The sequence below is a fragment of the Leucopleurus acutus genome, assembly GCF_964270905.1.
Source record: "Leucopleurus acutus genome assembly, chromosome: 13".
Classification (NCBI taxonomy): Eukaryota; Metazoa; Chordata; class Mammalia; order Artiodactyla; family Delphinidae; genus Leucopleurus; species Leucopleurus acutus.
Window position 1 is genome coordinate 34682493 of NC_139155.1, and position 72089 is coordinate 34754581.

Here is a 72089-nt window from a genome sequence, read left to right on the forward strand (position 1 = left end):
GGCTTGAAAAATGACAGATGAAAATATATTGTCATCAGGCCACAACATTTTCCTTTGACTTCAACTACTAGTTTCTCCATAACTTTGTTTGCTTCACTTTTACATTGGTTCTACCAATTAGTCAGTTAGTTCCACAGTATATACTGGTGCCAAAACAGCACCAGATCAGGCAGATTACTAAAGCCACCTCTAGAGAACTGAGTGCAGAGCAGTATTATAAGTCAAATAAACGGTATGGAAACAAGTGTTAGGGGACTTAAACAGTCACTGTAGACAGATGGGGTCAAAGAAAGTTGTGATGGTCCAGGTGGACCTTGAGTGGAGTCTTGAAGGGTTAGAACATTCTATCAGGCACAAGGAAGAGGATGTGCTTCTAGGAGGGGCAGGAGTGTGAGCAAGGAAAGATGAGGAAGGTAACAATGAGGGCTTGTTGGGACCACAGTTCTTTCAGAGAAGTCCTGGCTGTAAGAGCAGAATGAAGTTCCATGGAAGGAGTGCTGACTCTCAGGTTACAAAGAGAGTATGATTTTATCATATGTAAGTATACAAGGCCCCAGTGACTGTTTTAGAAACCTAGATATTTAATAAAATGGGGTGTTCTAATGTTTACCTAATGGGAAAAGTGTAGGCTGGAAGACAAGTTCAAGGCAAAGGGACAAGGTTGGATACTTTAGCCTTGGTTCAGGCGTGAAGGAGTCACAACCTGATTTATGTCAGGCCCAGCAAAGTTAGAGGAAGAAGCAAGGGCAGGAGCCATCAGAACATGACCAGCCTCCCCTCCTCTGGTGGACTCCGGCTATGATCTCAGACGAGCTGGGCTCAGTTACCAGTGAGGTATTTGCTAAGGAGTTAGGAATTAAAAAGTCAAAGCTTGTGAGGACTTGTGTAGGAGGTAGAAAATGTCCGCTGCCATTTCTACCTCCTTGGGTGCTGCCTCCTGGAATGGTACCCCTGAAGCTGTGCAAAGATGAGGCCCTGGAGACAGAGCAACTGAATGTCGGGAGATCAGGGGTGTGGTTAGCAAGTCTACGGTCATTGAATGGGGGCAGAAGAGTATTGATTTGTGGTTCAGTCAAAGACAACAGTCACAGTAATTCCCCAGGACTTCATTAATCCCCATGATGGTTACTAAAGGCTGCTTTCTCATGGGGACCCCTTACACCTTAGCAGTTCCTCTCCAAGTTGTCTTTGTTATTCAAGCATCTACCCAAGTAAGGATGTTGATTCCACAGAGACAGAGATTGCTGGGTTTTAGGTAATGAAATTCTTTCCTAAGAGATAGTTGCTGTCAGGCTTTCTGGGTATTCAGAGATGACTCAAATTATTCTGAAACCTAACTGCACTTTATTTTATTTTATTTTTTTTTAACATCTTTATTGGAGCATAATTGCTTTACAATGGTATGTCAGTCTCAGCTTCACAACAAAATGAATCAGTTATATATATACATATATTCCCATATCTCTTCCCGCTTGCGTCTCCCTCCCTCCCACCCTCCCTATCCCACCCCTCCAGGCGGTCACAAAGCACCGAGCTGATCTCCCTGTGCTATGCGGCTGCTTCCAACTAGCTATCTACCTTACGTTTGGTAGTGTATATATGTCCATGCCTCTTTATCGCTTTGTCACCGTTTACCCTTCCCCCTCCCCATAGCCTCAAGTCCATTCTCTAGTAAGTCTGTGTCTTTATTCCTGTTTCACCCCTAGGTTTTTCATGACATTTTTTTTTTAAATTCCATATATATGTGTTAGCATACGGTATTTGTCTCTCTCTTTCTGACTTACTTCACTCTGTATGACAGACTCTAGGTCTATCCACCTCATTACAAATAGCTCAATTTCGTCTCTTTTTATGGCTGAGTAATATTCCATTGTATATATGTGCCACATCTTCTTTATCCATTCATCCGATGATGGACACTTAGGTTGTTTCCATCTCTGGGCTATTGTAAATAGAGCTGCAATGAACATTTTGGTACATGACTCTTTTTGAATTATGGTTTTCTCAGGGTATATGCCCAGTAGTGGGATTGCTGGGTCATATGGTAGTTCTATTTGTAGCTTTTTAAGGAACCTCCATACTGTTCTCCACAGTGGCTGTATCAATTTACATTCCCACCAACAGTGTAAGAGGGTTCCCTTTTCTCCACACCCTCTCCAGCATTTATTGTTTCTAGATTTTTTGATGATGGCCATTCTGACTGGTGTGAGATGATATCTCATTGTAGTTTTGATTTGCATTTCTCTCATGATTAGTGATGTTGAGCATTCTTTCATGTGTTTGTTGGCACTCTGTATATCTTCTTTGGAGAAATGTCTATTTAGGTCTTCTGCCCATTTTTGGATTGGGTTGTTTGTTTTTTTGTTATTAAGCTGCATGAGCTGCTTATAAATTTTGGAGATCAATCCTTTGTCAGTTGCTTCATTTGCAAATATTTTCTCCCATTCTGAGGGTTGTCTTTTGGTCTTCTTTATGGTTTCCTTTGCTGCGCAAAAGCTTTTAAGTTTCATTAGGTCCCATTTGTTTACTCTTCTTTTTATTTCCATTTCTCTAGGAGGTGGGTCAAAAAGGACCTTGCTGTGATTTATGTCATAGAGTGTTCTGCCTATGTTTTCCTCTAAGAGTTTGATAGTTTCTGGCCTTACATTTAGGTCTTTAATCCACTTTGAGCTTATTTTTGTGTACGGTGTTAGGGAGTGATCTAATTTCATACTTTTACATGTAGCTGTCCAGTTTTCCCAGCACCACTTATTGAATAGGCTGTCCTTTCTCCACTGTACATTTCTGCCTCCTTTGTCAAAGATAAGGTGACCATATGTGCGTGGGTTTATCTCTGGGCTTTCTATCCTGTTCCATTGATCTATCTTTCTGTTTTTGTGCCAGTACCATACCGTCTTGATAACTGTAGCTTTGTAGTATAGTCTGAAGTCTGGGAGCCTGATTCCTCCAGTTCCTTCTTTCGTTCTCAAGATTGCTTTGGCTATTCGGGGTCTTTTGTGTTTCCATACAAATTGCAAAATTTTTTGTTCTAGTTCTGTGAAAAATGCCAGTGGTAGTTTGATAGGGATTGCATTGAATCTATAGATTGCTTTCGGTAGTAGAGTCATTTTCACAATGTTGATTCTTCCAATCCAAGAACATGGTATATCTCTCCATCTATTTGTATCATCTTTAATTTCTTTCATCAGTGTCTTATAATTTTCTGCATACAGATCTTTTGTCTCCTTAGGTAGGTTTATTCCTAGATATTTTATTCTTTTTGTTGCAATGGTAAATGGGAGTGTTTTCTTGATTTCAATTTCAGATTTTTCATCATTAGTATATAGGAATGCCAGAGATTTCTGTGCATTAATTTTGTATCCTGCCACTTTACCAAATTCATTGATTAGCTCTAGTAGTTTTCTGGTAGCATCTTTAGGGTTCTCTATGTATAGGATCATGTCATCTGCAAACAGTGACAGCTTTACTTCTTCTTTTCCGATTTGGATTCCTTTTATTTCCTTTTCTTCTCTGATTGCTGTGGCTAAAACTTCCAAAACTATGTTGAATAAGAGTGGTGAGAGTGGGCAACCTTGTCTTGTTCCTGATCTTAGTGGAAATGCTTTCAGTTTTTCACCATTGAGGATGATGTTTGCTGTGGGCTTGTCATATATGGCCTTTATTATGTTGAGGAAAGTTCCCTCTATGCCTACTTTCTGCAGGGTTTTTATCATAAATGGGTGTTGAATTTTGTCAAAAGCTTTCTCTGCATCTATTGAGATGATCATATGGTTTTTCTCCTTCAGTTTGTTAATATGGTTTATCACATTGATAGATTTGCGTATATTGAAGAATCCTTGCATTCCTGGAATAAACCCCACTTGATCATGGTGTATGATCTTTTTAATGTGCTGTTGGATTCTGTTTGCTAGTATTTTGTTGAGGATTTTTGCATCTATGTTCATCAGTGATATTGGCCTGTAGTTTTCTTTCTTTGTGACATCCTTGTCTGGTTTTGGTATCAAGGTGATGGTGGCCTCGTAGAAGGAGTTTGGGAGTGTTCCTCCCTCTGCTATATTTTGGAAGACTTTGAGAAGGATAGGTGTTAGCTCTTCTCTAAATGTTTGATAGAATTCGCCTGTGAAGCCATCTGGTCCTGGGCTTTTCTTTGTTGGAAGATTTTTAATCACAGTTTCAATTTCAGTGCTTGTGATTGGTCTGTTCATATTTTCTATTTCTTCCTGATTCAGTCTTGGCAGGTTGTGCCTTTCTAAGAATTTGTCCATTTCTTCCAGATTGTCCATTTTATTGGCATAGAGTTGCTTGTAGTAATCTCTCATGATCTCTTTTATCTCTGCAGTGTCAGTTGTTACCTCTCCTTTTTCATTTCTAATTCTATTGATTTGGGTCTTCTCCCTTTTTTTCTTGATGAGTCTGGCTAGTGGTTTATCTATTTTGTTTATCTTCTCAAAGAACCAGCTTTTAGTTTTATTGATCTTTGCTATTGTTTCCTTCATTTCTTTTTCATTTATTTCTGATCTGATTTTTATGATTTCTTTCCTTCTGCTAGCTTTGGGGTTTTTTTGTTCTTCTTTCTCTAATTGCTTGAGATGCAAGGTTAGGTTGTTTATTCGAGATGCTTCCTGCTTCTTAAGGTGGGCTTGTATTGCTATAAACTTCCCCCTTAGAACTGCTTTTGCTGCATCCCACAGGTTTTGGGTCGTTGTGTCTCCATTGTCATTTGTTTCTAGGTATTTTTTGATTTCCTCTTTGATTTCTTCAGTGATATCTTCATTATTAAGTAGTGTATTGTTTAGTCTCCATGTGTTTGTATTTTTTACAGATCTTTTCCTGTAATTGATATCTAGTCTCATGGCATTGTGGTCAGAAAAGATACTTGATACAATTTCAATTTTCTTAAATTTACCAAGGCTTGATTTGTGACCCAAGATATGATCTATCCTGGAGAATGTTCCATGAGCACTTGAGAAAAATGTGTATTCTGTTGTTTTTGGATGGAATGTCCTATAAATATCAATTAACTCCATCTCGTTTAATGTATCATTTAAAGCTTGTGTTTCCTTATTTATTTTCATTTTGGATGATCTGTCCATTGGTGAAAGTGGGGTGTTAAAGTCCCCTACTATGAATGTGTTACTGTCGATTTCCCCTTTTATGGTTGTCAGTATTTGCCTTATGTATTGAGGTGCACCTATGTTGGGTGCATAAATATTTACAATTGTTATATCTTCCTCTTGGATTGATCCCTTGATCATTATGTAGTGTCCTTCTTTGTCTCTTCTAATAGTCTTTGTTTTAAAGTCTATTTTGTCTGATATGAGAATTGCTACTCCAGCTTTCTTTTGGTTTCCACTTGCATGAAATACCTTTTTCCATCCCCTTACTTTCAGTCTGTATGTGTCTCTAGGTCTGAAGTGGGTCTCTTGTAGACAGCAAATATATGGGTCTTGTTTTTGTATCCATTCAGCCAATCTGTGTCTTTTGGTGGGAGCATTTAGTCCATTTACATTTAAGGTAATTATCGATATGTGTGTTCCTATTCCCATTTTCTTCATTGTTTTGGGTTTGTTATTGTAGGTCCTTTCCTTCTTTTGTGTTTCTTGCCTAGAGAAGTTCCTTTAGCAGTTGTTGTAGAGCTGGTTTGGTGGTGCTGAACTCTCTCAGCTTTTGCTTGTCTGTAAAGGTTTTAATTTCTCCATCAAATCTGAATGAGATCCTTGCTGGGTAGAGTAATCTTGGTTGCAGGTTTTTCTCCTTCAACACTTTCAATATGTCCTGCCACTCCCTTCTGGCTTGCAGAGTTTCTGCTGAAAGATCAGCTGTTAACCTTATGGGGATTCCCTTGTGTGTTATTTGTTGTTTTTCCCTTGCTGCTTTTAATATGTTTTCTTTGTATTTAATTTTTGAGAGTTTGATTAATATGTGTCTTGGCCTATTTCTCCTTGGATTTATCCTGTATGGGACTCTCTGTGCTTCCTGGACTTGATTAACTATTTCCTTTCCCATATTAGGGAAGTTTTCAACTATAATCTCTTCAAATATTTTCTCAGTCCCTTTCTTTTTCTCTTCTTCTTCTGGAACCCCTATAATTCGAATGTTGGTGCGTTTAATATTGTCCCAGAGGTCTCTGAGACTGTCCTCAGTTCTTTTCATTCTTTTTTCTTTATTCTGCTCTGCAGTAGTTATTTCCACTATTTTATCTTCCAGGTCACTTATCCGTTCTTCTGCCTCAGTTATTCTGCTATTGATCCCATCTAGAGTACTTTTAATTTCATTTATTGTGTTGTTCATCGTTGCTTGTTTCATCTTTAGTTCTTCTAGGTCCTTGTTAACTGATTCTTGCAATTTGTCCATTCTATTGTCCATTCTATCTCCAAGATTTCGGATCAACCTTACTATCATTATTCTGAATTCTTTTTCAGGTAGACTGCCTATTTCCTCTTCATTTGTTAAGTCTGGTGGGTTTTTATCTTGCTCCTTCATCTGCTGTGTGTTTTTCTGTCTTTTCATTTTGCTTATCTTACTGTGTTTGGGGTCTCCTTTTTTTTTTTTTGCAGGCTGAAGGTTCGTAGTTCCTGTTGTTTTTTGAGTCTGTCCCCAGTGGCTAAGGTTGGTTCAGTGGGTTGTGTAGGCTTCCTGGTGGAGGGTACTAGTGCCTGTGTTCTGGTGTATGAGGCTGGATCTTGTCTTTCTGGTGGGCAGGTCCACGTCTGGTGGTGTGTTTTGGGGTGTCTGTAGACTTATTATGATTTTGGGCAGCCTCTCTGCTAATGGGTGGGGTTGTGTTCCTGTCTTGCTAGTTGTTTGGCATAGGATGTCCAGCACTGTAGCTTGCTGGTCGTTGAGTGAAGCTGGGTGCTGGCGTTGAGATGGAGATCTCTCGGAGATTTTTGCTGTTTGATATTATGTGCAGCTGGGAGGCCTCTTGTGGACCAGTGTCCTGAAGTTGGCTCTCCCACCTCAGAGGCACAGCACTGAGTCCTGGCTGCAGCACCAAGAGCCTTTCATCCACAGGGCTCCTTAATTTGGGATGATTCGTTGTCTATTCAGGTATTCCACAGATGCAGGGTATATCAAGTTGATTGTGGAGCTTTAATCCGCTGCTTCTGAGGCTGCTGGAAGAGATTTCCCTTTCTCTTCTTTGTTCTCACAGCTCCCAGAGGCTCAGCTTTGGATTTGGCCCCGCCTGTGCGTGTAGGTCGCCGGAGGGCGTCTGTTCTTTGCTCAGACAGGACGGGGTTAAAGGAGCCGCTGATTTGGAGGCTCTGGCTCACCCAGGCCGGGGGGTAGGGAGGGTCACAGAGTGCAGGGCAGGCCTGCAGCGGCAGAGGCCGGCGTGACGCTGCAGCCTGAGGCGCGCCGTGCGCTCTCCCGGGGGAGCCGTCCCCGGATCCCGGGACCCCGGCAGCGGCGGGCTGCACAGGCTCCCCGGAAGGGCGTGTGGCTAGTGACCTGCGCTCGCACACAGGCCTCCTGGCGGCGGCAGCAGCGGCCTTAGCGTCCCATGTCCGTCTCTGGGCTCCGCACTCTTAGCCGCGGCTCGCGCCCGTCTCCGGAGCTCTCCCAAGCAGCGTTCCCAATCCCCCCTCCTCGTGCACCAGGAAACAAAGAGGGACGTAAAAGTCTCTTGCCTCTTCGGCAGGTCCAGACCCCTCCCCAGACTCTCTCCCGGCCAGCCGCGGCGCACCAACGCCCTGCAGGCTGTGTTCACGCCGCCAACCTCAGTCCTCTCCCGGCGCTCCGACAAAAGCCGGAGCCTCAGCTCCCAGTCCCGCCCGCCCCGGCGGGCGAGCAGACAAGCCTCTCGGCTGGTGAGTGCCGGTCGGCCCGATCCTCTGCGCTGGAATCTCTCCGCTTTGCCTTCCGCACCCCTGTTGCTGTGCTCTCCTCCGCGGCTCCCAAGCTCCCCCACTCCGCCTCCCGAAGTCTCCACCCGCGAAGGGGCTCCTAGTGTGTGGACACTTTTCCTCCTTCACAGCTCTCTCCCGCTGGTGCAGGACCCGTCCCTATTCTTTTGTCTCTGTTTAGTTTTTTCTTTTGCCCTAACCAGGTACGTGGGGGGTTCCTTGCCTTTTGGGAGGTCTGAGGTCTTCTGCCAGCGTTCAGTAGGTGCTCCGTAGGAGTTGTTCCACGCGTAGATGTATTTCTGGTGTATCTGTGGAGAGGAAGGTGATCTCCGCGTCTTACTCTTCCGCCATCTTCCCGGAACTCCTCTAACTGCACTTTAAAACCACGTCAGGGGCTTTTAAAAGATGATGGGATGGGATTTCCCTGAGCTAATTAAATCTGAGTCTTTAGGGTGGGCAGCATTGCTATTATTATTTTTTAATTGGCTAGGTGATTCAAAGGGGCTAACAAAATGTCTTGATGGATGTTTGCTTCAGCATAAATTATTCACATCAGACTCACTTCAGACTTTCATGAACCAGTACAGTGCATACATCGAGCAGAGAAAAGAGTTTCCAGCCGTGGGCAGTGGGTGATGGTCAGATGAGCTCAGTATAAAGGAGGACAAGATGTTTGGACACTGGACTAACAGCCAAGAGGGAGTTTGTATCTGCCTTTTAATTTTTGCCCCCAAGGAGTTGATGTAAAGCTAAGGATGAGGCTTACCCAAGACTTGGTTTAACTGACTATTAGAAAACACTGCTAATCATTTTGAGTTGATTTATAAAATCCTGGATGATTGCATAGCCCTGTCAAAAAATGTACCAATCAGACAAACTACCAGCCTCAGGAATGTAACCCAGAACTTGGTCAGAACACTGTCAAAAAGGCAGATTCTTCATGGTCTCTGGCCTTGGGCTCTGCATTTCTGAGAAGCACTGCATTCTGATAACTAGTAGCATAGAGGAATGCAGATGCCCTTGGACACCCCAATTGATGGTTTCTAAGTAAGGTCTGGAAGCAGGTTTTTTAAAATGAGATTTTTATCGAGTATTTTCTTTGGGAATTCTGAAACCACAAAAGCAGCTTTAAAACTCTTCTCTGAAAATGTATAATGATACCACTGGGTCCTGAGGTTACATCCTGAGTAGAGGCTGGTGCCTTTAGCTACAGAGTTTTCCCTAAACCTGCCATATCTTTAAATAAATGATGACTGAAATCCTTGCAGTCCCAAAGATATTAGTAAACTTAGCCCTGAAGAGCTGTCTCTAACAGCACTGTCACCTACAGACATTCACTGAGAACCTCCTGCTCATAGGGCACAGAGAAAGGCTCCTGAAACATCAGGTGTACAAAACACAATCATGCACTAAGAGATATTAGAGTCACATTAAAAAAGAAAACCAAATACAAAAAATGTAAAAATGTACTTTTTCTAAATTTATATTTTAACATTTCAGATTTGGAAACTGAGATCAAGGATTTAGTTTATTTTTTTTTCCATTTTACATAAGCCACATTAGACATATCACTTGATCTAATATCCCCCACAAATATAACCTTTCTATGGCTACAGCAATAAAACACATGATTTGTTTAAATAACCATAGTTTTAAAATTCATATTTTTCATTCAAAATAAAGAGATCACAGTATAATGAATCTGGCTCGTAGATTCAGCAGTTTCTGGGTGCACCTGCCTTTGTTACAATCAAAACATTGACCCCAAAAGAGACCTGTAATTCAGTCTTTGCATCATTTTGAAATGTATTGTCTTTATCATATTTACATCATTTTTTTAAAATTAATTTAATTAATTTAATTAATTTAATTAAATTTAATTAAATTAATTAAATTAATTTTCCTGCCAAGGAGTCAATTTTTTTCATTCTTCTTCTACTTTTTTTAATCCACAGTTTATATTCCAGGAATAAAACCCATTGCCTTATAGTTTTCTGTTCTCATTTTCTTTGCTTGTACTTTTTAGCATGCTTCAATCAACTTCCCCTCCCCACACAGTTAGTAAACATCTCCCACTTTCATGAAGCCACTTAATGATCAAATATTTTATATTTACTGCCCACTGGAATCTAAATCATTATCATTATCGTTAACCAACTGCTCTGAAGCATGAACAAGTACAGTGCATACATCGAGCAGGGAAAATAGTTTCCAGCTGTGGGCAGTGGATGGTGGCCAGATGAGCTCAGTGTAAAGGAGGACAAGATGGTTGGACACCACACTAACAGCCAAGGGGATGTTAGTATCTGCCTTTTTATTTTTGCCCCCAAGGAGTTAATATAAAGCTAAGTATGAGGCTTAACCAGAACTTGGTTTAACTGATTACTAGAAAACACTGCCAATCACTTTGAATTGACTTATCAAATCCTGGATGATGGCATAACCCTGACAACAAATTTACAAATCAGACAAACTACCAGTCTCAGGAATAAATGGGATGTAAACTTCCATTGATCACTGTGAAATCTATTTATATTAAGTTACTAAGTGACTGGGATTGAAAATACCTGTGTGTTCTGTTGTTGTTGTTTAATTTATGTTTTATATTAGGTTTAGGATTACTTCAGTTACTGTTGTGAATCTTTCTCACATGGATAACTGCAGGGAAGTGGTTTGCATAAGTATTAGGTAAAACAAAAACATTTTAAACTTTCTCTCCCATTCTCTAATCTCTCTCTCTCTCTTTCTTTCTCCATCCCCACTCTGTTTTAATTCCTTAGCTTACTAAAGAAGAAATACACAAACACACAAACATACATAAACACATAAAATTTTTTACAGAAAGAAACTTATCTCTAGTATGAATCTTCATATGTTTGTTTGTTGGTTTGCACGCAATATTCTCATTTAGTTCCGTAGAAACCTACTGAGACTCATGCTAAGCACTGAGCCAGGTGATGAGAGTACTTATATCAACAAGATCTGGATGCCATGAACATCACATGAATAGAACATAGGTAGCTGTATGACTTACCCTTTTCGTATCACTTACATATCAGACATATCATGTACATTGTATACCTTACTTTTCATTTTGGCATTCATGCTGAGAAAGCAGCGCTGCATAATGGAAAGTTCATTGCCTAGGCAGCAAAGACCAGAAAGTTATTTATTTGATCTTGGGCAAGTCATAACTTCTGTGGTTCTCAGAAACCACATGTGTCGATTTCAATGACTTGTCTATCTAATGGGGTTGCAGGTGAAGATCCAACAGTAAAAAATAATAGGGACATTTCAAATTATTTTAAGACAGATTATAAATAAATAAATGCAAAAAATCATGTTTTAGTGACAGAAAGTTTAAAGGATGACTGCTGATAGAGATATATTTTTGCAGTAAACAGGTGAGCAATCTCAAGCTCCATCCCTTATGTCCTCCCTTTTATATATGCAGTTGTTTTACTTTTCTTCAAAATGGAGATTATGCTCAGGATGGCAAACATATTTTCTATCTCATGGTCTTTCAAACGCTCACTAGTAGCTTCTGGGGCTAGTGACTGAAAGATTCAGATGTCAAGTGCAAGGTCAATGGGCTAGTGTCCTGTGAGGTGGGCGAGGGGCACCAGGAGTTGTTGAGCATGTGCTGATGCCTGAGAACCCTGGTCCAAAGCATGGGCACTGGAGTCAGTACCATAGTGAGAAGCCCACATTTTGAATTTTTTCTCTAGTTTTTCTCATCCGTTATATGCCTTTTTTAAAGGGAAGACAAAAAAGCTATTTTGATTATCCATTTAGCAGCTGGGTAACCTGAGGAATGGGATGAATCACTTACTAATACCTTCTCCCCACAATTTGAATTTCAGGTTTGCTAAAGAAAACTAAAGGGGATGAAAGTTCTTCAGGTGGGCATTAAATAAGCATAAATTGAGCAATCTCTGTATACAGGGACCTCAGACTAGATACCAGGGAAGGTGTTGTGCTTATCCTGCATAAAGAGGATAAACTCATCTCAAAATTTGCTTTGGCTGTCAAGACTGATGATTTCAGATACACACTAAGAAAGTATGAAAAGGCTTATTGCTTCCATAATGAGGCTTCCTGAGAACAGAGCATGCCTCCCAAACATTTATGAAAATGGCTTGAGTAAGCAAGGAAATAAGACTGGTTTGAGGTTTTTTTTATTATGGTTAAAGGGTGGATCCAGAATGAAGGTACCCATGGGTGGGCAAGAGCAGGAGTTTGCATGATTCAAAGCAAAGAAGGGAACACCTGACTTTCCTAATCAGTTTCCCCAGACATAGGGTAGAATAGGAGGAGAGAGGAGTGAGGCTTCAAAGCTGCCAGTCATCGAAGATCAAAAAATGAAGTTAGATTCTTTTATAAATGTTTAAATCCTATGGCCAAGATACCTCTAAAATGTAATTTAGTCACTGTAAGTCACAATTAAAACTTTATTTCACAAAGAAAAAAGTGCAGTTAATATCAACTGGGCGCAATTTGATTAACTTTCAAAATATGTTTCAGATAATAGGCAACATATGGACTTTGAAGATGGCCAAATTGAGAACTAGAGTAATCACAAATGTTGTGAAAAGTTGGTAAATTAGCCAGGGCTTGAAACATGGTTAGGATTTGACCAAGCCAAGAAGATAGGGGAAGATTTTTCAAGCAAAATGCCCTTCTCAGTCTCTCCTGAAACATATCCAGGTTGTTCATGTCTTTTTTTTTTCTTTTTTAAGCTGTAAGTATATATATACACATAGAAAAAAATCAGCTTTGAACAAAGTTTGTGATAGAATGAATATATGGCCACTGTGCATAGAATGTTCAGAGACAAAAATTTATTTTAACTTTTGAATCAAGTGGTTATTATTTTTTTATGATTGCTTCCATTTCTTCTTCATTCATTTTCCTTTTGCATGTTTGTTTGGAGGTTCTCACAGTTAGGTTTTAAGGTAGGTAAGCATAGATGTTCAGACCATAAAGCAGCTTTCCCTAGGGTCAAAGCAAATCACTGCATAAATCAACATACATGAGAATTTCACAGTCTCTCAGCCTCAAGAGGACTTTTGAAAACTGACATGCTGGAGCTTTCCAAGTTGCCTTTGTATAATGTGCAGGGTATTCTCAGCATTACTTCCTCACTACTTCCTACAGAAATGTTAGAAAACTTCAGAAGACAGATTTTTCCTATGAATTTTGGGGATATTTTTCCACCTACAGCTTTGTTTTTGAATCTTGACTGCTACAAACAGCCTTATAAACTGGATTGCCAGAGCCCAGGGATAGTGCACCCCCACTCAGCCAAATATGAATGAGATTTTGCTGAAGAGTCTACTGGTTGGCTCCCCATAATCTAAAATGAGGATTTGGAAAGGACTCAAAAGTCTTCCCTTTTCTCTCAAAAACTGGGCCCATGGGGCCTTGAACAATTTGTAAAACACAACAAAATATCAAGATAAAAATCTATATACCTTTTGGCAGGGTTTTATGCATTTATACACAATTTCAGTGGGTGTTCTATAGCTCTATGGGGGAAGTTGAGCTGCAAGAAGATGTTTTCCTTGCTTTTTTGTTTGTTAGTTTTATTTTGTTTGTTTGGTTTGCTTGTTTTGACAGAGAAGCAGTTCCATCATTTAGGTGTTACATTTTAAAAAAATGTATAAAAAAATCTTAGTTTAGTTTGTTTTAGCTTAGATCATCTTTGGGACAGCGAGGCAAAATAGTAGTGGCATTCAAGGAGATAACCAAGTTTCCCCTGTTGATGGGAAAGTGCTTCATTTCTCATCTGAAAGTTTTTACTCTTAAGGATTGACAACACCTCCAGTTGTTTCCCTTACCTGGAAGAGTGTCTATAGACCTAGTAAAAGTCATTCAACACATATTTTTTGTCACTTGCTGTTTGCTATTTATTCTATTTGCTATTCTATTTTCTAAGAATATGAAATTGAATACAATTTTTTATTTTTGTCTTCAGGAAGCTCCCAATTTGGTGTGAAAATGGGTATATAAACAGTTGTGAAATAATTTGATAAATGTAAAAAGAAATCTGGTAGTGTGTGTGTGTTTGGGGGTGGGGGCATTGGGAGGAGGCTTCTAAGAAAGAAATTTTACCAAAATGATGTCCCAATCACATAGGTCAGGCAGAGAGATGGTATGCCAAAGAACTCATAAGCAATGGTATTGCTCTATATGTTTTATTGACAAGGTGGAGATACACAGACATATACACACATAATATTTTAAAGAAATGGACAAATAACTATGAAATAGGTCATGTTAGAAAACAATATATTTCTGCAGCATTTTACTTTTTCAAAGTCCCTCTCAAAGACTTAATGGGACATTAGTTATTGATTTTTTTTTTTTTTTTGCGGTACATGGGCCTCTCACTGTTGTGGCCTCTCCCGTTGCAGAGCACAGGCTCCAGACACACAGGCTCAGTGGCCATGGCTCACGGGCCCCGCCACTCTGTGACATGCGGGATCCTCCCTGACCGGGGCATGAACCCGCATCCCCTGCATCGGCAGGTGGACTCTCAACCACTGCGCTACCAGGGAAGCCCTATTGATATTTTTGTTTCTTAAGAAAATAAGTTAATTGGGCACCAACATAAATTACATTGAGTAGAGAATTTTTATTTCCAATTTCCAGTTTTCTAACTTCTAGGTGAATACTCTTTTTAACAACTTTTGCTTCAGTCAGGAAATTTTTTTTTATTGGAATAGAGACAAAAAGAGGACCAAGATAGAAAGTAGAGACATGAGCTAAGGTCTGCTTAAGGAGTTGTAAATCTGGGTAATTTGATTAAGTTGAGAGTTTAGAATAAACAGTGGCCTCATCTTGACATTCTAGTGATGAGGACATCAGAAGTCGCTTCTAATCAAGTGATAAAATATACAAAAGGCAATTAAACAATAGAATATGTTGGATTGACCAAAAAGTTCATTCAGGTTTTTCCATAACATCTTATGGAAAACCCAAATGAACTTTTTTGCCAACTCAATAAAATAGCAATATATTATAAAGCAAATTATAAGATCACAATTCCTGAGCATACTGATGAGAATATCCAGTAGAGATGGGGAGACTCAGTGACTAACCAGACACTGACTGGTATTGGATATCTATAATTATGCCATACCAGAAGCAGAATATATGAGAAGAGGAAATAAGTGTCCTGGTTTGGAACATTGTTTTGGACTAATGTGAAAAATAATGGGTGGTGGTGGGGAGAATTATAGTTAAATGAGTAGATTTCTGAGAAAGAAAATCTCTGCTATAAGATGACAAGATCTAAATAGTTGTTATGAGGGATAGAAATTGTGAGTTTTTTAGAAGTAAAGACAATAGAAATTTAGGAATGGAAATAATGAGTGTATGTTGTAATAATCATACTTATAATAAAGACATTAAATAATACAGCCCAAACAAAATACCAGTAAAACATAGGTAGAAAAACATCTTCAAAATCTGAGAAATGTTAATAGAGTCATATTCATAGTGGAAAGTTTAATTCACTTCTATAAGAACTTTAAAAAAAACATAAATATGGGTATATATAATTTAAACTGTAGAACCAATGTACCCAATCTATGAGATGTAATTACCTTGCAGTCAACAAATAAATAAAGACATTATTTTGTGCATATGAAAGATTTAAAATTCATCATGTACTTGGTCAAATTGGAAATCTTGATACATTCTTGAAAGTAGAAAGCTGAGAGTTTAAATTCTCTGATGATGATGTTGCTGTGCAGATATAAATAAACTAATCACCAAATGACTTTAACCATTTCTTTCTTCAAAATAACCCATAAATTTTACATCAAAACTTAGAGAAGTGGCTAAAGGTTAAATAAGAGAAAAATGTGTAACCTTTAACTTGTGCTATTAAGTAAAAAGATTGAAAAAACTTCTGTATAAAACAAGTAGATACAGGAAGGGGTTAACATACTTGAAAAGCAGGGTAAAGAAAATAAAAAATATACAGTAGATTCACAAAAAACAAAAAGAAAGGAGCTTGAGCATAATATAAAAGAAAACCATCAAACCACAAATGGAAAAATGAGAAGAAGATGAAAGGAAGAAAGAAGAAGTACAAAATTAACTGGAAAACAATGTTTAAAATGGCAGTAAATATAGTTATCAATAATTACTTTCAATGTCAAAGGACTAAATTCATGGATCAAAAGGCATAGAGTGGCAGATTGGACAATAAAAGTAGAACCTACAATATGCTGTCTACAGGAAACCCACTTTAGGGTGAAAGACATATAGATTGAAAATGAGGGAATGGAAAAAGACATTCCATGCAAATAGAAATGGCAAGAAAGTGAGGGTAGCAACACTCATATCAGACAAAATAAACTTTAAAACAAAGGACAAAAAGAAAGACAAAGAAGGATACTATAACATGACACAAGAAGAGGATATCATACTCATTAACATATATGCACCCAATATCAGAGCATATAAATACATAAAACAAATACTAGCAGACATAAAGTGAGAAACTGATGGGAACATAATAATAACAGGAGACTTTAACACCCCACTGACATCAATGGACAGATCTTGTAGACAGAAAATAAATAAAGCAACAGAGATCCTGAATGACATAGTAGAAGAGTTAGACTTAATATCTACAGGACACTACACCCAAAAAAACCCAACATACACATTCTTTTCAAGCACGCATGGAACGTTCTCTAGGATAGACCACATACTAGGACACAAAACAAGCTTAAACAAATTTAAAAGGATAGAAGTTATTTCAAGTATCTTTTCTGACCACAACAGCATGAAAATAGAAATCAAATACAGAAAGAGAAATGAGAAAAAAAAAAAAAAGATTACATGGAGATTAAACAACATGCTACTAAAAAATCAATGGGTCAATGATGAAGTCAAAGAGGAAATAAAAAAATACTTTGAGACAAATGACAATGAAAACACAATCATACAATATCTATGGGGTGCAACAAAAGCAGTACTAAGGGAAATTTGTAACGATACAGGCCTTCATGAAAAAACAAGAAAACTGCCAAATAAACAACTTAACATGCCACCTAAAAGAATTAGAAAAAGAAGAAAAAACAAAATGTAAAGTCAGTAGAAGGCAGGAAATAATAAAGATAAGAGAGAAAATAAATAAAATAGTGCTTAAAAAAAAAATCAGTGAAACCCAGAGCTTGTTTTTTGAAAGCATAAACAAAATTGACAAACCTCTGGCCAGGCTCACCTAGAAAAAAAGAGAGGACCCAAATAAACAAGTTAACAAATGAAAGAGGAAAAATAGCAACCAATACCACAGAAGTAAAAAATAACATAAGGAAATATTATGAACTGTTATATGCCAACAAAATGGACCACCTAGAAGAAATGGACAAGTTTCTAGAATGAAATATAGCCTGCCAAACTGAATCAAGAAGAAACAGATAATTTGAACAGACTGATCACTAAATGTAAAATAGATTCTGTAAAAAAAAACAAAACAAAAAACCCAAAAGTATAAGCAAACAAAACAAACAAACAAAAACCTCCTTGCAAATAAAAGTCCAGGACCAGATGGCTTCACTGGGGAATTCTACCAAGAATACAGATATATAAAGAACATATATCTATCCTTCTCAAACTCTTCCAAAATAACAAAGAGGAAGAAACACTCTCAAAGTCATTCTATGAGGCACCCGTCAACCTGATACCAAAACCAGACAAAGACGCTACCTAAAAAGAAAATTACAGGTCAATATCTTTGATGAATATACATTCAAAAATTCCCAACAAAAAATATTGTCTTCAACACAAGCCACTATAAATATCAATAAAATAACAATATTAACTAAAAGAAAATAATAGAAGAAAATTAATGACAAAATTGAAAATTAATAAACAATAAAATAAAAAGAATATTTGAATTAATATAGTTAAAATGGTCATACTACTCAAAGCAATCTACAGATTTAATGCAATCACTATCAAATTACTCATGACATTTTTCACAGAACTATAACAAATAATCCTAATATTTATATGGAACCACAAAAGACCCAAAATTGCCAAAGCAGTCCTGAGGAAAAAGAACAAAGCTGGAGGCATAAACCATCAGGACTTCAAAGCTACAGTAATCAAAAGTATATTTGATTAATAAAAGTGGTTAGTCAAAAAGACAATTTAAGTGGGCCCCTGTATATATATATATATATATATATATATATATATATATATATATAGTGATTAGGAATATGATCTGTCTATTTTAACCATAAATAAAGTCATTTGAATTTTAAAAAGATTACATATGAATTTATATGAATAAATTTGAAAATGTAGGTGATTTTCTATAAAAATATAAATAAGTTGCCTCAAGAAGAGGTGAAAAAACCTAAATAGATTGTTTTAAATTATAGAAAAATATATAGAAAAATTTTATTAAATAATTGGCATTTTAATTAAACCAAAACAAAAAATATTTAGAATTTGTTCTATATTTCTAGTATAATTTCTAAATCAATCAAATTATTCCAGGGCATAAAAAATAATTACAAAGATCACATCAATTCATTTCAGATAGCTTACATTTAATTTAAAACTATTCACTCTCTCCTACACACACACACACAAACACACACACATGCACACACAGACACAAACACACGCATATGCCATTCTCATGTATGAACCAGGAGGCAAAATCCTAATAATAGGTAAAAACTTTGGGCTTCTGTATCATGATGCACAGAATTTCACAACTGTTAATATGATTCTTCGATTAGCCTCTGATTATTAGGTATAGCCATTATTATCTTTGTTTTATAGACAGGGAGCTAATTCAGAGAGACAGCATGACTCTTCCAGTCTCCTTCAGTAGGTGAAAGGCAAAACTGGAACCTCAAGGACATAGTTTAGAGCAGCAGTCCCCAACCTTTTTGGCACCAGGGACTTGTTTCATGGAAGACAGTTTTTCAATGGACTGGGGAGGGCAGTGGTTTCAGGATGATTCAAGTGCATTACATTTATTGTGTACTTTATTTCTATTATTATTACACTGTAATATATGAAGAAATAATTATACAACTCACCATAATGCAGAATCAGTGGGAGTCCTGAGCTTGTTTTCACTTGCTACTTACTGATAGGGTTTTGATAGGAGTCTGCAAGCAATTGATTTATTATGGTCTCTGTGCAGTCAAACCTCTGCCAATGGTAATCTGTATTTGCATCCACTCCCCAGCGTTAGCATCACCACCTCAGCTCCACCTCAGATCATCAGGCATTAGATTCTCATAAGGAGCATGAAACCTAGATCCCTCGCATGTGCAGTTCACAGTAGGGTTCGAGCTCCTATGAGAATTTAATGTTGTCGCTGATCTGACAGGAGGTGGAGCTCAGGTGGTAATATGAATGATGGGGAGTGGCTGTAAATACAGATGAAGCTTTGCTCACTCGCACTCCACTCACCTCCTGCTGTGTGGCCTGGTTCTTAACAGGCCATGGATCTGTACCAGTCTGTGGTCCAGGGGTTGGAGACCCCTGGTTTAGAGTCTGCTTTGTTCTGCAAGGCAGGCACTTGGTCCTGAGTGGGTGTAGGGTTCAGGCTGAAGACTTTATCCCTCCTCAGCTGCTGTGGTTGGCTCCATGGTATGTTTTTCCTCCCACTGTTGACTTCAGTAAGAACATTGCCCATCAGACATCAGCACAGTTGCACTGGTACTGGTTAGCATGTCTCTGACACTGGCTGATCTGAGGCAGAATCAGAAGCAAATCATAAGACAAGATGCAGGGGACCCCAAGGCAGAATGGGAAGGAACAAGATTAGCTGGGGGTCATTTTAATACACCATGGACCTATGATCTTGAGTATTTCACAAACGGACATGAGGGTGGAGCAAGTCATGCAGAAACAGACTGTGAGTACAGTGTGTTGCTCCTTAGGTGAGAATACTGTGTGGTGGCAAACATTTGGATCAGCAATTAGAAACTTTTATTGACTGATTCAAAATATATTTCTTAAGCACCTGCTATACATGTCATTCTTAGCTACTAATTCATTAAATACACATATTTCTTGCTCTTGCAGAGCTTAAAACTGATAAGGGGAAATAGAATGTAAGCAAACAATGAAAAAAAAATAATGAAATTTTGTTCCAGTACTGACCGCTGTGCTAAAGGTCAACTAACACTTGGACACACTTTAGGTCATAAGATTCCTGAGAGGTTGGTTAAATTTTCCAACCAGATATTTTCATCAGCAGAATGGAAATAATAATATTAGCTCTGTGAACTCTATTATGGTCCTGATAAGATATGCATGAACGCATATTTAAAGAAAGTAGGGCCTCTATTAATGAAAGTGAGGATTATAAGTGGTATTATTTTCCAGATAGTCAAAGATAAATATGCCTGAGCATTTTAAATTGTTATTTGAAAGCCATGTAGTGATAGTATTTTCTTTTTTTTTTAATTTAGGGAATAAACTAATTACTATTAACATTATAATATCACTGTGGAATCATTACAAGATAATTATATGGATAAAGAATGTTTTTTTTTTTTTGTCTCTTGCAATAGTCTTTAAAGAAACAATTGTTGATCAAACTCTATACATTTAACAAATATTAAAGAAAATAAATGATTTCATCATGGTCCTTTAACAATTTTTGTAATTAATATTCTTATTTCTTTTATTTTAAATTTTAGCCATTCAACAGGTAATTAATTGTTCCATGAAAAGGAGTTAAGGGGCTAGAGAATGAAGGTAGAATTCAGACTAATTGCCAGCTAATGTGTCCATGTAGTTCAGAAATAATTGAAAACGGTTTTAAGAAACACTCATTCATGTCAGCTAGCACTAAATTTTGGTAAAACAATCCACATATGGAAATGAAATTAGAAACCCAGGGGAAAAAAAGTCAAAGGTAAAATGAATGCAAATTGCATAACAAATATTACTTACATTATGCTCTCAAATAAGGGAAAACAGTACAAGAAATGAAGCCACATGAGCAAAAAGAAGAAATTTGATTTCTATTTGCATGTCCAAAATCCTTTTACTTAGATGCAAATCTGAAGGCCTAACATTTGACCCTTCTGAATTTGCTCATTTCCACTTTCCCATTAGTTTAACTGACTATATCTTTTTTTTTTTAACTGACTATATCTTAAAAGCAAACATCATTTCTGTAAATAGTTTGATGAAAATAATTGTCTCATTATATAATTCTATGAATATCTTAATTGCATCCTCAGATGAAAAACAGGATATTATAATGAGACCACAAGGCAGAACAAGGAGGATGTCATGTTTGCTGTCCTAACAGATATTTAGGATAGATAGTTGGGTAAATTTTAAGCCTTGAAATCCTAGAATTTGGAGAAACTGTTAAACTTTTCCCTCACAGATGACTCATTTTTTTGTCTATACACAATATAACAAGCCTTATCTAATAACAAGGGAGGATGGGCACTCTGTAACCTTACCACCTGAGGATAAGTACATATTCCTAAAATTATTATTGTACAAAAATGATAATAACACCTCACATCTATGTATTATTTTGTATAACACAAAACACTTTCATATGTATATATAACACAAAATACTTTCATATATATATATTATTTTCAAAAGTATTTATGAGCCTCAAGATAGACTATGGAATGCATAAATTTAAATTAGTTTCAACAAACAAAACCAGAAAAAATATCACAGACACTGCACTAATATTATTGCTTTCTCTACACTTGAGGTTTGTCAGTAAATTGATTTAACCTTTCAGCTTTTTTTTTTCCTGATCCTTTTATAATCTTTACTATTTTCCAGAAAATGTTTATTATTAATACCAGTTAATTTTAATGCTTTTAACTTTTAATATTTACCAATTCTATTTTAAAATAAACTTTATTTTCTTCCATTACAAAGAAATATATACAGATTATTAAAATCTTAGAAATATGAAAAGAATATAATGAAAAAAAAATCCCTTCCCCCATCTGAGCTTACCACAGGGCAAGAACTACATTTTAGAATATTGGTGCATTTACTAGGAATTTTTTCTGTACATGTTTGAACACTGGTATATGCAACATTGGACCTATGGAATGCTTAAAAAATAATGTTTATTCTGTTTTATAAAAGTTATCCAATATTCATTTTAAGTTTACAAGTACAGCATGAAAAAATATAGGCTGAAAAGAAGTTGTTAAACATTTTCTCTCCCACGCCCACCCCCCAAATTTTATTTCTATACTGAGAAATATATGCAACTAGTCTAAATTTAGTGAAAAATCTGAGTTTTGTTTCTGTATTATATAGACACCAAACAAACACCTTTGTTTGTTTACAGCATGAGTTTTCACATTTTTGAGTCCATAATACTTATTCCTCATTTGTCTAAAGCTTTGGTTACAAAACTGTTTCCTGTGGTGCTCAAGGTGCCACAGGTGGGACATCACAGTTATTTTAAATTTTTGAGGGAAACACAGCAACATCTATTAAGCCCTATCAGCTTGAGGTAGTTCACAGTTTCAACATTAAATCACATACATATCTTTGTAAAACTGGGTTTTTCAGGAGATGCTAAAAGCAAATATTATATTACAATTATGATTCCACTGGAAATAAGAGTGATGGGATATTAATCTGACTTCAGTGTTTGAGAAGTTATGCAGTGCCCAACAAATACAAACATCCCACTAATAAATAATGGTGGTTATTACATAATTAAATAAAATATTATCATTTTTAAATTTCTATGTGTTATTTTTTACACATCTCTAAGTTTTAAAACATAAATATTTAAGTTATGTGAATCTAACTTAAAAACAGAGCAATTAGGTATTTATTTTGGTATAAATATTGTGAAAAATTACTGAGACAATAGTGTGTCTTTAGATTGGGAACATCTGACTTAGAGCATCTATTCAAGTAGCATTTTGAAAATTATTAACTAGTGATAATTATTTAAATCTTTATACATTTATTATTTATTTTTAATACTGTTACTCATACAAGATAATTCAGCTGGGTATAAAACATTGAATTGTAAAATTTCACTCTCAAATCACTATAGATCCATTTTCTCTGTTTTTAAACACTGAGTAAAGAGGTACATTCATAAGTCAAAAGTATATTTAATTTTGAAAATTAAATTTGTTTAGTTTTAGTGAAACAAATATTGAATTTATACAAAACAAGTATTGACAGAATTGAAACTATAAACTATCTCAATTAAATACGGTGTTAATAAAGATTTCTTTACAGGATTAGTATTTTAAGCTTGAATCTATGATTCACCGAAATAGGGTATATTTTTTTATGATGTACATTTCTTTCTTGAAAGGAGCCAAATCTTCCATTAGTTTTCCAATGAGGTCCATCATTAACTCTGCATTCCATTATCAATACTTTTTTCCACAAAGTTCTATATTTTACACCTGCTAAATCAATAAGTATATATTTTATTTTATCAGAATCATAATATTTTGAATAAACTATTTTGTTTATGCACTTCCTTTATTGTAAACATTCTTTGTGATACATAAATTAAATAAAAGCCATGTGAATGTTTTTTTCAATCCTTTGATTTTCACACTGAGATTAAATATGTAGAAAGAAACGACATAAGATAATTTTTCTTTTTTCGGGTAAATTTAAACATTGCTTCTTTTCTCTGTGGCAAGAAAAGCAGCAGTTCTGGGAAATGAATGTTTTATGACTAAACTATTCTGTAGATATGACTACAAATAAGAAGCTTGAAATAAAGTCACAGGGGAAAAAAGAATACTACAGACGCAGATTGTTATAGGAAAAGCAAGTTGCTATTCTCAACCTTGATATTTAAAACTAGTTGCCATCCTGAGTAGGTTCTGGCTACTTTGTGGTTCTGGCATTGCCTAAGCTGTTAAAACACAGCGTGTTGGGTTCACTGATATTCATTTAAATTACTCATTTGGGCTCCCAAGGGCCTGTACTTCATATTCATTTGACTTTCAGGCATCACTGAACCAAAAATAAAAAGCAAAGAACAGCCAAAACCATAGCATCTCATTTCATTTTGAAGATTGAATTTGGGAATTTGCAAGAGAAATGATCTTGACACAGAGAAATGCCCAGTATTGTTGGGAATTCTTATAAAAGCCAAGAATCTTTTCAGGAATTGAGCCTGATGATTTGGTTGATAGCATAGTAAAGAAACCAGTTAAATATCAGGTGATTATCACCTGGTTTGGGGTTTTGCAAACATTTTGCAGAGCTCTAACTGTGATGTGCATTAGTCACGCTACTGGAGCAGAAAATCAATAAAATGAGGTTCCAAAAATAAAATATTCGTTTGGAATGTTGCTCTGAACTAATTAGCAATGAGTCATTTAAAAGGACTTACCTGTCATTAGGGAAAATAAAAAGTATTTACCATAACCAGTTTCCTGGCAAAACATTTTTTGAGATTGAAGGGGAGAAAAAAAGATTAAAAACTTTGATTCACAAAGTGACTTTTATTTTGACAATAAATCACACAGAAGTCACATTGTGAAATGTGAAACTTAATCATTTTCCTGTCATATTGTTTGTCAAAATATAGAGAGGAAAAAAATGATAACTCATAAATAAAAGGTAACTTTATTTCTTTTTTGCTATTTGAAAGTTAAAAGAAATAAAAAAGCTTCATTTGTTAATGATTTGGGATCAAATGCAAACAAAATGAAAACAGATCTCAGTTGCTTGATTATGAATTTTGTTTGAAGTTAAACTTTTTAATTTGCTAAGCCTTCTAAGTAGATGAAAAGTCATTTTTAATCAAATAATTCTTGTATTTTCCATTTTAAAAGTAAATTTAGCATTACAAATATATAATGTCCACATGGAGCAAGGTTTCTATCTTCAAATATATAAATGAATATACAGATATATATATTAAATTCACATACAGTTAATGGATATAGCATTAAACACTCTTTAAATAATTTTTAGATCAGAGTTGCTTCATCTGCTTTTTCCATTCAGAAATTTGTCTTTAAAATATGAAATTTCTGTAAATCTTAAAACTAGTTAAAAGGGACACAACATAATCACCTTTAAACATTCTCACTAATAAAAGATACTATGGTACAAATTTGCAAACTTTTAGATTATTTTATTTACACAGATTTGAAAATGAAACGTACTTCATATGTGTTCAAATAATAGTAGTGCTTCAAATATTCTGAGAATTTGCAACTTCTCAAAACAAAAGTGACAACAACCAGCAAGCAAACTGAGAATCTGTGATTACTCAAATGATGGAAATATCTACCTGTTATTTCTTTCTAATCAGTTATTCTTTATCTGTTCCCCACTAGGTCACCTCTCAAACTGATGAAGAAATAAATAGCTTAACATGAATATCCCTTTCCAGCTACCCTTCTCCCATTTCCTCTCTTTCTCTCTCTGTCTCTGTCTGTTTCTCTCTCTCTCTGTCTCTCTTGTTCCCTCTCTTCCTTTCACGATACATTCCTGTATTTCTCCAGAGAGAGGCTTCTCTTCTGATTCCTCATTCCAGACACTTGAAGCCTGCACTTGTTGGCACCAACACTACCCCATTGTCACACTCAGTCTTACACATCCACACTCTACATGTGTGTGCACACCTACTAAGTCATGCCCCTGTTTTGGAATCACTCATCCCCTGGCTCAAGTGAAAAGAGACAAAAGAAGGAAGAAAGCAAGTCCAGGAGAGTCATCTGTCTGAAGGCCTTGGTGGAGGGAATCTAGAAAAGATTGAAAGAGGAAAACAGACTAAAGAGAAGAGTTGGGGACAGGTGAGCAATAGAGCACTATGTGAAGGGGTAGACAGATCCACAGAGAAAATAGCAAATTCTGTTTTATAATATTTCCAAAAAAACTTCTATAGTTTCAAACTTATATAGAAATTGTCAAGGGTACTTATCAGGCCTGAACATCAGAGTAAACATTTTTATTGTCCTGTTGAGAATTATTTAATTAAGAAGATAAGTAGGGCAATGGACCATATTAACGACATATACTTGTTAGTTAATAATAATAAAGAACAAAGGTCCTATTTAAAGACTTCTGAAACTATAAAAGAATGGTAAACTTTGGATATCGTTTATTATAAAAAATATTTCTTGTGTATTGAAACCCCACAATAAGAAGGGCCACCAACCTGTTTGGATACATTTAGTGGAATCAATTTCACAAATCAGCTTCTATCAGGATGAGTGTTTTTAGAAATTTCTTTAAAAAATAATTTTAAAAGAATTCTAAGCCTGAGAACTGACAAATAAAGAAGTTACTATCAATTTAATTGTTTAAAGCTATTCAGGATTAAAAACAAAATCACATCAGCCAAGAATTGAGTGAGAAAAGACAGACTAATGACAAATGGTAATATATGCATTTGGGAAAGGTGCAGTGTTTAATCCTGCATTATTTAATATTTTAATGAATTAGAAATGCATTAAATTGTGGATCATATTACATTGAGGTGATTATAATCCCACAGAAACTAGATAAATCTTCTCTGCTCTAAAAGCTGAGCTTTCCATTCAGTTTTCTTTCTTAATATCTGTGATTTCATTCTAACTGGCTATGTTTTGAGTAGAGGACAGGTGAAGCGAGATGGAAGCAGGGATTCAGGAAACTATTATCAGTATACATACACTCCTATGGGACTCTTATTAGTTGTCACATAGATTGTCAGTATCAATATTTTCTTGTATAAGATGGAATGAACAATATCTTTCTTATAAGATATTTTGTTTTAAGGGTAAAATAAGTAAAGAAATACCCAGGCCCATTTTAAAAATTGTATGAAGAAAATAGTGAGTAGAGTTGTTTAATAGATAACAGTTTCTTTTCTCCCTTTTAAAGTATGTAGTTGAACATGATAATTTTTCAGATGGAGAAACCAGAGAAAGGAAGATGACTGTTCAAGTAAGCATGCATAATTGGGTACAGAGGCAATCTGAAAGATATAAAGTATCCAAATCATAGGCCAGCCACCTTTCCACCTTACCATTACAATCTTTCACTTTTGCTTCTTTAATCTTCTCCCAATTTTTGTCCTCCAAAAAGCTCATGATGGTAAAAACATTGTGTTATTTTCATTATTTTCATCATAGTCATTTTTAAGATCCACAGGCAAAACTCTTTACACTCCTGTTTTCTACTTTATCTGCCTACAAGCTATATCTACTTGCATGCCCTAACTCAGGTAAAATTTATTATTAGAAAATATATAAGATAGTTTTTTCTTCAAAGTTTTGTTTCCCAAAACTTCTATCTTTGTGAATATTAACTTTATTTTACATTACCTAGAAGCAAATCCTTAAAGTTACTTATGAACTACACTTATTCTTTATCAACACATTTTCATAAAAAATTGCATGCTATTGTTTTTTTTAAGTTATTTTTTCCATTTATTACATTTCCATAACCACCACTGAATTCTAACCTCATCACATATTCACTTGTGTAGTGGAGATATTTCTATACATTTTAATAGATATGTTTTCCAATGTAAATAATTTATTTTCATGTACAGTTTTCCCTCCTAATACCTCCATCTTTTAAAACAAATATTATTATCCATCACTGTAGGAAAGACAGGCCACCATAAACATCAAAAAAATAAATGACAAAGAGAGTTAATTTATGTCTGCTAAGCTTTAAAACCTAAATCCTGAGGATAAATAATAGAGTTTAAACATATTAGAGAAGCATATTTATTCAATTTTATTTCATTTTTCTGCACCTGAGGAAATATACTTACTTTTCTGGAATAGATAAGAAGACATGATTCAAATATAAATGAAATAAGGTTCTGCTTTCAGTATATTGGTGTCAGTTTTTAACAGACCATAGATACCAACTATAAACAACATGTAAAAAGAATTACCTGAAGGCTCTGAAATATGAACAAAACCAGACTAATTTTGGTGGTAATCTAAACTTGGAGGATGCAGACAGCATGGTGTGAGTTTCCCATTGTTATGGCTTCAGTGTGAGGGCAGACCTCAGGTATGGGGCAGTATGGCTGAGAATGATTAAAACTCTCATAGAAAACCTAAGTTTTTATGGTCTGAAGAACCAGAGGACAGGGCCAGAGTCAACACAGCTGTGAGAGTATTAGGGTTGGGGGAATGTCTTAAAGGAGGGAAGCAGAAAAACAGAGCCCTCTGTCCAAATATCTGGATAATACCTACATCATGAATGAGCAAAGCAAACTTAAAACAACTTTCAGCTAATAGAAAGAATTCAACCAATACTTGAGTTGTCCATTCTTGGTGAGGCAGATATTGCTGTTAATAGCTTGAAAAAATTGAAGGATTACAACAGAATATAATATCTACAATTTAGTAGCCATAATATTCAGAATACGATTTAAAATTACACAGAAAACAAGGAACAGGAAAATATGACTCATACTCAAGGGCAAAATCAATCAACAGAAGGCAACGGTAAGATGACGATAGAATTTTCAGACAAGAAATCAGCTATGATATAAATGCTAAATGAGATGAAGGAAAATACAATTGTAATGAATGAAACTGAAAAATCCCAGGATAAAAATATAATTAAAAACATAAACATATAAAATTAAAAATCACCTATAAAGGCTCAATAACACAATGGAGAGGAAAGAGTCAGTGACCCTGTAGTTAGATTAAAAAAATATTAAATCTAAAGAAAATTTTTTGTTTAAATTTAAAAAGAAAACTGAATTAGAAAACAGTTAAAAAGGAAACAGTTTAAAAAGAAAACTGAAAAAATGAATAAGACCCACAGGGACCTATAAGACAATATAAAAATATCTTACATAATTGGATTTGGAATTGTAGAAACAAGGGAAATACTCAAAGAAATTGTTGCTATAAACTTATCAAATTTGGTGATAAAAAATTTATAGATTCACACGAGATAAATAAATATAAAGCCATGACTAGGCACAACATAGTCAAATGGTTGAAAACCAATGATTAACATACAGTTTTGAAATTAACTGGGAAGAAAATGGCATATTACCTACAAGGAAAAAATAATTAAAATAACTACAGATTTCTCATCAGAAATGGAGACAAGAAAGACAATGAAATATTAATTTTAAGGTTCTGAAAAAAAAACACTGTTATTCATGAATTCTATATCCAGAGAAAATATCCTTCAAGAATAGAAGAAAAATTAAGGTATTTTCAGGGAAAAGAAAACTAAGACTGTGGACTGACCCAGAAGAAATGCTAAAAAATATTCCTCAGGGTGAAGGGAAATGACACCAGAGGAAAACTTGGACTTTCAGGAAAAAATGAAAAGTGGAATTTATAAATAAATAAACAAATAAATAAAATATGTAAATGTAAAATAATATTAATTTTTATAAAATACAAATGACTAAGGAAAATTATCATCTAGTGATATACACAGAAATAATAAATATTGCAGATGTAGCATACATAATACCAAATGGATATTAAATGGACCTATATGAAGAAGAGTTTCTACATCTTAAGTAAAGTGGTAAAATTACTAACTCTAAGTTGTCTGTGAGATGTTAAGAGTGTATATATTATTTCCTAGAACAACCACTAAAAACAAAATACTAATAATATGAAAACAGGTAAAGCTAAAAAGGCAATAGCTGCAGTTTAATGGAATTCTGAAAAACTACTCAATACAAAAAAGGCAGGAAAAGGGGAACAAGTTAACAAACAAACAAAAAAACAAAGGCAACAGAAAACAGAAACAAACTTAAATCCAACTATATTAATAATGATATCAAATGTTATTGACTAAACATGTCAACAAAAAGGCAGAATTTCTCATTATGGAAGAGAAAAATAAGCCAATATCCAGCAGTAAAGGTCCAATTAAAAGAGATGAAATGGGACTGAGGAAGGGATATGGCTTTTCACAAAGGAAGCCTGACTATTCTGGCACTACACAAGTGAGAAAATTCACTGAGGTCACTCAACCCATTGGTTAGCTTTTAACTTATTAGATTATTTAAATGTATTTTGAAATAAAATACATTGTATAAAGAAATGCAGTCCTATGTGGGCAGTTGGTTGAAATAAATGGTTTCCAATGCAGATTAGAATAGTTGAGAATTGAACCCTGGAATTTGACATTTAAACTTTTCCAATTTGAGGTTTCTCCATAAAATGGTAAAAATAACAACATGTATTTCAGAGGGTTGTTATAAAAATTTAAGTAAATAAACTGTAAATCACTTATTAAAGAGCCAGTAAATAAGAACATTCAATAAATGTTTATCATCATCTTCACCAACACACTTCTCATTTGTACTATCACCAACATTATTATCATCATATCTGGTACCATGATCAAAGTTATATGGAGTTTCTATTTTCAAATCTTCACATTCAGAGTCCATTAGTATGAATTTTTCTTCTTGATTCTGTTAGAATATCCTCTTCTTTTTCAAGGAAACTCTATTTTGTTAAACAAGTTTGAATGGATTTTAATTTATTGTGATCATATGATGCCTATATAAAAATCCTATTTGCTTTTCAACATATATCCTTAAGTAAAATCAACAGGTAGGTTACTTTTGTTTCCTGCACATGTCATATTAATTCTGATGTTTTTCTATGCTGACTCCCTTCCTCTGATGAGCCACGGCTTCCTCATTTTCTATCAGAACAAATCTGACCCATGCTGCTTCAAAGACTACTGAAATAAGCTCTCATTCATTAATCCACCTCTAACCTGATCTACTCTCATGAATCAATCTATTTTCTGAAATATTTTGCCACTAAATATACACGCACCACAATCTAGCCATTGCATAAGTACTTCCTTTTAGTTTTTCTTTAGCTGTTGTCTGTCACATCTTATACCCCAACGAGAATAGAAGTCCTTTGGAGGTCATAATGAAGTCTTTGAATTATCTCTCATTATTCACAGTACACAAAACAGGTACTAGTAAAAGCAGTTTTTAGTTACCTAATAGTTACTAACAAATTAGATAGGCACTGTCTCTTACCTCTGGAAGGTCTCAATACAATGTAAGATGCATTAATCAACCAGCTAGAAGAATGGTAGAAAAAAATGCTGCCAGGGATGTACAGACTTCAAAAGGAATGACTACTTTGTTAATCAATTCCCTTGCCTTTGGAAAGATAATTACTTAAGTGTCTCCAAAAGCTGATTAAAATCAGTAACCTTCCCCACAGGTATCTGTACATATTCTTCTTGCTTATATTTTTGTTGTTTAATAGATAAAAATGTAAGATGTTGGTTGAAGAGAAATCTTTGGGATTTATTTCCTTGTTCGTTTATTAATTTGAAGCAATACATTTAAAATATCACTTTAGTTAGAGTCAAAAGACCTGGATTTTTCATAATCTTATTTGGCCATTGAATTGTTATGTAAAATTGGGACAAGGCAATTAACCATATAGGGCCACAGTTTCCATATCTGGGAAGAAAAAAATATATAAAATCCAGCTGGACACATTGTGTATTTCTCATATGTGCCTCAAATGCAGTTAGAGGCTAAGATATGATGTTTTCTAGCTCAATCATTATATAAAAGATCTAACATTTTCATATCATTTGATAAGGGAAGTACAATACTACTGATACCAAATATTTTAAATGCATTTTGTGTCTTAATTAGGAAACTTTTTTTTTTAATATCTAGGTGAGCTCAAATTCAGTTCACTTGTAAAAATTATAAGTAACAAATGTTTGCACTTACAGGACACAATCTGGGAAATTCACACTATTCTGTAAGCTAATTAAAGAAGACCCATCAAACAACACTTAGTTAAAACAAACTAATGAAAAATAATGGATTCCAGGATTGACAAATTGCATGTCTTCATTCCAGCATTAAAAGTCATTGAGTCATTGACTATTAAAATGCTCTCTTTCAATACAATGATTTTCCTACTATCAATAAAATCCAAGGAGTCCCCTGTCAGCAATTTCATGGAGCACCGTTATCCAACGTCATCCATGCCTTTTCATTTTGGACTAAGTTTTTAGAAATGACATATTTTTGTGACGGCTGATAAATATGAAGTCTGTAAATTAAAGCTCAAGTATATAGGGAAGTTAAGTGATCCACACAAGATTTTCAAACCTATGACCTTAACCTTCTTAGTACAATATTTTAGTCTATTTAAGTAAGCCACATGTACACCAGTATGAATATATATATATATATATATATATATGGCTTCCCTGGTGGCGCAGTGGTTGAGAGTCCACCTGCCGATGCAGGGGACATGGGTTCGTGCCCCGGTCTGGGAAGATCCCACATGCCGCAGAGCGGCTGGGCTCGTGAGCCATGGCTGCTGAGCCTGCGCGTCCGGAGCCTGTACTCCGCAATGGGAGAGGCCACAACAGTGAGAAGCCTGCGTACCACAAAAAAAAAAAAAAAAAAAAAGAAGATATGGTGATTCTCCTTATTGGAAAGTTTACCTGAAAAACTAGCTATCTTCACTGGATGTTTTCACATGTCCCTTCTGCCCTTGATTTAGATATGTTAAATATCTAAATATGATTGCATTTAAATCATTCTTTCTTTGTCCATGTGCCATGATATTTTGTTACATCAGAAATTATTTAAGATAAAAAATGGCTTTTGGCTAATTGTGCCTGATGCAGATGCTCTTAACTTCCTTAAACAAAATGAAACAAAATCTCTGAAATCCAATTAGAGAGGAAAAATTTGTTTTAAATGCATTAAAGCTAAACACATATACTAGCAGACAATCTATTGCCAGAATTGGTGAGTGAGAATTGGAAAACTAGATTAAGAAAAACAGTTAGGAGCTACCTATGACACATTCCTGAAATATCACATCTATGTCTGTGGGTAAGAAGACATGAAGAAAATTCATATCTCATCAACTTGCTGTCCCTAGTGCAAAAAGGCAAGGTTTGTGTCAAACAGAAAAAAAATTGGTGGGTGTTATCTCTGGTACTTCTGAGCATCCATTGTGCTGCTTTACACTTGCTGTTATCTTTTACTGTCCATTCAGAGGATATAACTCCTTGAAAACCAGCACAGGTAGCAGTGTGGGAAAGGAGGGTGAAATATATCATCCCAGGAAGTATACAGTCCCATAAGTAGAGTGTTAAAGAATATGAAGGGATATAAAGAGTCTGATATTAGTGAATATAGGAGATACCAGTTTTTACATGATTTATTAATTCCATGTCCCAAAATATGGAAGTGAGGTTATGATATGATCTATCAACTCATTAGATCACAGTTGGTGAATACTTGTCAGCATTTGAGAATCTGGTGAGCAGTTGTACACATCAGCAGTTGTGTCAGATGTGAGTTTAAAAACGAACCCAGAATCAAATTATCAATGAGTCATCAGAGGCTGAATGAGAGAAACTGGACTTCTGTTTTCACCTGTCAGCAGTGAGATGGTGCCTCCATTACTCTACAAGAAGAGTGTCAAAGATACCCACTGAAAACAGAAGGTTTAAGTAAGATCCAGAGTCTTAGAATATTATGCAAAAATGTCCAGATTTTGATTAAAAAAAATCATCATTCATCATACAAAGAAGAAGGAATAGGGCTTCCCTGGTGGCGCAGTGGTTGAGAATCTGCCTGCCAATGCAGGGGACACGGGTTTGAGCCCTGGTCTGGGAAGATCCCACATGACGTGGAGCAACTGGGCCAGTGAGCCACAACTACTGAGTCTGCGCCTCTGAAGCCTGTGCTCTGCAACAAGAGAGGCCACGACAGTGAGAGGCCTGCACCCTGCGATGAAGAGTGGCCCCCACTCGCCACAACTAGAGAAAGCCCGAGTCCAGCAACAGAGACCCAACACAGCCAAAAATAAATAAATAAATAAAATAAATTTATTAAAAAAAAAAAAAGAAGGAAGATCTCAAACTGAAGAGGGGAAATAGAAACAATCAATGAATTATATAAATATATAAACATAACATCATATGACACGGATGTTATACATAATAAAAAAGATATTAAAGTAATTATGATAGAAGTATTTCAATGAGCAATTATGGACATGTTTGAAACCAGTGAACAGATAGAAATCCTCAGCAAAGAAATATAAGATATATAGAAGAAACAAATGGAAATATTGAACTAAAAAAAAATATAATAGCTGAGATAAAAAGTCAGTGGACAGGATAAACAGGAGAATGGAGACTAACAAGGAAAAATGAATGAACTGAAAAATAGGACAACAGAAATTATCCAATCTAAATAATAAAAAAAAAACTGAATAAAAGCAGATTGTCTCATGGACCTGTGAGATTATTACAAAAGATATAACATTCGTGTTAGCAGTGTTTCAGAAGATGAGATGAGAGTGGGGCTTAAAAAGTACACAGAAAAAATAATGGCCGAAAGCGTCCCATATTTGCAAAAGACTTAAACCTACAGATTCAAGAAGGTAAGCAAACCCAAATGAAATAAACTCAAAGAAAGTCAAGCCAAAACTCATCATAATTAAACTTCTAAAATTTAAAGACAAAGAATAATACTTGAAAGCAAACAGATAAAAAAAATAACACCATACTGATAGTAGAAAAAATAATTCAACAAGAGTGGATTTTAAAATTAGAAACCATTCAGTCCTGAAGGAAGTAGCACAATATTTTTCAAGCATGGAGGGGAAAAAAAGTACAGTTAACTCAGAAGCCTATGAAACTATCTTCCAGAATGAAGGGGAAATCAAGACATTCTCAGATAAAGAAAAACTTGTAACCAGGAGATTTACTGTAGAGGATGGCCAAAGAAAATTCTCTAAACAAGAAGAGAGTGGTAAAAGAAGGATTATTGGGATATGAAAAGGGAAGAAAACATGGTAATCAAAAATCTAGGTAAATACCATTGACTTTCATTTTCCTCTTGAGTACTGCAAGTTATGTTTGATGGTTGAAGCAAAAATTATAACAATGTCTGATGTGGTTCGAAATGCATGTAGAGAGAATATTTCAGACAATTACGTTATAAACAGGGAATTGTAAAGAGATGTAAAAGGAGGTAAGGTTTCTATACTTTACTTGAACTGGTAAAATTATGACACTAGTAGACTGCTGTTAATTATGTATATACAGTAAACCCTTGAACAGCATAGGTTTGACATGCATGGGTCCACTTATACGAGGATTTTTTCACTAAATACATAGTACAACACTACATGATCTGTGGTTGGTTGAATCCATGGATGCAGAACCAGGGATACAGAGGGCTGACTGTAAAGTTATACATGGATTTTAAACTGTACAGAGGGTCAGCACCACTAACTCCCATGTTGTTCCAATGTCAACCATATAATCTAATACCTAGATAGCTCAGTAAAAAGGTATATAAAGATATATACTACAAAACAGTACAGATACATCAGAAAGGAATTCTAAAAATTGTTCAAGTTATCCACAGGAAGGCAGGAAAAATGAAACAGAAAAACATAAACTATAAAAAAACAAACAGAAAACAAAGCAAAACAGTAAAATTAATGTATAACATATCAATAATTACATTAAATACAAATGGTCTAAATATACCAAATGAAAGACAGAGATTGGCACAGTGGATCAAAAAACAAGAGCTGATTACATACAGTTTATAGGAAAATCACTTCAAATATAAGAATACAGATCTTCCTCAACTTACAATGGAATTACAGTCTGATAACCCATTGTAAATGGAAAATATTATAAATTGAAATATACTTAATACATCTAACTTACTGAACATTATAGCATAGCCTAGCCTACCTTAAATGTGCTCAAAACACTTACATTATTCTATGATAGGCAAAAACATATAACACAAAGCCTATTTAAAAATAAAGTGTTGAATACCTCATGTAATTTATTGAATACTGTATTGAAAGTGAAAAAACAGAATGGTTGAATGGGTACAGAACTTTTGTAAGTGTGTTGGTTGTTTATCCTCATGATAACATGACTAACTGGGAGCTGTGGCTTGATGTCACTGGCCATCATCAGGAGAGATTATCATACCACATATTGCTAGCTCAGGAAGAGATCAAAGTACAAAATTTGAAGTATGGTTTATACAATGAAGTTGAAAACTTGTAAGTTAAACCATTATAAATTGGGGACCATCTGTATATGGAGATTGAAAGTAAAAGAATGGAAGAAGGTGTATCATGCAAACATTAGCTAAAGGAAAGTTGGAGTGGCTATATTATCATCAGATAAATTAGACTTCCAAGGAAAGAGAAAAACATTATATAATGATAAAAAGATCTGTCAGTGAAGATAACATAGCAATTCTGTGTTTATACAAAAAGCTACATAGCTATAATATATGTGAAACTAAAACTGGAAGCTCCAAAAGGGGAAATAGAAATAGAAAATAAAAATAGGAAAAGCCATATACACGTATATGAAAAACTCAATTTCTCTTTCTTAATAATTGAAAGAACAACTATATACAAAATCAACAAGAATACAGAAGAAAATAACATTAACTCATAGTATCAAATTGGCATGAGCAGATCACCCCACCAAACAAGTTCAGAATAAAAATTCTTTTGAGATGGCCAAATATATATATATATATATCAAGATATATTATATTATAGGCCATTAAATCAAGCTCAACATATTTGTAAGGTCAATTTTGAATATATTTAAAGGTAAAAAACTGTTTGAATCAATGGATAAACCTATCATGGTTTTAAGTAGAAAGATTAAATATTTCTTTTAAAGATAAAAATTCTTTTCAATTATTTAAAAGTGGATGGAAATTTTAACCAAAATCAAATCAGTTGTTTGTGCATTTTGCTTTTTAAGAACTTGTATGCATGACTCAATTTCATCTGGAAAATAAGACATTCTTAGTTTTTGTAAAGAAAATAGTCTTTCAGAAGAGTTGGATTCTAGTTCTGACATCACAACTTATTTCTAGTCATTTTGGAGACACTAAACCTTTCTAGGTTTATTTTATATAATTCATATAATTGACATAATTATGTATAATTTACAGTGTTATTGTGCTTATTAAACATCCAAAGAAATCATTTGGCACAATACCTGACATAGTCAACACTCAATAAATGGTAGAGATTTTTCACGACTTTTTTCAAAGCTGGATAACAGCCACTGAATTTTACCAGAAATTCTTGCCCTTCCTATGAAGACTGAAATTTATTTTTGGTCCAGCCACACCCTTAACTTTTGGAAATGTGTGTCACAGGCTTTTCAGTACTGAAACATAAAGCATGTAATAAAGACGTGACCTCACACTTTTGTTTCAGAAAAGAATGTTCAGTGTAATATTTAGGTACATCTTTTAGTAGAAATATCCTTCAGCATATTTTTAAAAATTGTTTACCAAATCTGTATTTAGACTGCTTTATGCACATAAATATGTATGTATTTTTGGGTGAATGTTTTTTTCAGAAAATATGAATGTAGATAGAGAGGACAATACATTTTACATCACAATGGGAAAAAAAAAAAAAGGTCATGAGTGAAAATTTATTTTGTTGGTACAGTGAAGCCTGGGCTGAACTCTTTCATACAAGATGCACTTTAAAATCAAAGACCTTATTCCTAGGTAATACTGTCAGAAGGTTAACAGGTAAGATTTTCCTTGATATTAGGGAATAAGGACAGTACCAGGTCTGGAGATCTGGGTTTAAGGAAAAACTTGGATAAGAGAAGAAATAACTTCTCAGTTTAGTGGAACTCAGAAGTGGAGAGGCATGGAGAATTTAGAAAGTTGAGCAAGTGTGCTGGGGGTTAGAGAGAAAGCAGAACAAGTGTGAATCAGGAAACCAACCTGGTGAAGATATGGCCAGATCTATGTGGTAGCATTTTGTTATTCCCCTCCACTGGTTCAAAACCTTCTGCAACGTTGTACTGTTTCCATCAGTTCACAATTGGGCTATAGGGAATCAGAAATGGGTATAATATATTGGGTTGGCCAAAAAGTTCCATAAGATGTTATGGAAAAACCTGAATGAATATTTTGGCCAATCCAATACATTTTCTGTTGGGTCTGTTGAAACTATCTATTGCCTTTGTTTGGAAAATGATCTTTCCTTCATTAACAAGTAGTTTCAACTGGTGGTATGAATGTCCTCAACTCACCCTAACTCTGCACAAAGTAGATTGAGTTGATTGATGAAGGCATGGATACCCCAGTTTACTTTAGTTCTCTATCCCTGCCCACAGATGATAGATAAAGGGAGAGGCAAATAAATCAAAGTGAGACAGCTAGAATTTTTCTGTAGGTTATTTGAACTTGAGCTCAATATCCTTCTGGTATTAGTCAATAATGGTATGAAATAAAAATTGTCAGTGGGCAAAGTTATGTGACATAACCTAAATAAGAAGATGAAGCTCACCCCACACCTCAAAGGACTGAGAGCATCTATCACATAAGCTGTCCCAACCCAACATTTTAGGCACTGATGTGGAATCTATGTGAGTAACCCACAAGCTCTCTCCCTTATTTTGAGTGTTGATCTAACCAGAGTTATGAATCCCCGTGCTCCATGAGGTTGAATCCTATTAAATTTGCATCCAGGAAACAATAGATACAAAATGATGTACCCTGGTCATACATGAATGACCCTGCTCTAAGGCTGACATGTTTGCCAGGGAGAAACTTCAATAAACAATAGGTGCTTTGTCTCCACGATAGAATATCATATCCTAATAATGAAACATAAAAGGACACAAATACTTCCATGCATGGTTTTTATAGCTCTTTTTCTGAGTTTCTGAGAGATAAATTCTCATTCTTCTTGGTTCTGATATCACTGACTCGTAGACATGTCACTGGATTTTCCAACAATTTTCAGGTTCCAGAAAATTATTCACAACTGAAATTTCTAGATTATTGTAGTTAAAAGAGATTAAGAAATGATCAAATCAATGTCCTGTCTAGTGTTGAGAGTACACTTATATCACTTTATTTGGTATTGTTTAATGCTAAAAATAGTACAGGGAGCTGTAGTGGGGACATCTTGTGTAGGGAAATTCACCTTAATATCTAATAGTCTCTGGAGATTAATATTCTTCTCCTGTAGGAGTGGTGGCACTAGATTCAAGTTTTTTGCTTTACATACAACAAACACTGCTTAAGTCATAGCTATACCACTTAATACTGCCTTCTACATATATTAACAAAATCTTTATTCTTATTTAAATACTTTAAAATATAGTTTCTTTCTTGAAATTATATGAAATATTATATTGAATAATGGAGAAATTTAGATATAGCTAGTTATGGGCAGAGTGGGCTGAAACTTAGGGGTTTTTATTCTTTGTCTGGTCTTTTCTGAAATCTCTTACTCCTCTCAACTGAAAACAAGATATATTTTAAAAAATGAAAAATGTAAACCTAGGATTCTTTTTCATTTGCTTCAAATTTGCATCACACACACACACACACACACACACACACACACACACACACACACACATATATATATATATATATATATATATAATGTCATTCTAGGTCTGTTCATCCATTCTTGTAATAGAGTTATTCCTCACTTCCTACCCCTTGCCTACTTGCTAGTCTAGGAATTGATACAAGCAAAGTTATCTATCAGTAGTAGTTCTGAACCATGACACTTCTATAGGTCAATTTAGGAGACACCAATGTATGCAAAGACACCTCTGCAACAATGAAGAAGAAAGCTATTAATATTTACTGCAAAATAGAACCTCCCATGTAAGAGAGGTTGTCTTAAAATACATAAAAGTCTAAGGAAAACTTCTAAAAGCTGTAAGTACTGATCACACACTACCAATCCATAAGATTAAATGCAGAGAGGCCAAATGGTAGAATTCAGTAAGGTGAGAAAGAGAATGAAAGAAAAACAGAAAGAAAGAGTCTCCAAAAATAAATTCTAACTTTTTGAGGAAATAAGTTAAAAGAGAGAAGGCTTTTCAGGCTATATTCAACAGCAATAATCAGGATTCACAAAGCAGAGGCATTGTTGGTAGTTATGGAAAAGCTGTTTTAGAATGTGCTCTGAAATAGACTCTATCTTTGCTTTCTTCACTTTCTTTTCTGATTCTGTACATTGTTTCTCTATGGTGCTGCCACTCAGTTGCCTGTGTTTGACCAAGGGCACCCTGAAAAAACTCAGCTCTGTTGCTAAATTTCCAGGATTTGTGACTCTTGCTTTGACTCCTTTCTGTGACACATTTAACATCTCTGACCCTTTTCTCACCTTCCTTAACATGGACCCAATTAGGGGAATTTTTTTCCTTAATACAGAAAGATTGGGCTAGTTCTGCAGCCTGGATTCTGTCTAAATGCTGGTGGCATTTCTTTAGTGTGTCTAACTAGTACAAAAATAGAACTTTCTCCTCACATAGGTGTTGGGAGAATTAATTAATGTTTATGAAGCAACTCAGATCCTTGGATGAAAGGGCCCTGAAGAATTCTCTCATTTGAATGTGGTATTATTGCATCTTCTGATCCTGTGGTGAAGCTGGAAGATAAAAATAGCCTCAAGTACAGTGACCAGCTGTAACTCTGTGAGGGAGGTGTACTCTCTGTTCAGGGTCTGGGTAAAACATTTATTAAGCACTTCCAGAGAAAAGTTGACTCTATGCACATTTTAGGATTGTGCAATTTTATTTCACAAGAGAAACTCCCAATTCCATGCTTTTCTTTCTTGGGTGAAAACCTAAATATAAACACCAAGGACATACTATTTTTTACTTCTTCTCTTTTGAAATTTGATAGCAAAAAATATTAGTAGTTCATATACTAGTATGAATAATTATTAAAGCTTAAACTGGTACTCATAGAATGAGCACTCATTCACATCATAAACTTCATACCCAAAGGAAATAACCAGATAAATGAAAAAAATCTCAAATAAGGAGATTCCAGAGTATTTTGATTAGCTAAGGTAGTCTTGCTGCCTTCTCTAAATTCAGAATACATTGTCTGACATTATGTAAAGAACAGATAAGATAGAGTTAATGGTAGAAAACAAATCATTGGAACTTAACACTTTTTCTCTTCTGGAACAATTTTTAACTACTCTAAGATACTCTTTATTTCAAATCATAATATCTGCTTTATTTCAAATCATAATATTTCAAAAGTAATATCTGCTTTAGATTAGGAAACTTTATTTTCTCACAGTACTTTCATGAAGGTAAAACAATAGATGTGAGTTTATCAATAATAATAAAAATTAAAATAGCATTTATAAGCTAATTATATCTCAAGATCATTTCTAAGCCCTTCATCAATATTATCTTATTTAATTCTTGTAACCTGAGAAGTACATGCCATTACTGCTTTACAGATGGAGAATCGAAGGCACAGAGAAGTGGAATGACTCACCAAAGATGGCAGACTGAAAAGTGGTGGAGGCCAGGTATAAACTCAAGCCATTTGACTTCAGAGTGCTGGTGGGTATAGAGCCTCATTGTGTAGTGTCATGAAGTTTCTTTGATAACATTTGATAATTAAACTCTGAGTGTGAGGAATTTTAAGCACTTTGAAGAGAGATGACTCTTGAGAAGTACATATTTAAACAAAATGTGGAAAAGGGAAATTATTATTTTCCTCCCTTTAGTCAGTGGTAAACCTCCCTGCATTTGAAAAATATCGGCCCCCATGAAGTAGGAGCATGGCTTTCCGCCAAATGAGAACTTTAGGGCTAACAGCAGGACAGACTGTGAGCCCACAGACAAAAGAGGACTATTCATGCTTGTCCTCTATTTGGGCCCATTCCATCTTTTCCAGACACAATTGTGTCCTTGGATCTCTATTTGAAGAACTCACAGTTGGCATTCTGTTATTGAGTGTCTGGAGAAGTTTGGTTATCTCTCCACAAGGAATCCTAGGGCTGGACTCATGACCTTGTCACAAAGACTAAGCCTTGTGCTACCCCTGAAAGAAAATAAACAGATGTGTCTCCCCTGGTTTAATGGGATGTAAAACAGCACTTAGGCTTGTCACTGTTCCTCCCAGTATTCATCAGCATCTCACTACTAAATAGCATGCTCCCAACTCAAGCAGCTGCCGTCAAGGTAGGAGGTGACAGGCTCTTGGATGGCAAGACGAGATTTCAGATGTGGAACAGTCAAGGTGCCGACTTGAGGAACCTGTAGGGGGATTTAACCATGGTGCTTTTATTTTTCAGGGTAATGAGTCAAAGGGAAGGGCCCACCTATGCAGACTGCATCCACAAATAAGACTAGCAGTGAGATTAGGCCAAAATCAGTATTTTCTTAAGAGACGTGGGAAACTTGCTTGTTTTTTCATATATCTAATTATTAGATGGTAATGAATCATACTTAAGAATGCCTGTTTGAGGATCATTGGATACTTGGATAGCAAGACCACTAAAGTGATTATCAGCAGAGTTGGGTATCTGACCGCATGCAGTCTCATCCCTTTGGCTGTCTTCCTGCAGGTTTCAGAATAGATTGAGGAGGGTTATTCACTGACCCTACTCTGGGCAGAAGCCTTACTGTGCCCAAGGAGACACTGTCCTCATACCTGAGAGCACTCACAGACTCAGAGACAATGATCTAATTTCAATCCTTGATGAGTTTAGGGTAATGTCGGCCAAAAAAAATAAAGGCCAGAATGTTATCTGCAGAATGTCATCAATGAGAGTAAATCCTTCTCAAAATTCTTTGGCTTTCATGACTTGAATTAAATATTCTGAATATTTCTATTGATTGAATTTATCAGAAAACTTAGATTTCTATTTCAGTATGTGCTGCATAATGATAGGAGTAAAATGCTAGCTAATGATAACATTTATTCAGTAGTTAAAATGTCAAGTTTGAAATTCCTTGATTCTCTGTAGGTATCCCACCCTTGTTTAAGCGTTTGCCAATAATAGGTCAGTCCTTCAAAATCTCTATTCTCAGGCATGGCACAAGTAGAGAAGAAGAGAACAAATATAGAATACGGTCCCTGAAATGTAGGCACTTACAGTGTGGCTAGAGGGAAATTACTCAATAATATTAGAGAATAAGAAAAAAAGGAAACAAAAAGGAAATAACACAAGTATTCATGATTTTAGATAATAGAGCTTAAGAATTCAGAATTTGGACCTTAAAGGACTGTTACCCACATAGCAATAAAGACTTACCACTTGCTAGGCATGTATCCTTATGTATCCTTATTCATCACATCTCTAGAGTAAACAAAGCAGCATGTACAATCACAGGGTTATTGTGAGGATTAAATGGATCAGTGTAGAACAGTGTTTAACCAAGTACCTGGCACATAGTGTATATTCAACATGTATTATATATCAATGGCATTAATATTACTGTTATTATTTCCCCTTAGATAAATTATAGATATCATGGCCCTGTAATACTAAGGACTTCAAAATCTATTGATTGTATCTATGTTGTTTAAAACCCGGGTTCAGTGAATAATAACAAATGACCTTTGATCATTCTCTCTACATCAATCTGCATACCTAATTCTAAGTCATGTCAATTCCTGCTCATATATATTTCTATTTTAGACACAGATTCTAAAAGATTCACACAGATCCACCACATACCGGGTTGTGAAATGTGGCATTTTCACTTTGTTTAGCTTATGTTTATTGCTTACTTTTCCTACAATGAACATGTTAACATGTATTGTTTATACTATAGAAAAACAGGATAAATATTTTTGAATTATTTTTCTTCTCCCCAATTTTACTGTTAATGCCTTAGTTTTGTTTTTTACAATTATTTTTTCAGCCACAGTGTTGCAGCAGCTCTCTTGATGACTATCTTCCATGCAGTAACTTTGGTGGAATTCCCAATTGCAACTCTGTGTGACCCCCATAGCCCTGGAGAATGTAGGCCATGGGCACTCACTTTGTATAAACTTTCAGACAACTCTAGCACAGGATATTATAACTGTCTCTGTCTTTCTGCTTCTCTCACCTCTTTATGAATTAAATAAATGAAAGTGGAAAACATTTTGCCATCAAGTTACAAAATATTCTCAAAAGACTATAGTTAACTAGGTATATGTAAATCCACAGCTTTACACTTAAATTGAATTTCATTTTTGTAGTTTGCATTTTTTAAGTTGAAAATTTCCACCCAACAGAAGTTGTATGGTAATAATTCACTTTTTCTAACTATGTTTAAATTCATTTGAAAATAAAATGAAATGAAAGAGCTCAAAAGAATTATATCTCATTAACTTTGAAGAGGAAATGATCAAGATTTCACTACTTTTTTCCTTATATAAACTGCCTGTTGTACTGCAGAATGTCAGTGCCTGGCATGCCTTCCTGCCAACATGCAGAACAGATGTAGGAGGGCACCTTGGGGACCATACATTATAAAGTATGGCTGAAGAACTATTTTCACACCTCTCCCAGCCCTGTCTTCACCTGTTTATGCAGGAAACAGACCTGTGGATTTTAGTTCATCTGGTTCCATGCCAGTGGAGTCCCAGCGGCTCCAGACAACTGCTTTCTCATTTGAAGTTCTGTTCTTTTCCTCCTAGTTTTGGCTGACTGTTGCTCAGGTTTGGCTGCTGGAAGGATGTCAGAGGCCTCTTTGCTACAGGTTGCGTCAGTTTAAGAAGAAGTTGGTAATAAAACAGATTTCTAAGAATGAGACTCAGAAATAAGGCTGGCATTATTTTAATGATGAGGGAGACTTCTATGTAGGCACCTTCAGAAAGACGAGCAGACGTTTGGTTCTTCCTGGTTCCTGCCTATTACCATAAGGCTATGAATTAAGAGAGAGAAAGCTTAAACCTATAAACTCTAGGCATATATCCATACCCACCAATTAGTAAAACCACACAGTGTAACAACATCTAAACAGTATCCTATAACTAATGATTTTCGTGTGATGTACTCAGCCAAGTAATCAAATGCCCCAACAACCTCAGGTCATATGTGTTAAGTTATAATATTAATTGCATTAAATTCTAATAATTAAAAGAGACTTAGCCATGAACTCCTAAGAGGCAGAAAATTCAAACTTTGACGCTTTATGGATCAGAATGGATAGAGGCCAGCAATAAGCTGTAAAAAACAATGCAGACCAAAATTCAACATTTCTGTCCCCTACATTTTTCTTGGCATGGGGAACATTGCAGATGCCTTCCCTACAGTGTGGCAATTAGTGCCATAAGAGCTCTGTTATCTCACTTTTGGAATTTTATTCCAGAGATGCTCACACAGGTGATGTGAACTTGGTTGGAAAAAAGTCCTTATTCACTTTTAGAGACTCTCTTTGGATGCAAAAAATCTGAATGATGAGGCATCTGTGTTTTCTTTCTCTATTTCCATCCTAGTGGAGTTAGAATGTCTTTGGGAAAACAAACAAAAAACTGCTGCCAGATACTTATAAATGAGGCTTTTGGTGTGACTCTGAAATAAGTGTCAATATATCCTATATGTGCATGTTTAAGCTTTAAGGAACATGGCATGGGTGAAGACTGGAAAAGAGATGAAAAGATGTCTCATAACAGACTTAATTCTTGTCTTATTTTGTTAATGTTCATGTATGGAGACCAAATTGATGAAGTGTCAGTAGCTTACAAGGACAAAATTAGAGGTCTTCTAGGACCAAAGGTTAAGAATTATAAGCCACCTTGATAGTGTTCTTTTGCCCTCCTTCCTTTATCACATGGATACCTGACTAAGGAAAAGTGCCTTGGGAAGTAGTAGTGATATTGGCACTTCTAATGTTACTGGGAACAACTCCCACCAATTTGAAGCAGGATTGGATTTACCACTTTGCCACATTCCCCAGACATTGGAGGTAATCCTTCAGCATAATAAAATATTTAATATTCTGTGGCCATAGCTATTTTTTAGAACCTCGCTATCCTTAAAATGTGGCTTCAGAATGTGAGTAACTAGAAGTAGAGCATTGCACCAGTCTCTGAAAGAATACCAAGCAGTCTGGACTAGAGATTAGCAAACATTTTTTTTTTCTCTAAAGGGCCAGGAAGTAAATATTTTAGGCTTTGCATGCCACCATGCAGACACTGGGATACTTATTCAACTCTGCTCTTATAACTCAAAAGTAGCCATAGACAATACATAACAAATATCTAATTTTGGGGGTCTAAATTTCAGATTTAGATAAAATAAATGGCCAACAGTATTGGCATGTGGTCTTTAGTTTGTTGACTCCTGACCTAGACTTCTGCCCACAGTAACTTCACAGTCCAATTGGGCAGATATGGAGGCATGTGAAGAGTAATAGGTAATAACATGAGATAAAACAAAGCAGTGGAGATAATAAGATATACACAAGTTCAGAGGAACAAAAAATACTTGAGAATAATAATTATATATTACATGAGCCTTGGATAAGATCACCAATGTTCTTTTACATTCTGTAATCTTAAAACGTACCATCATTATAGATTCATCTCTGTTAAGCAGATTTCCATTCCTGGTAAGTGTACCTCACGAGAGTACATTTTTATTAAAAGAAGTGGGTGGAAAAGGTCTAGAAGAAAGGTACAGAAAATCAAGGACTTCTGAAATTTAAGTGGTTGATTAAATAGATTTGAAAGTACCATAATATGAAGTTTGTGTAATTGCCATCTTCTCTATTTTACACATCCCTGACCAAGACCTGTGCGCCTTAGAGTCTGATGATTGTTTCATTTAAGAAAGCCATGTAGGATGATTCTTGGATATATGTTGGCTTTCTGTTTTCATTACAAGCAAATATGGAGCTCCTTTCAGACTAAAAATCAAACTTATAACTCCCAGCTAATATTGTGGCCAGCACATTTATTTTTGATAGAAACGAATGTCAATTTAATTGCAAATGAGGCACTCTCCTTAGACTCATGGCAAATTGCAATCCTGGCCTTCAGTTCTGAAAGCTTGGGTTTTATGTGCTGGATTTTCCTGACCTGGTTTAGAAAATAACGTTCTGAGTTTCACCAAGCAATATTTAAAAAGGTATCCTGTGCAGATCGTTTTATGGAGATGTGAATGAAAATGAGTTGAAGATGTCTCAAAGCAGCTGTAGTCTCTCATTCAGAGCGACCAAAGACATCAGAGACACTGCATGAAATCAGAGGACATAGGCATCTTCCTTATCAGGGAGCTAAATTTCCTATCAATGAAAAGAGATTCTTTCTTTTAATGTGATCAAGATGGGTCCCTTAGGGTCATAGTTGAAGTACGTTAGTGGAGAGATTAAAGCCTACCTTCTGCTCATCTATATTTAACCTGAACACAAAAGATTAAGAAGATTTTAGACTCTGGTGAGCTGACTCATTCTTATTCTCTCTCTCTCTCTCTCTCTCTCTTTCTCTCTCTCTATGAACATTGAATTTATCATTTAAATGTTAAAAAGGGAAACCAGATGCTATAGTTATTAACTTTTAGAATCAACTATAATCTTCCTATTAAATTCTTCCATCCAGGTACAGGCAATTATTTGCTTGATCTTAAGGTGCAGAAAATGCAGGCACACAGGGTTTCAGAAAGTCCAGTTTAACAAGACAGGTGGATAACTAATAATGTGGAAAATTACCTGCAGATTGAGGATATTGGGAATGACTAATGGCCAAAACTAAGTGAGCAAATTAGTTGCAAAATGATACCATTTGCAGTAGTTGTGTGAACGGGGGACAGGAAAGCACAGTGGCATGTGGCAGGGAGCAGAGCTGAACAGAGTTTGAATGTGGCCCAGACTCAGGAAAGCATGCCATCTACTTATGCCTTCCCCCACCCCAACCCCTGCCCTGTGGCTGCCTCTGTCCTTCATTTATTTATCTATTTTTGCTCATCTGTGCTGGGAGAGTAAGTTTTAACAGTGCCGGCTGTGGAGTCTAGTTAGCTTTATAAAGTCTAACACAAAGTCATCACCAAGGTCAAAGCCATCAGTTACAGAGCTTGAGTTTGCTTCATAAACCCAGTAGATTTCAGACAGTCAAATATGGTCAGAATTTGTAGAAAAGGGCACAGGGTGGGCTTTGGAACAATCAGAACTTAAGGTTGACTGTTATTAATTAGAAATATGTTGGTATTATCCTCTAAGACAGGTTTGTTGAGCAAATATAACATGAAAAACTTTTGTTTAAAGATATTTTAAAATGACAAGTCATATAACTGGTAGATTTGCTTTATGTGTTGTTTTTTCTCTTTTCCTCATAGAATTTTTAATAAATTGATAGTATGTCTTCAATTCTATGATGTCTTAAGATAGAAAATATACATATCTTGTTGGCATTACATCCATTTTAGAACAGACTTGCTGAGCTACCCATTTTTCCTTCTTCCAGATCCTCTTTGAGATCCCACCCAGTACTAGCAGTTAAAAGGAGGTAACAAATAGCATCGCAGTCCATTGTCTAAACTTACCTCAATGACAATTGAGACAACTTTAATCAATAAAATGTTATTATTATCTATCCTAGAAACTGTATAAATACAGGAAGGTCGGGCTTCCCTGGTGGCGCAGTAGTTGAGAGTCCGCCTGCCGATGCAGGGGACACGGGTTCATGTCCCGGTCCGGGAGGATCCCACATCCCACGGAGCGGCTGGGCCCGTGAGCCATGGCCGCTGAGCCTGCGCAAATGGAGCGTGTGCTCCGCAACGGGAGAGGCCACAACAGTGAAAGGGGCCCGCGTTCCACAAAAAAAAAAAAAAAAAAAAAAAAAAAAAAAATGCAGGAAGGTCTTCTCAGATCTAATGTTCTTGCTGCTGAAGTGGTAACAATCTGAAAAGAAGGCTAATTGACTACTTAATCCATTTTCTTTGATAAATGTTTAATTTAAGCTTACCACGTTCTGCTCATGGTGGTAGAGAGAGGGTATTGGGAGGTGTTTAAGAGAATCACAAAACAAGATGTCTGCCCTCCAAATACTCATAAAACTAAGATGCTCAACTGTGTAAAAAGTGTGTCATTAAGTGCTGTATAGTGTAATATATTCCCCTAAGTCACATGGTAGGACATTTAAACTTTCTCCATAGCTAAATTGAAGACATGAAAAACATAATTAACTTTTTTATGTCTTCACTATTAAAGAACAGGTTTTCAGTACTTCATGTGTAAAAGTCAGCAGTTACCTTATACTCAAGCTGCAGAATATATAGGTATATATTTTGGCTGTCTAATCTAACTAACTGGTTTGAAACTTCCTTGTGTTGACTTTACTAGTAGACACTGTCCTCCTTCTCCAGGTGAGTTGATCTATCTATCCAATAAAAGGGTTACATAATTCCCTGAGTGTTTTGGTGACCAAATTATTCATGGACTTTTGTAACATGGCATGAAAGACTTCAGACTACAATGCTAAAATCCATGGATTAATCCCCTTTTCAATGTTCATTCTACAGTAGTTGGTGATTCAGATGGGCAAAGAAGAGCTGCCTTTTGCTGAAATCTGTCCTTTGATATTTTTAGGATTAAAATATGAGTCACAGGCCTAGAGAACAAGAGTCCGAAAGGATAAAAATCACTCTACTGCATTAGGGCATGCACATCTCAGTTTAGTAGGGCATTTTAACCATTGCAATGAGCATTATATGAAACAAAACCGCAACTTCATTAGCAGTTACCAGGTAGAATATAATTCCTTTAAAATGTACTTACTGGTTTACATACTTGATATGAAGTCAGATATTTTCCTTGTGTAGTGTACATGCTATGGTGATACACAATATACAGATGAGAAAAATGAAAAAAAATAAAAACATGCTTTTGTAAAATGTTTTTAATTTGTTAGAAGACTTTGACGTTTATTATCCAATTCATCAAATTTTTAATTCCAATATTGAATTCATAATCGTCCATCCAAAGCAGTCACTTCCCCTGCTTTTCTTCCTTGTTTTAGTTAGTCATACCTAAATCTTGGAAGCCATCTTGATTAGCTATCAAATTCTATTCTACAATGTCTCTCACACCTGAAACTTTGTTTCCATTTCTATTGCTGCTATTCCATTTATTACTAAAAAAATTTCCTGAATCTTTTCCCATCATTGTTTACTGATCTAAAAAAAAAAAGTATCCCAAGAGGATAAAACTTATCTGCAGCAGGGTGATTTTCATACTCAAAAAAGTGCATCCTCATTGTCTACAAAATAAAGCACATGTTACTAGTCAATCATTCAAAGTAGATGGAATCAACTTTGCAGGAATTCTCTATCTGTACCCTCTGATTTAGGATTGAAATTGGATTTTAAGATAGATATACTCTTTTATACTCTCTTTATTTCTTTTTCTCTTTCTGCAACACCTATGTTGTAGGACTTTTTTTATAGTTTCTGAAGAACTAGTGACTGCCCCTGAAAATGCTCTCTTCCTCTACTTGACATGAGTTGGTCTAAACAAGTTCATGAATCATTCTTCCCATTCTTAATAAGTAAGACAGGGTCAGGAGGCAGAGTTGAACTGGCTGCTGTTCTTGCAACTTTGTTTGGTATTGTAAGTCAAATGTAATCAAGGGAAATATAGTCGGATACAACGACATGTTCCCTGCACTTGGGATGCAGAGCAGCACTGCCCTCTTCTTAGCTTCCTACCTTCATATCTTCACACTGAGAGGAGTGAATGTTTTCACAGTAAACCAATGGATTATACTATGACAAGTGATCAGTTTTAGTGAGAAAAAAAAAAGTTGTGTTTACCTTGAAGCATGTGAAATTTTAGGATGAACAGGAATTACTTGTTCAACTACGAGGGACCTGGCACAAGAGACCTGGGATGATGAAGCAGTCTGCAAAGACTAAATAGAAAAGGAGAGAGGGAAGCTGACCAAATGAAGGATGGAGGCCGTGGGCACCAATGAGAAGAAAACTCTAAATGAAAAGAAGAGGCTGCTGGGAATAGTAATAGATTGTTTTTTCTTTTTGTATCATATCTCTACTTTAAGGTAGTTCTCAATCGATTATTTCCTAAATGGTATTTCCAGTTCTTGACTCTGAACCTGTTGTAGCCACTGTATATAAAAAAGAAGGACCCCTCACATAAAATTTGCTTTGCTGTCAAAACTAATGACACCACACACATGCACATACACACCAAGAGAACATGAAAAAGTTTATTTCTCACATAATGAGGCTTTCTAGGGAAAGCAGGGTGGCTTACAAAAAGGTATGAAAATTGATTGAGATATCAGAAAAGGAGACTGACTGGAGGTTTCTATGTTGTTTAGGAGTGGTAGCTGGGATGAGGCCTTGCACGTATGTGCAGAAGATTGCCTTGTTTCAACTTCCCACCTGTGTCAAATAAGGGAGTGCCTAAGCTTAAATATCAGCTTGCCCAAATGTGTGGCATAAGCAGAAAAAGGAGGGGTGAGGCTTAATAACTTTTAGCAGGTAAACATCAAAAAGTAGAGTCTGACTCTTTATTACAGAGGCATAACTGCCTGAATGAAGTATCAAAGGTGGTGGTTAAAGTGGTCCAGCTCAATGAGGAGAAGCATTTTACCACTGATATTGTTTAAGATTGCTGGTGACTGGTGATAATAAAAGGCATATCAAATTTTAACCAAGCCTTTATTATTAAACATTTTTCTGGAGAAAGAGTACCCTCTCTTATCTGCACATCTCCCAAAACATCCTCTCCCCACTACCCTGGTATATTTGTAGCTACAGGAACACAGAGTCTCTGTCTTTTATTCTACAAAAATATTTTCCCATTGTATCTAAGGCTGGGCCCTCAAAATAGATCCATGAGGTGGTTTGATCTTGTAGAGGAGTGTGGCAAAAGTTTGGGGTAAGTTTCTGCAATAGATGTTGCAGACTCCTGCAAAAGCAGTCATCTTTTATTCATGCAGAAGTAGTATCCTTAACTTCCAGAATCTAACAGAACTTTGTTCTTATCTCATGGATATTGTCATACCTTGATTATTTTATAGATATTTTGTGCTTCTGAATTTTTCTGTAAACTTTTTATTTGGGGATAATTTTAGATGTCTAGAAGAGTTGAAAAATAGTACAGAAGTTTCTATATCGCTCTTACTCAGTTTCCCCTAATGTCGATATTTGACATTACCATGGTTTTTGTCAAACTAGAAAACCATTATCGGTGCATTTAAACTCCAGACGTTATTTGACTTCCCAGATTTTTCATGAATGACTTTTAAAAATGTTTTGTTCCAAGATCCAGAGCAGCACGTTTCATGTGTTTATCATGTCTCTTTAGTCTACTCTGGTCTGTGACAGTGTCTCAATCTTAACTTGTTTTTCATTACCTTGACAATTTGAGGATAGCTGGTCAGATATTTTATAGGATGTCCTTCAATTAAGGTTTGATGTTGCTCTCATGGTTAGGTTGGATTTATGGACTTTTGGGAGGAATACGATGAAGGTGAAGTGCCTTTTTCATCATATCATACCAGGGGATGCTAGCTTTCATTTGTTTTAATATTTCTTCTGCTAGACTATACAAAAGCTCTTTGAGGTGGGGAAGTATGGATTTTCACTTTTATATCCTTTCAGCCTGGTTAATAAAATGTTTTCTAGACAGAAGGTCCTCAACACGTGTTTCCTGAATTAATTAAAAAATGAATACTTTCTCATACTACTTTCCATCTGGAGAAAAGGGTAGGGAGTGTAAAATTTTAAATTAGAGTCAAGAAAAAGGAGACCCAGACCATAAAGTTGGTAATTAGCCCTGTTAGAACAAGAAAACAGGTTTTTGGGACTTGCATATTTATGCCCAAATCATGGAATCAAACTGATTTCTATTGGTAAGTGGCATGCCTAGTTCCTCAAATCCCAGAGTTTGCTTTTAGAAAGGAATTGATTAGTTTTCTGTTTGACAAAACCCCCAAAATTCAGGGAAGTGAGTCCTCAGTACAATTTTATTTATATATATATATATATATATATATATATATATAGCAGTATAGTTGCTGTACAATGCTGTGTTAGTTTCTATTGTACAGAAAAGTGAATCAGCTACATGTATACATGTATCCCTTCTTTTTTGGATTTCCTTCCCATTTAGGTCACCACAGAGCACTGAGTAGACTTACCTGTGCTATACTCTAGGTTCTCATTACTTATCTATTTTATACATAGTATCAATAGTGTATATATGTCAATCCAATCTCCCAGTTCATCCCACCACCCCCCCTTCCCCCTTGGTCTCCATACATTTGTTCTCTATGTCTGTGTCTTTATTTCTGCTTTGTAAATAAGTTCATCTATACCAATTTTTTTCAGATTTCACATATATGCATTAATATATGATATTTGTTTTTCTCTTTCTGACTTACTTCACCCTGTATGATAGTACAATTTTAAAAGTTAGAGAAACTAGTAAGTTAGCTGATGTGGTATACTGCTCAAATATACCCAGTTAAAATCAACTTTAAGATATAACATTAATGGGGGATTTCAAGATTTCTACTGGTCCAGGAAGAGTAGATATTTGTGACCTTGAATCTTTTAACTTTTTCTGAATGTTAGCTGTTTCATCTGTTTGCATATTATTTGCTCAGGCTCAGGATTAAAATTGAAGACACATCTCATCTCCTGAGTAATTCGGGGGTTCAGCATTGACTTTTTAGTCTTTAGCATACCAATTTTCCCTGCCATCCAGACTTTTATATATGAATATTCCTTGAACCCATTTGATGTGAATCAGAAAACTAAGATAAAACCCTCTCATTCAAAAAGCAGACACACGGACAAGGAATGCTGCCATGAACGTGCATTTCTTGAAATACTTTCTATAATTCCCTGAAGTCCTATAACCTTCCCTGACATCAGTGAAAATTATTAGTTTTTTACTGTGCTGTCGTGTATCATGGTTACCTCTAATTGAAATGGAGGTGTTCTGAATAGCACAATCAGTTAAGAATCTTACCAAGTGCCTCATTTAGATAATTTATAGTAGGATTCAAGGCTGATGAGTTCAGAGCCCATGAGTTCCCAGAGTCCTTAATCTTTGATCATATTTTGTGGTGGGACAATGCTTGATGAGAGTGGAGTTTGAAGATAACTGCTCCCTGCAAATGTATTTATCAAATACCAATGTTCCTAGCAAAGTGATTTGAGATGGGGATTACCTATCACTGGAAATGAACCACAAGGAGTATCTTAATTTGAAGAAAGTACAGGCTTGATACTTTTTAATAAATTCCTGATATTGAATAAAATGTACCACAGCTCTCAAGTTTAAATGACTTTTTTCATTAGAGACAAGTAGAAAGTTGGAAAAGGGCTAAGAAAGAAATGAAGGAATTAACATCTTTGAAAAAGATTCTGCTGAGAAGTGGCAATGATAAGGGTGAAAAAAAAAGTAACTCTGCCTCAAATCAGGGACATATTCCAGTCCTGTTGTCCATGTGTTACACCAGGAGTCTTCAAAGTGGGGTATACCAAGTTCAGGAAATTTGCAACACAATACATTAGGGCATGATAATAAATTATTAAAACATGATAGTTCATTTTCTTAATCTCAGTCTACATTGAGGGAATTTGTTTTATAGTATATATAATAATTTATAGTAAAATTGCATATAAATAGATAGATAAATAAATGTACATTTATTGTGAGTGCATATTGTAATTTTTAAAAATTGAGATAGAAGTGTGATAAGGACATTTTGGGGAACAGTGTCAGACCATCCTGGCATGACTTGTTGTAGTGTGAGACTGTTCTTTAAAATGGAAATATCTTTCTAAATATTCATCTTTTCTTTCATTTATCTATGGATGTTTACTACCCATGGATATACCTGAACATTATCTAAATCTGTGTAGTTAGCTTGTGTTACTTCTTGAACTGAGCTTCATATGCTTACTAAACCCTGAAAAGTGGTATTACCATAATTTATTATATTTTTATTTCAAGATGTATTGCACAGGAGTGCTTACACTCATTTTAGTCCTCTGGTTTCATTCAGAGTTTCAGGCTTCTTTTTTCTATTACTTTTTATAATCTTATGAATGATGAGTATAAATACTTTTTAATTAGTCTTCATATAATCAATTTCTCCATTTGATCTTTGACACTTTCCATTGTTTGAAATTTCTTGAGATATTTTTACCAGAGTACTTTGCAGTATTAAAGATATAGACATATATAAATTATTGGTTTAAACATGTATGTCACTATTAGTGTTTAGATAGTATGACTTTATTTATTCTTTCATTTAACACATATTTATTGAGTATATAGTTTCTGCCTTAAATGTGCTAAGACATGATTATTAACTTTGCACAGAATATAGGCTGATAAGAGAGAAATAGGTCTTTCCTTTCTTCACCTGTGATAAGAGTTATGAATTAGAGATACAAAGAAGAAAGCCTTATTTAGAGGTCAAGAAATGTTTCTAATGGAAATTCTTACACTTAGGTGAAGATGATGATGTTCAGTATGATGATACATGATGATGATGAATATGATGATATTATGCAAATTTGTATTGAATACTTTTAAGTATCAAGCATTCTCCTGAGCACTTTCTGCAAATTAATTCATATAATCCTCATAGTAACCTTAAGAATTAGTTAGCATTATTATCCTCATACTTCAAGTGAGGAGATTAGAGAACAAAAATGTAATAATTTATCCATAGTCAAACAAGTATCATGTGGTGAAACTAAAATTTGTATATTATCTACCTGATTCCAGACAACATTTTTAACCACCAAGATAGCTGTACTGCCAAATAGAACTAAAGGACAATAGGAGTAAGACTGAGATCTTAAAATAGTTGAATCATGAAGAAAGTAGCACATGTGATTAAAATAAAAAGAATACAGGATATGAAATTCGGAGAAAATTTAAGACAGGCAAGAGAGGAATGGGGAGAGTAGACCATGGATTGACTTACAGGACATGTGAGGGATTTTTATTTATATTATGAAGGTGATGGAAATACATTTAAGGGTTTTAAATATGTGTGGTGTATAGGGGTGCATATTGTTTGTGCATGTGAAGATAGCTAGTATTCAAAGGATTATTCTGACCTCCATACTGGGAATGGACAGCCATAGGCCAAATGTGGAGGTGGACCAATATCAACAAGGAGATTATAATAGTCCTTAGAAATATGATTTGGTGGCTTAGAATAGGATGGCAATGATGGAGATAAGGAGAAGGAAATCTATTTCGATATGTTTTTTCAGGACTTAAAACCAACTGGATCAGTGATGTGTCAGATATGAGGGAGGAGGAAAGGGGAGCTATGGAAGAAATCTTAAAGTTTCTGCTTTGTATAACTGGATGAACCACGTTTTCATTGCCAAGTTCAAAACCACTGAAAAAGTAATAAACCAAAGGCAATCGTGGGTGACAAAAAAAAAAAAAAAAGACACTAAACTGAGCCTTAAAGAATGCCAACTGGGCTTCCCTGGTGGCGCGGTGGTTGGGAGTCCGCCTGCCGGTGCAGGGGACGCGGGTTCGTGCCCCGGTCCGGGAGGGTCCCACATGCCGCGGAGCGGCTGGGCCCGTGAGCCATGGCCGCTGAGCCTGTGCGTTCGGAGCCTGTGCTCCGCAGCGGGAGAGGCCACAGCGGTGAGAGGCCCGCGTACCACAAAAAAAAAAAAAAAAAAAAAAAAAGAATGCCAACTTCCTGGTTGGGAAGTGGATAAAAATCCTATAAGAGGGGCTAGGATGCAATAATTAGGGAGGTTGTGAGAAAATCAAGAAGTGTAATCAAGGAAGTTAAGGGAAAAATTTGTACTAAGAAGGAGGGAGTGGTAAACAGTCAATCAATTGAATGGTATTCAGAAGTCAAGAAAAAGGGCAAATGGATTTGAATTTAGGGTCATAGGTGTCTGCCTAAAACTTTCAGTCTTGCTAATGTATCAAATATTCTAAACTTTGACTCAAGCACTGATTGTGTACACTTTATATTCTGAAGCGTTTAGTTTATTTACTTGAAATGTGGAAAATGTAAGAGAAGAAGAGAATTACTATAATTTCTGAAGTTCTTCCTAGTTTTAAAATTCTATAATAACAGCTAAACTAATTAAATATAGAAGTACAAATATCAAGAGAAGATTGGCACTCACTGAAAAGATTCCTTTGTAACAGGGCCTACTCTACTAATAAACAGTTTTCAAAATAACCCTGATTATATCCAAACACAGAAGATAAAAATGGTTGAGTGTTCCAACCGGAAAACTATGAACTGAACAAACTACTAATATTTGCAGAGATAGCCTCCTTTCAATGATTAAGAAGAAAAAAGTCCTGGAAAAGGAGAGGCCATCTACTTTCACTGGAATCAGCTGGAAAACTGCACCTACAGGCAAGACCTTTAGTAGTAACACAGCTATTTTGGGGGTTTTGTGGAAACAATTGTGGGGGTGGGAAGCAGGACTAAGAAAAGAATGGCATTGTAAATTATAGTAATAACAGTTTGTTGCCAAAGTAATCAGAAATCTCAGACATTTTACTTGATTCAAAGTAGTCTATCACTTCTAAGGTGATACATTTATTTTGTTTATAAGCTATGTACTACATTAAGAGATAAAGAGTAATATAATAAGAGACCCACAAAAGATATAGTAGTAAGTCACAGCTTGTCCATAGTAAGCCTCAGTTTCCTGGCCTGTATATTAGGGGTATTTATAGATAAACAATTGGATCATAAAAACTTTTTAAGGATTCATTAATTTACACAGATATTTTTTTTCTGTGTAAATACATGTTTATTTTATGCCAAGTTTTTTTGTGGGGCACTGGGCCTTCCTTCTTGAACTTACATCTCAGTTGAGGAAACAGGCAAGTAAATAAACCTTGTCAACACAGAGTTAGGGGGTCCCTACACAGGAGTACTCATCTAGATAAATCAAAAGAGTCTTCCCAGAGGAAGTGATATGTAAGCTGGGTCTTAGAGATGAATAGTCAAGAAGCAGTAGGTGTGGGGGGATAAAAGGGCCAGTCAGTGGGATTGTATCTTGGTCTTCTTGGGATTCTATAATAAAGTACCATAGACTAGGTAGCTTACAAACAACAGAACTTTATTTCTTATAGTTCTGAAAGTGGGATGTCCAAGATCAGTGTAATAGTATGGTCAAGTTCTGGTGAGCACCTTCTTTCAGGCTGGGGAAGCTAGGTCTTTCATGACTCTTATAAGGGCACTAATCTCCCTCATGAGGGTTCCACTCACAACCCCATCTAATCCTAATACCTCCCAAAGGCCACACACTATAATGCCATCATGTAGGGGGGTAGGGTTTCAATAAATGAATTTTGGGGGACACAAGCATTTAGTCCTTAAAATATGTGGGAAAAAAAAGGAGGAAAATATAGTGCTTTCCATCAAGACTGAGTAGAGTTTGAAGTGTCATAGAATATTCAAGTGGATAGGTTTAGTTGGAGGTTGGATATATATGTGATTAGACTTCAGGAGAGATATTTAGAAAGTAAGAAAGGTAATAACTGACTCAATGGAAGTAGAATTGATGTTTTCCAGGGGGAGAGGGGAGAAAAAAACCCTGAGGGAATATATCATACAAACAACAAGCAGATGAATAGAGAAAATAAAGGAAATTGAAAAGTAGAAGCCAGAGAGTTAGAGGGAAAAAAAATAATAAGTAAAGTTTAGAGACATAGATGCCAAATGTCGAAAAATCTTTCAAGAGAAAGGGAGTTGTCAACAATGCCAAATGATATAATAAAGACACTAAAAACAAATTTATTGGATTTACTAAGTACAAAACCACTGAAATATTTTGTGAAAAGATTTTTTTTGGTCATGGAGCTAAATGCCATGTTGTTTTGCTCTGAGACATGAGAGGGATACTAGGCAAAGAGTAAGGACAGTTGCATCAAGAAACTTGTCTGTATTAGGTTATTTGATTCATTTCAGTGCTGACAGTGTAACCTAGCAGAACCCTAAGGAGCCGTCCCAGAACAGATCACCCCCCTCCCTGTCCCCTGCCTGCCTTTTGTCTGTAGAAAAACTTTAGTCAAAGAATAAATTAATGAGAGAAGTGAGAAAATGCAGGAAGAAAGGAAAACAGTCATTAAACAAAGTCAAGGACTTTTATTTCCTCCTCAAGTGCTACAGATAATATTCTGAACCATGTCCTTTGAGCTGTTTTGCAGGCACTGAAAACTCCACAGATGGAAGAAATTAACTGTATGCTGCCCACAAGCACATAGACCTCAGACCAATTGGAACCAGATGGTTGATGCTGTTGAGTCCCAATTACCTTACCACCAACCGATCAGAAGAATATCCATGAGCTGATCACACATCCCACAACCCCCCTCCTTTACCCTCACTTTAAAACATTTCCTTGAAAGCCTTCGGGGAGTTTGGGCCTTTAAAGTACTAGTTGCCTGGACTCCTTACTTGGCACCCTGCAATAAATGCTGAACTTTCCTTCACCACAACCCTGTGTCAGTAGATTGGTTTTACTGTGCTTGGGCAAGTGGATCCAAGCTTTGGGTTAAGAACCCAAGTTTGGTTCTTAACAGTAGGTGCCTATAAGATAAGAAGCTAAAAATTGTGCATGATTGAAGAAGGGGTTATCTGAAGAGAGTTAACTTTTTCTGGAGAAATTTTCTTTTCTCTCTGCAGAAAAGAGAGATGCATATTTGGATAAATTATATTCTAATAACTGACTGGCTTAAATAGAGAAGCAGTGTTGTTACATGCTTCATTTGGTTAGAAAGTGATCATTTCTTTGAACCGCCTCAATAAGCCATTTCCATGGGGAACTCAGCTTAAGGAACCATGGAGTATCAGGAACAAAGTGAAAAGGTCAACAGAAAGGTAAATACACACACACACACACACACACACACACACACCCCAGATGAAATGTTGTTCACATAAACAAATACACAGTAGACCCACAATCCTATACATTTCTGGGCAGAGGTGTAAAAGATGAATATATGAGCAAGATGATCAAATATCCAAAGATAGTACACTGCTGCCCCTAACTTCAAGACAACCAATCAATTCAGTGTGAAAAATCCATTAACCTCTGTATCTGGTAACTTACAGACACAGACAAAGCAGTCAGACAAACTTGGACTTTTCACTCTGCAGTTGATGGGATTGTTGTGATGAAAATATTCATTTTATTAAACCAAGACTTCTCCCCAACCCCCATCACACAAATCTCCACATTTTTATTTTTCTTATGTTAAAGGCTTCATAAATAACCAATTTATCAGCTAGCCAAGTAAGGGTGGTGGAAGCCATAGGGAAAGAAATGTCTTTTGTTTTTTGGCATAAGTACCCTTTTGAATTCACAACAGTATGTGAGCACACTCACAGCATTTCAATATAACATTAGAGTGTGAAAGAGAAAAGGCAACGATCACCCTGAGAGAAATGCTATTGAGAATAACTGGAAAAAATTCATTTTCTTCATGGTGAGATTCACAAAGTAATTCCATGGCAGAAAAGTCAAGGTAAATATTTACTCCACGTTTCTTAGAACTTGCAGGAGGCTAAAACCTTCAGTATTTCTATTTTAATATTTACCTCATGCTTTCGTAAATTAGTTTCACGACCATCATTTCCCAAAGGGTCACTATTTGAGAAAATTAGTGCATGGGGACAATGCTCTGATGCTGGTATGGAATAAAAGTTTCTTTCTTTTTTTTTTTTCAATATGCAGAAAAATATGCCCATTGGCCCTTTGGCATAGTTGAAATCTGGCTTTTCTTTATATGTTCTGGTTCTCTCACCCAGAGCATGGGTCACCCATGTCACATGGGAAAATACATAACATTTAGCTATTTAATTTGTGAAGAAAATAGAAAGTAATCCCTGTGAGGAAAATATCAGAATGGAGGGGTAGTGGCTAAGCCGCTGAAGAAGTAAACTTAAATAATGCAAAGTATTGTTGAGTTTTCAGGGTCCAATGGCACAAAACTACTGTGAGTGTTTAATTTCTGCCTTCAGGAAGGGGTACAAAGAAACTATGTGACTTAAAACAAATTCTTTTTGCTCTCTTTCCCCTCTGCCACTATGCTCAGCTCTGTGAACATTATCTGAATCTATCATAATAGAAGCTGTACATGAATATTTAGGTGGTGTTTCTTTTGAATTTATTCAAGGGTACAAAATTGTCAATCATTTATTAATGTAAAATTCAAACAATGAACTTATTTTGTATTAAATCAAGTGTCTCTGGGTGTATGAGTGTATGTAGAAGCTACTTTTCATTTTCCTTAAAATTCTTAAATCAGTGCTGCTCGATGTCAGCCAGATTTTGGAAAGGAATAAATGAAGCAGGAAAGAAGAGTGAAGCTGTCTGTAGCCTCTTCTTTGCAAGGAATCAACAGAGATTGTGGAGAAAAGAAACCACAGAGACAGCTATAAGGCAACAGCCAAAAGACTTAAGAGCAAATTTTGATACATTATTTATCTAGATTACAGTTGGTTACATCACAGTTTTGAGGTAAACGTTTAAGATTGCAGGTTAGATAAAATCCAGTATTTGAACTGTGCCTTCACCGCTTAATATTAGTGTAATCTTCAGCAAGTTGCTTTAACTCCATGAACCACAGTTTTCTTATCAATAAAATTGAGGTGATAATATCTACCTTATTGAGTTGCTAAGAAGGTCAAATAAAATAAAACTTGTGAAAATCCTTTATAAATTATAAGAAGTTATACAAATATTAGGAATATTACATGTTGAAAAATCTTCAAATATATATAATCTTAAAGATTTTTCCCACATTTTATTTATAAAAGAGATATATGTGGATAGCTCGATTCCCCAACTACTTTACTGACAGAACACCCAGTGTCTCCCTCTTGACTATTGAACAACACTCAGGGCTACATGTAGTCCTAAAATGGGGCTGTGTTCAGTTTTCAGTTTATAATTCGAAAAGAGTTGGGATCTGATCAGTCCACTATAGCCAGAATTTCTTTTTGTGACATGGTATTGCTGCTAAAAATTGATAACACACAATCTGCCTGCTTGTGCTGGGCCACTGCTGATATTACATTAAGGCTGACATGGCTTTGCAGGGAGGACAGTCCTACTCATGCTAAACTCAACCAAATTCTCTGCATTGGCTGCAGCAATTAGAGAGTTCTAATCTTTTCTTTAGATAGTTCATATTTTCATTTCTGTATCTTCCAGGGCATAGCCAGGCCCAAAAGACCCAATTCACTTCAGGTCTACTATCAACCACATCACAGACCCAGAATTGTCATCCTTTTCTCCTACACTCCTTGTACTGTGATGCACTCTCTTGTCCTATTGGATGAATGAATTTGAATTTGGGATAATTTACTTCTCTAAGAATATCTTCTAAAATCATTTTGTTACCGAATCCAAGCTCATACTGCTTGCAGAATAACAGACTGATAAATTGAGAGACAAGTTGTTGGAGCAAGAAATAGCAACTTTACTCAGAAAGCCAGCAGACTGAGAAGATGCTCAATTAGTGTCCCAAAGAACTATCTTACCAGAGTTAGAATTCATGCTTCTTTTATATTAAATGGGGAGGGGGTATGGCTGGTTGTTGCAAACTTCTTCCTGCTGGAATCCTTTGTTCTTGCAGTTGTCCATGTAGGTCTGGTAACAAAGTTTTTATAAACTTCCAAAGAGACAAATTTTATTCTTTGTCCTGAAACTTTTTATCTCTATATGAATAGGAAAATGTTTAAAAGCTAGAGCCTTGAGAATGGGCTACCTCATATATTTCAGGCTATAGGAAACAGTCTTTTACAAAAGGTACAGAGCGAGCATGCCTAAGCACAGGAACAGAATACAAAGGTTAGAACTAAAGGAATAGAATCAATATGGAGTCAAGTTTGTTCTGCTACAATTTCAAAAAACTCCACACCTACCTTTCAGGAGAACCACTTTTAGCCATCTCCAGAAGATCTTCTCTCATGCAAGAAGATAAAACAAAGACCAAGCAAAACAAAACTCTTAAATTTAATTTCATCCCTGCAGTAGGATACATAATTAACTCAGTTTGCTATAGCTCAAGAATTTTGAAGATCCCATGTATTAGTTGGTTAATACAAGATGCTATAACAAACTAACCCCAGAATTTTAGCAGCTTAAAATAATGTACATTTACTACTTTCTCATGGAACTATCCAGTGTGGCTCCATTATGCAATACATTAGGGCAGAGAAAATAAATTGGCTATTTAAATTGTTTCATAAGTGATGTCACCTATGCTAACACTTTATTGATGAAGACCTCTCAACCCTTTCTCAATCCAGGAAGTGGAAGTGGGGATGTTGGGAAATAAAGTCCTTGGCTAGATAACTGCTAAGTAACAACAACATAATAACATACAAAGGAAGCATGAGTCTCGTAGACAGCAAAGGATCTCTGAAACATGATGTTTATGCTGCTGCCTGCTGAGCTCTTTAAATTTTTCCAGAGTAAAACCAATATCCATCCTTTCAACTCATCTGCCCTCCCTTTTTGATGTTCTAGGAGAGGAGTCAAACCCCATATTCCAAATTTGGCTGATACAAGTTAACTACAAGTGTATTTTAAAGAGGACCCAGCCTTGTGCAAGATCCTAAAGGAACTCTGGCATTTGAACTTTGAATTTAAGGCTACATTACCTATGGAGGGATGGGCTACTTAAAGACTGAGAGAAACTAAGCAACACTGATGCCCACCAACAATTCCTAGGTTCCAATTTTGTGAGGAATATTGAAAAATATTACAATTATTATCAATGAGTTTATTTAAATTATCTATTGGGGTAATCAATTAGTTTAGAGTTTAAGAGTTTGTAAGCTTTAGGTGATCATTGTATTCACTATGAATAAAATTGTGTACATGATTCCAAAATCTACTACCAGTTTTTCTCCTAACTTACTTTCTGATAGAAAGGCTAACAATACATATATGGGACTCTAGTGGATTCAATGAAAGAGTGAATATAACAAAGGACATGTTTGTCTTATGATACTTATGTTGTAATTTTTATTTTGATAAACAAGTGAGACACAGTCCTTCCAGACTCATCTGATACCTTTAGTATTTTTTTTTCTTTTCTTTTTCTTTTCATATTCCAGAGTTTTTCCAGGCTTCCAGGCTACCAGACTCTGTGCTAGGTGTTCTCTCCGCTGGGTCTTTCCTTTTCCTGCTTCTTGGCATCGTCAACTCTTCTCACGCTTTAACAGCCTCGACATTCATCTCTCTGATCACAGTATCTAAAGTCACATTCCCCCAAACTCACAGTTTCTCTAGAAGTTGTCCTTCAATACCATACTATCTGAAATTATTTATGCAGTCATGAATCTCTGGTTATATAGTCACATATTCAGTTGCTCTAGAAATGGAGCTTTCTGCTTTACTTTTTATTTTTTTTTTCTATAACCAAACTGATTCCTGTTTAAAAAGCAGAAATTTTATCTCAGTACATTTAGGAACCCTGCCTCTTTCTCCCTCCGCACCAGACTCCAAATTGCAACTAAATTTTAGGGGTTTCCTAAATGACCCTTGTTAGGTGGTAGGATGTGGCATGTATGTGAGAGGAATCTTGTTATTTGTCCTTTTTTGTGAAACTAAATGAAACTTGAGCTTCATGACTCCTCCATGTCTTTGTATCCATTTCTGTGTTCTTTGTATTAAAAGATAATTGTGTAAGCTTTAGGTCCCTCAAAGCTGAACCTACTCCTAACAATATCCTTAGAAAGGCCATAGAAATAAACAATGTATTTTACACTAATTAATCCATCTATACAAGTCTCATTTTTCACTTGGGGAGCTTCAAATTATCTCTGTCATTTGAGGGAGGCTTGACAATTCTACTGAGATGTTTATCCCAAAGAAAAAAGCCTTTGTGACCACACTGGCTGTGTTTAAAAGACTGATGGACTCGCATGCAAAAATGAGGTACAATATATTTTGATAACTCCAAAGGAAGAAATTAGACAGAGAAGGAAACAAGGAAGGGAGAAGGGTTATTGGGGACCACATATGTGCCAGGCACTTTACATTTCCTCATTACTTCTTACAGACAGGGAAATATATGATAGATACTTTATTTACATCTCTTTACAGAGTAAAAAAATAAATTAAGAAAAACTTCAGAAGAATTGAGTTTCCTTCCCAAAGTCACTACTAGATATAGTAAGTGGGAAAACAGCCACATTCACTCCTTTATGACTCTAAATCTTTACAGGTGCAATAAATACCCTGTGGAATGTATCTCTGTTACTATAATATGCTTAAGAACAGAACTGTTATATAGTATGACTATTACATTTATTTTTTAATAATAAAATGATATTTCTTACATTTATGTGAATTGTGCATTCTAGACATATTATTGAAATATCCTGTGTTGACCACAGCAACCACACAAATAGGCAAATTAAATAGAAACACAAATAAGTAGATGTGTGTACATAAATTACCTTTTGTACTGGAGACATGGGGAAAAACCTGTGCACACAACAATGCCACCTGTGGCCGTAAGAGAACCATTCTGAAAAAAGATAGAGGAAATAAGATTGGTACGTAGAATGTGGATGGGCATGGCAGGGGTGGGAATCTTATGGTCAGAGAAAAGAAATCTGCTTTGTAAAGAGAGATAAATGGAGCAATATAAAAAAAACAAACTCACAATGAAAAGACTCAAAATAAAATATAATGAAGCTCTTCCATTATTTTGAGTCCCATAAGGAGCCTGCAAAACAACAACTTGCTGTCAGAATGAAACTCTGAGTGTTCCCATCAGAACTAAGTTACATTAAACAGGCGCAGTTCTCGGCGTATTATGCTGCTGTCATTTCTTGGTAAATCCATGTCATTAGCATTGATTTCTCAAGGAGAGATTAAAAGAGGTTTAGTTAGGAGAGTAAGGCAGGAGTGGATATTATCCAAGCCAGTGCAGCTCTGGGTCTCAGAGATGACATTTTCCTCTCTGCTTCATTAACTTGCAGAGCTTGTCGAGCTTTGGCTGTTTCTAATTAATTCTTTTACTGGCTTTTCTGAGTGTGTATCATCGCTGGCAAACCATATAAAATGAAGAAATCTCTCTAAGGTTTTACCCTTTTAATTATTATTTTTATTGCTTAAATGAAGCACCAGAATTGCAAATGTTGACAGTTTGGTTTATTCTAGTCATTAGAGTTTTCAAAGGGGGGAAAAGAATAAAGAAAGGAAGAAGAGGAGGGGAAGCGTGAGGGGGAGAGGTGGTGTTGAGCAGAGGAAATGAGGTGAGGTTGGGTCTCAATCGTGCAGACAAACACTGAACAGGGAAAAACAAACAGGTTTGCCTAAAGTGACCTCCATGATGATTTTGCTCTTGTGAAAAAGAACAGGAAATGAAATATCATTAGAGGTAACTCCTAGTGGTCTCTTATACCAGCCAGTGCTTAGATTACACAGGACTTGATGTGATTTTTTTTTTTTTTTTTTTTTGGTACGCGGGCCTCTCACTGTTGTGGCCTCTCCTGTTGCAGAGCACAGACTCCGGACGCGCAGGCTCAGCGGCCATGGCTCACGGGACCAGCCTCTCCGCGGCATGTGGGATCTTCCCGGACCGGGGCACAAACCCGTGTCCCCTGCATAGGAAGGCGGACGCTCAACCACTGCGCCACCAGGGAAGCCCATGACATTTGTTTTGATGTAAGTAAGTAGTTCCAAATATGGTACACAGTCTTTGTGTGTCCATTTGTTTGTTTCCATTTGGGTATTAGAAATACAGAGCATAACTTTTGGGAAAAAGAAACTTCAATCAAAACAAATTAGTTAACACGTAAATTTGCTTTGGTGATACAAAGAGCAGTTGCTGAGAAAAGCCAGCTCTGGCGGGCCTAAGAAGTCAGTTTCAACCAATATTAATTGAACATCTATGTAAAAAATACTATGTTGGATATGTGTATAGGTTGAGTGTTATAAGGAAACTCTAGAGAAATCTGCCTTTTAGTATTTTAGGTTGAGTTTGTAATATAAGACACATTCAAATAAAAATGTAACACACACTATTGCCAATAGTCTCCTTCCCATATATTGAAAAGAAATTTGATTTACAAGTCCATTTTTGAAGTTGGGAGGCATTTTTCCCACAGAAAAGTGTTTTAGACATGGTGTTTTAGTTCCCAATCCACTCACAAAAGCCTATTTAAGTCATAATGTAGCTGAACTACAGTAATGTCCTAATAACACTATGGAAACTAAATGCAAAGCATAACAATGTTTCTATGGCATAATGCATTCAGAATTTAAATTTGCATCTCCAGGAGTGGGACTCTGCTGCTGTGTTGGAAGGGGAGTTATCTTAGCTGCAAGTCCTCTGGGCTCCTGTCATTTTCACTCAACAATTCAGCAGGGCAGGACCTGCAGACATGTATATAGAAGTAAGTGCTGAGTCCCAGAGGGGAGGTGTAAGAGCATGGTGGTGAGGAGTCCTGAGAAATGTTGGCTACTGGTCTATATTAATCCCTGAGGGCGTGGCTTGGCCTGACTGGCTCCTGGTTGCAAAGTTGTTTTTCATTTATGTCCCCCAAGGAAAGGATGGGTTTCTATTCTGGCTGTCCTCCAGAATTGGTCTCACAATTTTTCTCTCCTTTTATCCCTGAAGGGATTGCATACTTCTTTTAAGAATTTTAAAGATTTGTTTGCCTTTTTTTTTTTTCTTTTAACTTCTTATGTGAATGCAAGGAAGATGCAGAAGGAAAGGCTCTTTCCCTTTCTACTTCTACACATATCTTTTATGTGAATGCAAGGAAGATGTGAATGCAAGGAAGATGCAGAAGGAAAGGCTTTTAACTTCTTATGTGAATGCAAGGAAGATGCAGAAGGAAAGGCTCTTTCCCTTTCTACTTCTACACATATCCCCTCTCCCCTCAGTGTCCGTTTTCATGTTGTAGATTAGATCTTAGACACAAAGCCAATATCTATGCATAATCATTTCCATTTCAAAGAACAAGACCAGTCACATCATTCTAATCTAGGAAAGGAGAGAATTGAGAGGATATCACATTAATATAACTCAATTTATTGATCATATACTATGTGACAAGTAATGTTTTAGGTAATTTGCATGTATTAATTAATTTCATCTTCCTAAAAAGTAAGGACAATTATTATCTCTTGTGCACAGATGAGAAAACTAGGGCACTGCCCAAGACCACAGGGCTTCATAGGTGATGAGGTGGTGACATGTTCTTCAAAGGGATGAGGCCCAAGAATGCTGCTGAGAAGACCAGTGTTGAGACCAGAATACTCCTGCTAAGAAAGGCCTTGTTAAGGGGATGTTACTTCCTTCCAACCTCCCTTTTTTTCCTAATCATCCATCACAGTAGTTTAGCTTCTACAAGTCTGAATTGATTCTAAATCTAGCAAGGTGAGGTAGCAGGATGAATTTTAGAGTTTCATCTCAGGTGTGTAAGAAATACCTTTTCCTTATTTCTCTGTAACTCAATTTTATTTCTAAATATGATTTCCCATCCTACCAAGTGTTTGGAAGTTTAGTTTAGTTGTTCTTGGAATTTTCCTAAGGTGATATAGGATTCTAGGATGTTATATATGGGCTGAAGATTTGGGAAGATGCTGACACCCCATCATCCATCTATATAGGTTACCTCTGACATGTCCATAATTCCTGGGTACATGACATCTTCAGGCTCCCAGGCTCTATGCTATCTCAGACTCATGCCTGGGACTTGGGACTTTTGATTAAGCCTGAGAACCCTGTGCCCAGAACTCACCAACTCTGCTGCCATTCCAGTTGGAGGGTCTTGCCATTAACCAGCAATGCTGTCCAGTTTTAAGGACCAGCGCCTCCTTGCTGTGGAATTTCCAGAACTTTCTTTCCCCACATTCTGTTTTCACATTTCTTCTAAGTGCTTCTTTCACTTCTTTCACTTGATCTTTGAAAACATTCTACCTTCTCTGAAAAATTTAACCTTTTGAGAAAAAAAAAATTAGAAATACCTGTAGGCTACTCCATCCTTCCACCATGAGGATGGTAACAACAGAATCAGAGAAGTAGTTCAATGAAGGGAAGGAAAAAGAGGCAATAAGGAAGACAAATAAAAGACAATGTTTTCTTAATATTTAAAAATGTTTTCCAATCACAGCAAGAATAAGGAGGGATTCCCAGGCAAAGATAAAAAGTCAGAGAAAAGGAAAATGTAAGGGAAGCCAATCTCTTGTGGCACCAGCAGTGGGTAATGGGGATTTCTGCAGCGACAGTATCTATTAGGGAGGCACAGACAATCTCTAGCTTTAGGTGAAGAATGGTTGGAATGGAGAGGTTGGATGGTGGAATTACTGAGGAAGGACATGGGGTTTCTTCTGGATTTTAAAAGATGAATAGGATTTGGAAAAGCAGGAACAGAAAGGGAAACATGTTCAATAGCAAACTATCTAGTAAAATTCAGCATGTAGCTTGAGTAGTGTCAAGTATAGCACATCAGCAGAGACAAGAGTCAAACTAGCACTGGACAAGCACGAAGCTCTGAATAATGTACCTGTCCTTGCTTTGCCACAAACCCAACCTTGTGCATGGAGGTCAGGTTTCTCCTGTAGAACAAGGGAGTTTTCTTCTTGGATCCATTTGCTTCCTTCTACTTCTGCCCTTTTGTTTGTGACACTGAAAAGTGTGATCCACCATCCAGGTATTGGGCATGGAAGTTGCCAATCTTCTTACCTGAGAATTATGAAATGGGCACATTGTGTACTCCCTTCTCTCAGGGAATTTACAATCTCAAGGTAAAAATTACCATTAAAAATAAACATTCAAGGAAGCAAAATATTATTTTCTTCACTTTTCTGGTCTGATTTCCAATGTCACCCTTGCCTTCTTTGATTCCTGGCATAAGCCACAAAACTTACTTTTCAGACTATACCTTTCTTATTGTTCCTCTTTCGTATCTCTGTGAAATTAGTCTCAGTGAGACCATGGCCATGAGTATAAGTGCGTAGATAACCCAGTGAGGAGCTGGTACAGCTTGTACAGCAGTACTAAGAACTGATACTCTAAGTACAGAGACATTGGCATAGAGCGTTTGTTGTGTTCTACGCAGCACAAATTAATTTTACAGGGTTACAGAATGGTCCAACTCTAAAATGTTTACTTTCACTTCTCTCCGACCCTGGACTCCATTGTTTACCTCCCTCTTAATAAAACCCAAGAGTTGCAGGATTCAAACTACATCTTCCCTTTCCTTTGAAATTTCATACAGTTTCCTCCAAGTATCTACAACTTTACAAAGAGACTTCTCCTCTGTAATTTTTTTTCAAAGAAATAAACAAAATGCTTGCATGGGGTTTGGCAAGATGGGAGGATTTTTCAGCATTATTCAAAATTATTTCTTTCCAGTATCTTGAGATTTAGTTTAATTGTTTTCCATCAGTGTGGTTTTAGTTTTATTTATTTATATTTTTGCCTCCACTGGGAAACAGGAGAATTAGAAAAGCCGAGACTCTGTTTGCACTTGGATTTGTCCTTACATAACCATCAGGTGCTCTGGCAACGGATGATGCTGAGTTTGAAGGAACACTGGAAAGCAGTCATCTGGAAGAAAATAAATTGGAGATTTAAAAAAGTCTATTTTTCTGCCATAGTAGTTTTTTGAATCAAACACCTTTGACTTCCATGAAGATCATAATGAAAAAATACAGAAATGATCCACTGTTGATGAGTGTGTGAGTTTTGGACAAGGGAGGCCAAAGAGGAGAATTTGCTGGTGAGTAAAACTTCTTCCAGGCAGGTGGCTAAATCTTGACAAACTGCCAAAGCACTTTAACAGCAGCCACTATTGCTCAAGGCACTCTTCCACGCTTTTAATTTTTCCATACTGAAATACCTTGAGCAAAAGAATCTGCCAGCAACTGCCATCAACGGATGGTTGTATAAATGACAGAAAGAGAGGTTGAGTTAGTGTCTGAGCAGGTTAGGCAATAGGTGGGCCTTCTAGTGATGGAGAAACAGCAAGAAACAAGGTGAATGGGGGCGGCTGAATGAACCTGAGTGTCTCAGGAAAGCATGGAATCTGCTCTTTGATCTTCATAGAGGACACAGAAAGTGAAATCTTACTAATTGTGGAACAGGGATCATGCCTATTAGTCCACTGGTATGACTCCCTTGTCTGGCATATAATTATAAATATTAAATATTGATTGAAAAGGTGGAATATAATTTATTTGGAGTAACAGTGACTAGAAGGGCACAGTAAGCTGAATTAAACTGAGTGACAAGCTGTAAGAAGTTCCAGTTTGTCTTAAAAGCTGGAGCACTTGGCTTGGAAGTCTGACTTTTAGTTCCACCTCTGCTCTATTTGGCCATGGGACTTTGCATGGCCAGGTGGCTTTTCCAGCCCTTAATATCTTAATCTGTTAAACAAAAATAACAATAAAGAATGATTAGGTCACATTTAGCATAACTTCTAGGTCTGATACTCTATTTCATTTTATTTTATTTTTTGAGGAGAGACTTTCAAAATGGCAGATGTTCAGGGAGGGAAGACAAGAGAAAGTGTGTTAAAACATGATTAAAAATAATATATAAATTGAATCATTGCAAATGGAAATGCCAGCATCAATGAGGTTACCTGTCCACAGGGGGAAGTGAGCTATTATAAAACATATCCCTGACTCTCCATTAATATTCACATGGTTGAGAATTTATTTTTAAACTCAAGCACTCTATGATTTTGCCTGTAAATGTGCCATGATGAAATGAGCACCTCAAGCAGGAGCAGATTTGAGAGAGCATATTATCTTTAGGTAAGTTTAGTAAAACTTACATCTTTAGTTGTTGGTTTCTTTAGTATCTGGAAGATCATTTGCAGGAATAAAATTCCCCTGAGTTTTCCTTCTTCCTAGCTTACCTGCCCACTCAGCAGGCTTATGTTCATCAGACACACATCCTCATCGACTAAGGAAAATATTAATACACAACTTGGGACAGAGATTCATTCAAAATGAAATAATAAATATTTTCTTTTGGAAGACTAAGAGATTGTAGGGAAGATCAAACACATAGCCACTAGGGTAATGTAGCTGTGGGTTTTCCAGGAAAATGTCCAGCCCTAGAATATACTTTGTTTACTGTCTCAAAGAAACTGCTTTACAATGGTGCAAATATATATTTTTTTTAATTAATTAATTTTATTTATTTATTTTTGGCTGCATTGGGTTTTCCTTGCTGCATGTGGGCTTTCTCTAGTTGTGGTGAGCAGTGGCTACTCTTCGTTGCGGTGTGTGGTGGCTTGTCTTGTTGTGGAGCACAGGCTCTAGGCACATGGGCTTCAGTAATTGTGGCACGTAGGCTCAGCAGTTGTGGCTCGTGGGCTCTAGAGAGCAGGCTCAGTAGTTGTGGTGCAAGGGCTTAGGTGCTCAACAGCATGGGGGATCTTCCTGGACCAGGGCTTGAACCCATGTTGCCTGCATTGGCTGGTGG